At 35.8% G+C, this 72089-nt stretch overlaps 2 protein-coding genes and 1 pseudogene across 2 annotated transcripts; 2 read left to right on the top strand and 1 right to left on the bottom strand.

The window, feature by feature from the left end:
• Positions 1-12875: 12875 nt before the first annotated feature.
• On the top strand, positions 12876-12974 carry LOC132305887 (small nucleolar RNA R71; annotated as a pseudogene).
• An 11490-nt stretch (positions 12975-24464) lies between these two features.
• On the top strand, positions 24465-47408 carry LOC132303253 (biotin carboxylase 1, chloroplastic). Its single transcript, XM_059800441.1, has 17 exons — positions 24465-24653; positions 24767-24835; positions 28922-29247; positions 30954-31095; positions 32032-32130; positions 32241-32297; positions 33392-33463; positions 38011-38100; positions 38536-38595; positions 40952-41137; positions 41249-41341; positions 41455-41536; positions 41940-42046; positions 45215-45290; positions 46161-46207; positions 46317-46379; positions 47107-47408. Exons 2-17 carry the CDS (start codon positions 24782-24784, stop codon positions 47161-47163), a joined length of 1611 nt encoding a protein of 536 aa, XP_059656424.1. The 5' UTR covers positions 24465-24653; positions 24767-24781; the 3' UTR covers positions 47164-47408.
• A 1151-nt stretch (positions 47409-48559) lies between these two features.
• On the bottom strand, positions 48560-59569 carry LOC132303254 (SUN domain-containing protein 1-like). The gene is made up of 2 exons (XM_059800442.1): positions 58132-59569; positions 48560-49162 (listed from the first exon to the last, which is right to left on the bottom strand). Exons 1-2 carry the CDS (start codon positions 59218-59220, stop codon positions 48863-48865), a joined length of 1389 nt encoding a protein of 462 aa, XP_059656425.1. The 5' UTR covers positions 59221-59569; the 3' UTR covers positions 48560-48862.
• Between the last annotated feature and the right edge of the window lie 12520 nt (positions 59570-72089).

The following is a 72089-nucleotide window of genomic DNA, read 5'->3' as shown; positions in this document are numbered from 1 at the left end:
AAAATATTTTTTTCAGGTCATTATTAGACATAGTTCATCTTACTTTAATCACATATGAATTATCTATTTCATTTTATTTTTATTGCATGCTATATCCCTTACTATTGTTGGATATATGATGTGGTCCTTTTCGAGGGTCGCTATGCCATATCAAGCTTGAAGAGTGTGCATTATAAGGCAAGGGCCAAGAGTTTTACATTTATAGAAGCCACTACTACCTTTCACTATAAATATAGCTAGGGCGAGTAGGGATCATCCCAAGGGATTATGAGGATCGAGCAATGTCGTGGAATTGTTATTAGGGCTAGTAGGTCGAGTGATCAAATAATTGGTTGGTTGGTTGATTAGAAAACAACTAAATTAAACTAAGTGATAACAAAGAATGCAATTAAGAATAAGTAATAGAGAGAGAGATCTTGGGGTTTAGAGATCACCACCAAGTAATGCATTTTTATACCATTGACAAGTGATTAATGAGGGCAAATGGTGTGTTGCAATATTGGTGTGTGTGTGTGTTTGGTTGTTTCAACAAGCAAGGATGACTAGTTAAGCATATATTGTCTAAACATCATGTGAAAGGCACAATATATCTAAGCAATGAAGCATATACTGTCTAAACAACATGTGAAAGGCACAATAGATCAAAACAAGTCATTAGTCCTTTCATTAAGCTCACAATTCAAATACAATACAAGGTTAGAGAAATATGCTACTTGCATTCAAAAGCTTGGATCATCAAACAACAAGCATAGATTGTCCTCCCATTTAACACTACACTACAACTACACTACATCTACACTACTAGCATGAAAATAAACTAGGGGAGAGGCACAATCCATCAAGGAATAAGTATGAACCATCAAGAGAATCACAAGAGCATTCCTTTAAGCACTATGTTTTGACAATCTCCAAATCTATAGCATCAATACACATAGACATGCATCAATAACACAAAATTTAGAGACAAGCACATAAACATCTATTTTAGCATACATAGACATATGGATAGAATGAAATGATCAATTGGAAGCATTAAACCACATAAATCATTGAATAAACAAAATCTATATATATCAAAGTGTCAAAACATCAATTACAACACTAATCCCTCAATAATACACAGGATTAAGATATAGAAAGCATGCTTGGGGCTAACTCTAGCCCCAAGAGGATGTCTAGCCACTCATGGTGATGTTGCTCCAACCCTCAAGGGCTAACTCCATGGTTGAAATCTGCTCCTTGTTGATAAAGAACTCCAATGGTGTTTCTACCCTCCTCCTCCTCTAAGCTTGCCCTCCAAGAGATTAAACCCTAGAATAGTCTATATGTCTCAAAAAGTGCATCATATTCCTTTTATAGGTAGGTCAAGTGGCACACAAAATGAGCTGGGGTCGTGCAAAGAATATTCTCTAATGATTGGATAGAGGACGGATTGCACGAGCTGGAAATTTAACTTTTTCACACTGGAGGAAGTTCGATCAATCGAACCTTGGACTTGGATCGATCGAACTAGCCGAGATCCATCGACCTTAGGCTGGATCGATCTAACTAGTTGAGCTTTTTGGGAAAAGTCAAATTTGAGATATTTTTAGAGATATTTTTGGGAAAAGGACAAAAGTGGTTAGTAGGTGGTACAGCTGTGGATATGATCAATCATTTGAATAAGGACAAAAGTGTTCGATCGATCGAAGGGTGGTGTTGGATCGATCGAACTTTTGGACTTTATACTTTTGGGCCAAGGCTTGGATCTATCTTGAAGTGCTGAGATCGATCATTGTTAGATCGATCGAACCTTGAAATTGGATCGATCGAACTTTGCTGGTTCCCACCTTTGGCTTCATTTGTTTCTTTCTTTCTCTACTTTGCTCATTTCTTTGTTTAATCCCAGAATTGCTTCAATTAAGCTCTTATTTGGTTTAGTTAGCTTATTTTCGGGATAAGTATCTGAAAATGGAAATAATACAAAATCAATCTAAAACGATAAAGTAAGATAGATAAAGGTACTAGAATGCCTAAGCTTAAGGGGTTTAAATACGCACTTTCAGCCCTCATCATACCCCCAAACTTAAATATTGCTAGTCCCTTGCAATGAACTAGAAAATAAAGGAATGAAATAAACAACTATACAAGTATGAGTCTAGAAAACAATAAATGGATAACGCTACTTTCGTAGCGAACACGATTGCACTAGCATATGCAACAAGCCTTTTAAACCCCTAGGTTACCCCTAGTGAACGAGTGAAGTCTCATGAGGGTTTCCAGAAATGGTACCCATAAACATTAAGCTCAATCTTTCAAAAGAGGCACCAATATTGCAAACAAGCATTGGGAGAAAACTACCTCAAGTATGCAATTTTTCAAACATTTCCGAACAATCTCCCAAAATTCTAACATCAAGCAAGCAAATATGGTCCTCCACACATCAAGAAAATGATCATACAAATCAAAACAACTCTAGAATCCTTTTTGAGTAGACCGGCATAAAGTGTGTTGCTATCTAAGCCAACTAAAGAATTAATCACATCCTTACCCTCAAACTAGCACACAAATCTAGTACCGATCATCAAAACAAAAAGTGGACCTTTTATTAAAGCTTTATTGTTCTAGGTGCGCTTATTCTTTTCACTCGATTTTTTATTTTTTTATTTTTTTTTATAGGATCAAAGATGGAAACATGATGCAATGTGTTGATCTATTAAGCTTTCTAGCGATTCATGAGGTCGAGCGTTAAGTCAATGACTCCCAAACCAAACGGCTTTAGGGCATTAGGCGTTCAAACACCCCTACGGACTTACAAGCTCAAATCAACTAGGTTACAAATCAAGACAACAACCATCTAATCATTTCCTACTTCTCACCATTTGGGAGAAGTCCTCACTTTTTTTTTTTTTTTTGAATAAATAAGTTCAATTATTAACCTAGAGTTTGGGCCCTCCACCTTTCGGCGCGAGACGTTTAGTGCTTGATGAGGCTAGAATCCCGGCTATTTAGTGAAAAGGGGTTGTTATCCACCTTTATTAAGAATGAAGCTTTCAATGCACTATTAGCTCAATTAGGATTTAACCAATTCAATAATCAACAAAGCATGTACCCCATAAATGAATGCTAGTGTGCGCCTGTGCTAGTGTAGAATTCTAGAGTGAATTTCAAAACAATCACAAAATCAAGATGATGTGGACCACAAGTGCAAGCAAGATATCAATCTTTCAAAAAATTTACTCCTAAAGGGCATCCACAAGGCATATGAGTATTGGACTCTCAAGTTAAGCAATTTTTAAATTTTAAGCAATATAGTCCTCAAAAGATCAAAATCATAGTTAGTTATGGACCAATCATAGAAATATCCCTCAAATACACAAGTCATGCTCAAAATTTTGAATTTAAAACTAATACTTTAAAGCACCATTCCCCCCAAACTTAAATAGCACAATGTCCTCAATGTGCAAAGAGAACAAAGAAAAGAGTATACCAGTGCAACTAAGGTATAGAATGATCAGGACTGAAGTATCCGAAGTGGGTGGTATGCCCCTCCAAACTTGGGATTAACTGTGGTCCTGAAAATTGGCACTTGGATAAACTTATCAGATAACAAAATGGGATAATCTGTGCACAATGGACATGCAAGTGTAAATGGGATAAACAGATAAAGAAATGAGAGAGGTATAAGGGTAGTCCTGAAAATTGGGTAGCACTCTCTCACTGAAGTCACTATGATGCACCTGATAAAGTCAAACATACAGATATGAGAACATAATATATGACATCCATAGCAAAAACAGATATATAAAATAGATAAAGTGCAGGTATAACAAAAATATCAAAGCCGATAGACCGGCCGTAAAAGTAATAATGTAAAGTGACAAAAGTAGAGTATCAATAGAAGAGAAGGATCATGAGATAGAAAGGGACTAGGAGCTCAGGAAGATGAGGTAGGACGGGCAGGTCGGGCTCCGCGGATATCTCTGGATAGATCTCGGAACATGGTCGCGACATCCGTGCGGAAGGCAGCAAAATCAGCTTTATGGGCTGTGAGATCAGCTCAGATGGCAGCAATAGCATCCTCTAGCATCTGCAGCCGTACTCCAAAGCCGGGGGTCATATCTGGAGCCTCAGGCATAGATGAATCAGAAGAAAACTCCTGAGTCTGCTCCTACTCATGAATGGGCGACCTGGCTGGAGAGTACTGCTCTGTGTCGTCTGCAGGGCACTCCAAGTCAATATCTATATGATCTACAGCTGGATGAACTAGTGCATCGTTCGATGCGGATCTGCTGCTGCTGCCTCTGTCTGGGCCTCTTCCTCCTCTAACTCCGCTGCAGCTACTACCGCGTGATCCTGCAGTCTGGTAATAATGGATCGGTAGCTCTTGTCCCAGTCCTTCTTTAGGAAGTGATAGGAACCTCTCTCGGGGTGCTCCCGAGGATGGTTGGGGTAGCGCTGATCTATGAGAATATGGGTGATGAGGTGGCTGAAAGGAAGAGACTTAGCCTGTCCGAGCATCTCCTCGCTGATGTACTCGTCATATAGCTTCATCATCACAATCCAGATGAGCGCGGGAATGGACACCCAGTGCCCGGTGTAGAAGGCGTAGAAGGCTGTCAGATAATCGCCCCTCCTCTGAATCTTGTGCCCCGCCATGTATATATTCCGATAGAGAACGGAATTGGTGAACCAAAGGTCATCTGGAAGGAATGTCCGGGTGGCGAAGGTCTCACCACCGGCATGGTGACTTGTAAGAAAAACTGCCATATCGGCGTATAAAGGCCTGAATAGCCTCGGATATGTGTCCTGAAGCTCTGAAGGAAATTTGTGTGGACAGCGACAAGAGCGGGCTAAAGAGTCCACTGTGATGGTGATCAGATGTCCATCGACAGAAGTGACCATCTAGGCTGTGGTGCACGGCGATGGTCAGAGGTTCTGGTAGAACAACCGTACCAGCCGCGGGTAGACCGGCTCTGTGATAGGGGCAAGAATAGCGGTCAGGCCCCTCTGTATAATGTCATGGTAGGCGGATCGGGTCAGCATCGATCTAGAGAAGAAGACCGTGTCGAATACTTACTCATGGTCGGTCGTTATATGTGCATATCGAGGCACGAACCTATCACGCTCTAGATGAGCTGGCTGAGTAGGCTGACCTGGTATAGGTGAATGCTCAGCTCCAGTCTGCAGTGGAGATGGTGATGGAGTGAATGCAGGATGAGCCGCAGAGGTGGTTGGCATATGGTCATCCTCAGGGTCATAAGATGGTGACTGAGTTGGGGTAGCCTGTGCTAGCTCTTCCTGTGCATAAGAGGGCGCTGCTAGCTCCTCTGTCCGTAGTTTAATGTGTCGGTGGGGCCCGTGTTGCCTGTTGGCAACAGTCTTCCTCTTAACCATGGCCTGCAAAAAGAAAAAGAAAAACTTGCAATGGGAGTTAGTGCCTGAGATACCCCTCGGATCTAAGACACGGGTTGATCAGGCCCAGGCCCAAACCCGAGGAATATCAAACAATTAATATGTAACCGAACACAGAATACAAGATGAAATAAAAAAAAAATAATAATAATAAGCTGAAAGAATGCTAATTGAAAATCCTTTAAATAATATAATTATTGAAAATTGCTAAATCCAAACTCAATAGGTTTACAACTTGGGAATCCATCCATTGGACCCCTTATTAAAGATTCTCAAACCGAAACTGAAATAATAGAAATAAAGTCTAAAGCTAACATAAAGAAGATTCCTACATAGTCAGAGAAATAAATATCTGTATCTGCTCTGCACGTCCAAGCCCTAACCCTGGAATTGACGAATACCTGAAAAATAAAAGAGTGGGTTAGGCCCACATGCAAGTCCTGATCTACTACAATCCAAACAGGAATTCGATACTCAGATGCATCTTAGATAGACTCAACAATATCTAGCGTAGTCCATATATGTATATATTACACACTATAGGACGCTCACTAGTCCAATAGGTCTGTCTCAGCTTGAGTAGAGATACCATGCAAATTGCACATTACGTGGTTATGTGTACCTAGACCTACCAGGGAACAGCACCTCCGTCCAGCTATCCATCCTAGGCGATATACGCACCCTAACCGTGGTCACGAGACTCAAGCTCATACCATGACACATATATAATATATATATATATATATAGTCCGTACTCCTCCTAATACAAAATACCATCCATCTGTGTAGTGGTCTGATATATGTATAACAAATCCATCTTGAAACCATAGTAGGTTATTCAATTCACAATTGATATGACTCAAATATGAGATGTACTTAACATTTATGGTTAGTCCATAACTCAATCCAAGTTAGGTAGAACACAGTGTTTGAACAAGTCCATACATAGTATGTCACCGTCCCATACCGGTACATACAATCCTCCGGATAGCATAGTTAAATAAACGACACTATTATATACATCCAACAACTATCCTTCAAAACATGCATCAATATAAATTAACACATGTATATCACTACTAGGCAGTCCTTAGAGAGCCTAAAAATCCAATTCCAATAATGTAAACAGCTAAACAAGTATAAGCGTTCACATCCTCCAAAATATCCATAAACTGATGTAGTTGAATAACAAAGTGAATATTAATTTGATCCAACACAAGCATGATTAAATTCAGGTAATCCATGTTACTTATAATCCTATCCAAATATGATTAATTAAAATTAATTCATATAAAAATAATCCTCCAAGTTCTAAAGTGTAAACTGATTAGCATTTGCAAAGCTCAACATGTAGGATCCTCCCCTAACTGTACACTGTCCATAACTTAATCCATTTATGAATCATTGTTTACCTATAATCTTAAAGGTCTAAAACAATAATATACATCATTTAGAACAATTTAACATAACTGTTAAACAATTAAACAACAAATTATCCCTTAAATAATTTATAAATCCATATTGCCCAATTCCTTTAATATAAGAAGTGTATTATGCTTCCTAGAACCCTTCAAAGTCCATTTAACCCATTTAGATTAATCAAAACAGGTTCCAACACAATTCTGGGCAATTAAAACTAAAATCCAAGTCACGGCCCACCTTAGTCGGCTCAATTGCCAACTGAGCAAGCTAAGTTCCTAACTTAGTCGACTCAGTTCCCAACTGAGTCGGTTAAGTTGATGCTGAAGCCGTCTTCTTCGTCCATTCAGCCCCTGTAAGCCCCAGAACTCCATTGTTAAGACCTCTAAGCTTCAACCTACGTCCCATACGTCCATACTAAATTATTATAAGTATTTTAACATGCAAAGATTTATCTTAAACAATAATTATGCATCAAAACTTCCACAACTATCCAAAATAAGAAACTGAAACTAAAAACATATACCCTCTGTTTTAATCCAGTTAAGCATGCATGATTAAATAAGTTTTAGCATGTATTTAAACCCCTGGAATCTAGCTAGGCATGCACAGAATACGAATTAAAGGGAAAGAGCAAGAACAGAAACTTGCCTTTAAGTTCAAAGTTGAAACACTGAATCCACATCTTTGAGTTTTAGTTTTCCTTGCTCTGCCTTCCTATGCCCTCTCTACAAATTACTCACTCTCTGTTTCTTTGCCCTTACAACTCTCTGTATCACTGTGTATGTGACTATGGTGAATAGGGTTTACAAAAACCCTTAGCAAATGCATACATATGTATTTATAGGCTTAAGTTGAAACCCTAACCTTAATCCTAAACCACCTACAGGTCGGCTCAAACTAAAACACGATGAAATTAAACAAAACCCTAATAATTTAAAACAGTTAAGTTGCCTTTTAAAAAAATTAAAACCAATTACAAATAAATCAATTAAAAATCAACAAAATTAAATAAAACAATTAAAGTAGTATTAACAATTAAACAGATAATAAATCCAGTCACAAAAATGCAGCACTTAATGTAAGTTAAATAAGTCTAAGAATTCAACAATTTATTAAATCAAAGAAAACAAGTAAACCAAATAATTAATTCAAATAATACAAATAAGTCAAATAATTAAAAAGTCAATTAAAACATAAATTAAATATCAGAACTATCATTTTGAAAATTAGGGGTATTATAGTGCCAGAATAAAAAAATTTAAGCACAATATAGAAACATGTATGTCAAGTAAAATAGACAAAACAAATATAACATGAATCTATGTAAGTGGCAGGATATGAAACATGCTAAACAATGTAAGTATGAAATGCATCCAATGTGGAATATCACAGGCATTGGGCATATATAAGATAGCATGAACATAAAATATGATGAATGAAGTGTGTGTGTGAGATCTGTGAAGTTCGATCGATCACAAAAAGAAGTGAGATCGATCACAAAAGTTGGATCGATCGAAAATAAATGAGATCGATCTCACAACTTCGATCGATCGGGGACATGAGTTTGATCAATCTCTCAAGATCGATCTAAGATACAAATTCGATCGATCGAACTGTGCGACGTTGAAAACTCAAAGGTCACAGATCTGTGACTTTGGAAGCACGGGGCCCACACGAACGTGCTCGTGGGCCCTTCAACACAACAAATCATCTAATCCCATCACCCAATCATAGCCCATACTCCCAAATCGAATAAAATCATCAAAAATATATATACATATATACACGTATATATATATATATATATATATATATAGACACAAATACTTCAAGCTTCAACAATGGCGGATTTTGTCATGTATATAGCATGTATTCAACATATAAAGCATGTATGCACAAGATTGAAGCTTAAATTATGAGGGACATTCGCGGATCTTACCTCAAACGAAGAGAGAAGTGGAGATGTGGAAGAGTGGAGATGAATCCGAGAAGGGAGAGAGAGATTGATACTTAGATGCTCACCGGAAAGTTCACCGGAGGTAGGAGAGGTGATGGGATGCGGCGGCGATGAGGGGGGGTTAGGGTTTGCAGAGAGGGTGAGATCGATCTAAGGTATCGATCTACAAAACCCTCGGTTCTATTTTTAAAAACAATCCCGACAGAGTTCGATCGATCGAACTTCACTGAGATCGATCGAACTTTGATGAACTCTCTTCAAAGTATTTTTGGATTTTTGAAATTTTTGAGAAATGAAAAATTAGAAATTGGAATTAAAATTAAAAATTGGAAAATAAAGTAAAATAAAATAGAATAAAACATTTTTGGTTTTTTTTTTTTTTTTTTTTTTTTTTTTTGAATTGAATAAATAAAAACTAATTAAAATATTTTTGAATTTTTGAGACCTTTTTGAAAAATAACATAAAATAAAATAAAAATGAAAATATTTTGATTTTTGAAAATTTGAAAACTCAAAACAAAGTCAAAATAATGAAATGAAGAACTGAGATCGATCGAAACAAGAGTTTGATCGATTAGACACAAAGCAAAAATATGCAGGTTTTTGGCTCAGAAAATTGGCTAAGTGTTGGAACTTGAAGATCAATCGAACTTGAAAGTTGGATCGATCGAAAAACTTCTTAATCGATCTTGGAATGTTTTGATCGATCAGACAGAGAGGTGAAATATGCAGGTTGATGCAGGCTCAAAATTTTTCTAAGTGTTGAATCATGAGATGAATCGAACTTGGAAGTTGGATCGATCGAAGGTCTCTTGATTGATCTAAGAGTTAGTTCGAACGATGAGACAGAGAGGTGATTTGGATGTAGGTTTCTGCAGGTCGAAAATTTTCTACGTGTTGGATGCAGAATGGAGTTCGATCGATCGAACTATGCAGAATGCTCAATAATGACATGAAAGCTCATGCAATCTTTATCACAGTTCCTTGAAATGCATATGAACCAAAACAAGTATCTACACTTCGCAAGAAATGAAATGAAAGATAGAAATGGGGGAGGAATAGGGTTTTGATACCCTACGAATGTCTTTTGCTAGTCTTTAACGTCTCTAGCAAGACATTGGGCTCTTTTAGCCCGGATCAAAGATCTTATAATGCATCCCCTCCTTGTTGGGGTGATAGATGCTTTAAACTCCACCCGACAAATGGTTCTTTAAAGAACTTGTTGGATTAAGGTCAAAAGAAAACTTTGGTCCCTTATCTATGCAATTACAACCTTTGGGCTTCCATGCCCTTTCAAAGCAAGAATTTGAAACAAGATTTTGAGAATGCAAGGTTGAAGATGATCCTTTGGAAGTTTTGGTCTTACACAAAAGCTCATTTCCTTGACATTGAAGATCATGACATTTATTTACAACATTAATCTCTCCTTCATATTTGTCAAATGAATTGGGAGTGGGATTAAAGATATTCAATTTCACCTTCATGTGGCCAAATGAGATCTTCACTATCCCCGTCCTACAATTGATGTTGGCATTAGCGGTTGCCAAGAAAGGACGGCCAAGGATAACGGGAATTTGGCTCTTAGGATTAGGGACCAGTTCCATGTCGATGACAACGAAATCAACCGGGAAGAGGAATTTGTCAATTTTAATCAAAACATCCTCAATTATACCCCTAGGCTTCTTAATGGATCGGTCGGTAAGTTACAAAACTACCGACGTCAGTTTCAATTCACCTAGGCCCAATTTGACATAAACCGAGTATGGAAGAAGGTTAACGCTTGCTCCTAAGTCAAGAAGTGCCCGATTAATGATATGATCACCAATAATGCATGATGTAGTGGGTGAACCGGGGTCCTTAAACTTTAGAAGAGTGTTATGTTGCAAAATTGAGCTTACTTGCTCGGTCAAAACCACTTTTCTTGGTGCTTGGCTCTTATTCTTCCGCTTTTGGGTGCACAAGTCTTTCAAGAATTTGGCATAAGCCGAAATTTGCTTGATTGCATCCAATAGTGGAAGATTAACTTTCATTTGCCTAAACATTTTCATAATTTCATTGGTTTTTGCCTTTTGCTTGTCTTTTGAAATGGATCCTTTTAAGGCATCCAGAAATGGAACCTTTGGTTCAAACACTTTTTCAGAATTTTCTTTTGAACTCTCTTCAACACAATAAGTTTTCAAATCATTGTGTTCCAAATCATTTTTCAACAAAACCTTTTCAACATCATTTTTTAAAATTTCTTTTTCAAACACATTTTTCAAAACTTTCTCATTTATAAGGTCATGTATATGCAATGAAGGAGGAATGGGATGTGAAACGGGACGGGTGACAACTTGAGGTTGCACCGGTTCACTCTCTTCATTGGACATTCCAACTTGATTGTCCACAATCCTACCACTCCACAAGGTAGTCACCACATTAACATGTTTAATGGTGTGGCCTTCCTGTGTTGACCCGCAACAGATACAAAATGCGGAAGCAAAAGATAGAACAATGGTCTCTAGAGATACAACACTCCTCTAAGACACCAATGTGACCCTCAACGAGGTCATGAAATACAAAGGAAGCAAATGCGGAAGCAACGTTTCAAAACGGGATAAGAATGAACCTAGGGGCAAAATGGTCATTCCACACTGAAATGGGTGTCACCGTGTACACCATTGGAAAGACAATGAAAAATTAATAAAGATATCTTCTTCGTTTTAACTCCGAATTGGTCCGTTCTTGAGTCTAAAGTGACCGCATTGAAATAACGTTTCCAATGGTGCCAATTAGAGCTTCAGATTCTTCTTGTAGCTCAAGTTATTCAAGTTTTAGTAAGGTAGTGTCTGTTTTTGGTTCGAACCAGGATAGGGTTTCCCTTCCTTCGACTTCAGAACTTGATATTTTTGTCGTCCGGACTCCAAATCAAGTGATTCTTGAGTCTATCTTTATTAATTTTTCGTTGTCTTTCCAATGGTGTGCACGGTGGCACCCATTTCAGTGTAGAATGACCATTTTGCCCCTAGGTTCATTCTTATCTGTTTTTGAAACGTTACTTCCGCATTTGCTTTCTTTGTATTTCGTGACCTCGTTGAGGGTCACGTTGGTGTCTTAGAGAAGTGTTGTATCTCTAGAGACCATTGTTCTATCTTTTGCTTTCGCATTTTGGATCCATTACGGGTCATCACAGAACACACTGGGTTAAAAAATCCAGGGTCGTCACACTTCTGATGAGGAATGGGTTTCCACAACACATTGTTGCTTAGTTGGAGCATTAATGGGCATCTTACCCTTCTCTCCTGCATTGAGAGTGCTTGCTATTTGCCCTATTTGGGTTTTTAGCTTCGCAATAGATTGAGAGTGAGAATGAAGCAATTAAGTGTTAGCCTCTAAAGTGCCCAAAGCATTCAAAACTTTTTCTTTAAAGGCGAGACTTCTAGTATTACCTTGGGAATAAGATTAGTTGGGAAAATGAGAATTAGCAAATTGATTCCCTTGTGATTGATAAGGTCTATAACCTTGGGATCCTTGGTTTTGAAGTGGAGGTGGAATGTACTTCCCTTGAAAACCGCCTTAGGAAGGGTTTAAACCCTCTCCTTGGTTTTTCCAAGAGAAATTCGGATGATTATTCCAACTTGGATTATAGTGAGTACGATAAGGATTGTTCCCTTGGTTCACAAAAGCTGCATTGACTTGTTCATTAGGTTCATTTTGCACTTGTCCGTGAGGACAATGAGAAGTAGAATGAAGAACGCTAGAACAAGTCATACATGTTTGATTTGATGCACGATGAGAATGGTTAGGGAAGGAAGATACTTGGTTTGCCGAGTTTTGGTTAATAAAAAATTGATCAAACCTTTGAGATAAAGACTTCATTTCGGCGGCTATTTCATTTGAATGGTCGACTTGATGTAAGCCAACACTCTTCCTACCTTGTGAATTTCTACCATTCTTGGATGATAGTGTTCTATGCAAAGAATTTTCACTCATGCTCTCATAAAGACGCCACATGTTATCCTCATGCCTATCAATGTATGAGCCACCCATGGAAGCATCAACCATACCCTTATAATTGTCCGATAAGCTTTTAAAGAAGTATTAAACTAATTGCCATTTGGGCATGTCATGATGTGGACACTTCCTAAGCAATTCATTGAAGCGTTCCCATGTCTCATGAAACGTTTCTCCATCCCCATGTGAAAATTCTCGAATTGAGGTTCTCATGGCATTGGGTTTAGAAACTGGATAGTACTTCTTCAAGAATTCTTGTTGCATTTCTACCTAAGAAGTGATTGAAAAAGGCCTAAGATTGTTAAACCAATACTTTGCCTTGTCTTTTAAGGTGAATGGAAAAAGTTTGAGTCTTAAAACCTCTTCCGGCATGTCCGTATATTTTACGGTGGCTTCAAGAAACTCATCCAAATGCTTGTAAGGTTCTTCACTTGGAAGTCCATGGTAGTTAGGAAGCATTTGAATGGTTTGTGGCTTAATTTCATAATGATGTGCTCTAAATGGAGGCAATTGGATGCATGTAGGTGCATTATACTCGTTAAGCAAATAATGGTCTCTTAAAGCAAGAGGTGGATTAGCTACTTGAGGTGCAACATGAACACCTTGGTTTTGAATTCCTTGATTGATGTTGGGAGGTTGTGGAGCATACATTAGCCTTGGCATTCTATATGGAACTTGGCCTTGTTGTTGCGGTAGTTGGTGAATGAATGGCCTAGGCATGCCTAATGGTACTTGTATGTTCTCATTGTGCACATTGGGATGAAGGATACCTTGTTGGTCTATATGACCAAGGTCCTCAACATGATTATCATTATGGTCATCCATTGATAGTTGGCTCTATTTGAACATCTTCTTCCCCTAGGATTTCTAACGATGGATTCAAGATGCAAATCAAGAGGGAAAAGAGTTGGTCTCAATGAATGACGTCCATGCATGCACAATGCAAAACACAACAAACACAAAGAATGACAAACAATATGCCTTCACAATAATGCAATTAGACTTCTTCCACAAACACTTAATTCATACTCCCATGCTTTAACAACAATGATGTAAAGAACAATTACAAATAAGCCTCCATGCGGGTCGACGATTTAACTAAGGGATTGAGTAAAGAAAGTCTCACAAAGGTCCTTTAGCACTTTAACTCCAAATTTAAAGCTTAGCTTAGCAAATTTTTAGAATTTTTAGCTTTTTTCTTCTTGCTTGCTTAGCTTGAATGCTCCTTTGCTTGCTTCCTCTCCAACAATGCACCTAGTTAAGTAAGAACAACACAATAAGTAACCAAAAAGAAAAAAATAAAAAAATAAAAAAAGTAAAAACACGATCAAAAGAGTACTGATCTTAATTGATTCCACAAATCCGACGTTGCCAAATCTAATCAATCAAATCCTGGCAACGGTGCCAAAAACTGATGTGATCATTTTCGAGGGTCGCTACACCATATCAAGCTTGAAGAGTGTGTGCATTATAAGGCGAGGGCCAAAAGTTTTACATTTATATAAGCCACTACTACCTTTCACTATAAATATAGCTAGGGCGAGTAGGGATCGTCCCAAGGGATTATGAAGATCGAGCAATGTCGTGGAATTGTTATTAGGGCTAGTAGGTCGAGTGATCAAATAATTGGTTGGTTGGTTGATTAGAGAACAACTAAATTAAACTAAGTGATAACAAAGAATGCAATTAAGAGTAAGTAATATAGAGAGAGATCTTGGGGTTTAGAGATCACCACCAAGCAATGCATTTCTATACCATTGACAAGTGATTAATGAGGGCGAATGGTGTGTTGCAATATTGGTGTGTGTGTGTTTGGTTGTTTCAATAAGCAAGGATGACTAGTTAAGCATGTATTGTCTAAACATCATGTGAAAGGTACAATATATCTAAGCAATGAAGCATATATTGTCTAAACAACATGTGAAAGGCACAATAGATCAAAACAAGTCATTAGTCCTTTCATTAAGCTCACAATCCAAATACAACACAAGGTTAGAGACATATGCTACTTGCATTCAAAAGCTTGGATCATCAAACAACAAGCATAGATTGTCCTCCCATTTAACACTACACTACAACTACACTACATCTACACTACTAGCATGAAAATAAACTAGGGGAGAGGCACAATCCATCAAGGAATAAGTATGAACCATCAAGAGAATCACAAGAGCATTCCTTTAAGTACTATGTTTTGACAATCTCCAAATCTATAGCATCAATACACATAGACATGCATCAATAACACAAAATTTAGAGACAAGCACATGAACATCTATTTTAGCATACATAGACATATGGATAGAATGAAATGATCAATTGGAAGCATTAAACCAGATAAATCATTGAATAAACAAGATCTATATATATCAAAGTGTCAAAACATCAATTACAACACTAATCCCTCAATAATACACAAGATTAAGATATAGAAAGCATGCTTGGGGCTAACTCTAGCCCCAAGAGGATGTCTAGCCACTCATGGTGATGTTGCTCTAACCCTCAAGGGCTAACTTCATGGTTGAAATCTACTCCTTGTTGATGAAGAATTCCAATGGTGTTTCTACCCTCCTCATCCTCTAAGCTTGCCCTCAAAGAGATTAAACCCTAGAATAGTCTATATGTCTCAAAAAGTGCATCATATTCCTTTTATAGGTAGGTCAAGTGGCACACAAAATGAGCTGGGTCACCTTTTGACATAGACGTTAGGTGGCATGAGCCCCTTTAACATGTTTCACCTTAAGGTGATAAAATTATAAAAAGTTAGGTCGATGCATACTCATCTCCTACGAGTAGCTTTATGTTACTCACCCACATTGTGGGGACATTTTTCAGGTACGAAGACTTCGTTCATGATGCTCATCATTCCTTGGATGGCTTGTAGTCCTTAAGTTTCCATTTCATGCAAATGTTAGCATGAGATGCCTTTTGTAGCTTTATCTGACAAAATGTGTATATTTGATTCCATATATGTAATGTGTACATGAGTGCACTCCTTACAATGTATTTGACATGTATGAGATGAGGCCGGAGGCCAATGACATGTATTTGTATTCTATGTAGTTTTGACTTCAAGAAGTATTATAAAAATTGAAAAATGTTAAGTTATTGTCTCACTATGTTTGCATCTGGTGTGGGAATTCTATTTTGATTATTCCGTAGGATCTCATGAATCATGCATGAAGTACGGCCAATGACCAAACGGTAATTTTCAATCATTTGTTAATTTTGGTTTTCAAAATTTCCATTTCATATTCATTTTCGCCTTTTTGGCAGTTGGGGGGTCGGATTTTGCATCGGTCGTTTTCGGGAGCCGCGGACCATTCCCGCGCACTCAATATCACTTATTACGTTTGCGTGCATATTCGTTTCAGCCTAGAAATGCATTTAGGGTCGAATGTAGGTTTGGTGCAAACTTACATTTTTGCTGTTTTGAGCCTAATCTGATCTAAGGGCATTTTAGGGTTTTCACATAAAAAATAAAGTTTTCTTTTACATGGTTGGCTAGAAAACATGATTTTGAGGGTAGTTTCTTCTTTGTATTTTTTTCAAAAAGGCCCAGAAAGTCCTCAAAATCACATTTCAAATTCAGATTTTTACTAAGCTTTTAGCAAAACGAGCGCTCGAAGATGTCGCTCGAGTGCTCGAAGTTGGGGCAGAGAGTTTTGGCCCTTGGGCATGTGCCTTTCGAGCGCTCGAAGCCCTTGCTTGAGCGCTTGAGGTACTGTTCATGTGTGTGTGTGTTTGTGTCTTGGTTCAGCACTGCACCTCCGACTTCAAACTATCATATCTTCTTCGTTTTAACTCCGAATTGGTCCGTTCTTGAGTCTAAATTGACCGCGTTGAAATAATATTTCCAATGGTTCCAATTAGAGCTTCAGATTCTTCTTGTAACTCAAGATATTTAAGTTCTAGTAAGGTAGTGTCTGTTTTTGGTTCGAACCGGGATAGGGTTTCCCTTCCTTCGACTTTAGAACTTGATATCTTTGTTGTCCGGATTCCGAATCAAGTGATTCTTGAGTCTATATTTATTCATTTTTCGTTGTCTTTCCAATGGTGTGCACGGTGGCACCCATTTCAGTGTGGAATGACCATTTTGGCCCTATGTTCATTCTTATCCGTTTTTGAAACGTTGCTTTCGCATTTACTTCCTTTGGGTTTCGTGACCTTGTTGAGGATCACATTGGTGTCTTAGAGGAGTGTTATATCTCTAGAGACCATTGTTCTATCTTTTGCTTCCGCATTTTGGATCCGTTTTGGGTCATCATAGGACACACTAGGTTGAAAAATTTAGGGTCGTCACAGTGCTCAAATCAACTTTCTCCAACATATCTTTTTCAATAGACAAGATGGCCAATCCATTCAATCTCAATAATATTTGCCTCCAATGTTCTCTATCTTTGTTGATTTTTTCTTCCACACTTTTATCGATTGTTGTATTTTTTTGTAATTTGATTTCTAATTCAATCCAATTCCCTATGTTAACAATGTGTTCACGACTAGTCTTGTGACTTTTAAGTTTATCCTAAAGATTTTTCTAGTCATTCACTATTTCATTTGCCAAATGATTTTTTTGTTCGTTACACTTAAACAACTTACAACAAAAGCAATAGACTCTGTCCAAAGAACTCGAATAGATTAGCCATCTCCTATCATGTTTTTCACCGTTTGACAAGTGTCGAATGTAATATATAAAAGAGAAATGTCTATTTTTTGAATTTTTAGAAAAAAATTCAAGTTTTGCATCTCTTGGAGGACCTCTCTCAACTAATAAATCTTTCATTTTTTTTTTTTTTTTATCAATATCTTTCCAATTTCCTGGATCATCAATGTTCAAAGGAAGATTATCATTCTCATTCATATATTCTTTATTTGCCAAATCTTAAAGTTCATTCACATATTCATCATTTTGATTCTCTTTCCTATCTTCATTCATTAAATCTCCATGTTTATTAAGATTTTCTTCATTCCTATGTTCTTCCTTCGCCAAATCTTCAAGACTTCAACTAAACTCTCAGTTTGTGCATTGTTCCTAAAAAAAACTTATAAATAACGCCATTTTGAGATTCAATCAATTCTTCTTCTTCTTCTTCTTATTTTTTTTTTTTTTTCATTCATACCCAGATTCAAATTTTCTTGTAGACATAATTGTCAAAAATCTTGCAATCTTAGAAATCTAAATAACAGGAAACACAATCAATATAAAACTGAACTTTAAAAAATAATACTTTCCTGAAAGAAAATATAGATTAGCTCAATATGCAATCATATGATTTACAGAAAAATAAAAATACCTGATGAGAAGTCTAAATGATAAGTCCTCAACTCCCTGTATTACAACAAATTCATTTGTCAAACAATAATTCCATTATTTCCATAAGAACAATAGATATAGATTTAAGTTCATCAAAATAATTTTTTGGTTTAGGATTTAATTTAAGTTCATCAAAATAACTACTTGAAGACTTGAATTAGAGTTAGAATTTAGATGTAGGAAAGAAAACTTACAGTGTTGTTGCCATTAATTGAATGTGTTGATAGGGATCGATGATGCAGATGCAGAGTTGCGAACCCGAAAAAATAGGAACAGAGAGAGCTCAGACTTTAAGAGAGACTGAAAAAGCTTCTGTCTTCTGACTCTTCTGATTGTTGCCGTTAGTTGCAGAGTAGAGAGAAAGAGAGAGTAACCCATCATTCTTGTTGCATTTGGAGGCTGGCCATCATTCTTGCTCCATTTTGATGGCCTAAATTTGGAGGCGAGTTTCAATTGCTACGGTTTGGTTATAAATTTTTTTTTTTTTTTTTAGTGGCCTATCATTCTTGAGGTCCCTTATTTGTTGCATTTTGGTTATAATTTTTTTAATTTGGTAGCCCAATATTCATGGGCCTATAAAATTTGAGGCCCCTTAAATGATTTGATGCATTTAGTTACAATTTTTTTTTTTTTTTTTTCTTTTGTAGCCCATCATATATGGGCCTATAAAATTTAAGGCCCCCAAAATTCTGAGGCCCTAGGCGACCGCCTTGGGCCAGGGCCGGCCCTGGCCATATCATCTAGCCAATAAGTGATATGTTTATCTAAAATAGAGAGATTCAAATTTCATTAGAAGCAAAAATAGATGCATGAGTTTAAACGTAAATTTATATTCTCCAAATTTTACTATAAATAAGGTAGCAAGGAAAATCATGTAAGCTTCACCTTTGATAACTTGAATTAGGAGGGACCTAAAGAAGTACTCCGAACTGTAACTCGCACCAATTGAACTAGTTTATGCATGCTTTCGTCTTTCCTTGTCATAAAAACAATAAAAAAAAAAAATTTTAAAAAGAATAGTGTAATCTCAAAGACTCCCCACCTCAAATCTTGGAGCAGAAATTATTTTTAGTAATTACTCGGTACATGTGGAATGAGAAACCGCATATAACTGATAATGTGGGTGTTTAAGAGCCCATCACCACCATAGTTAGGAAAAAATAAAAATAAAAATAAAAATAAAAGAATTGTCTAACAGCAAGCAAAGACTCTCTGTTGAGATTTTATCCGGAATTATACCGATTGTACAGCTATAGGATTGAATTATTTACTCCTTGATTTAGAGCTAATTAGTAGGTAATTAGTTTCCCAATTATTGCATAATTAGTTACCTATTTTAGCTAGGTCTTAGTCTATAAATTGAATGTGACACCACGAGTGAATATATCAAATATAATTTTATTTCTCATATTCGTTCTCTGACTTGCAAGATGGTATCAGAGCCATCCTTCAACCGTACCTTTGAATCCCTTTGAACTGTATCTTTGAAATTCACTGAACTATACATTCAATATCATAGAAAAACATTGATATTGGACTTTTGTTTATTTTACATTCACCATCATCAGTACTACCAATTGGTATTGGACTTTTCTTTTGCCATTGACTTCGAGTGTATGCATATTCCAGAATTGCTTGTCTTTTACTTGTAATATCATAATAGAAAAACATTGATTTGAAATCACGAAATAAAAGATCACCACCACCAGACCCACAGACTGTCACCTTGCCCCTGCACTATATCCACAACAGTTGGCTACTCTCCAAACGACGACAATGTCATCACGAACGAAGCCGCTGCCAAATCTGCCATCCGTCATCCGCCGCGGTCTGATTCAGCCGAAGCACTGCTGAGGCGCTGTCATCATAGCAGAAGCACTGCCTAACCACCAGCAGAATTAAGTTCTTCTCTGCACCGGTTCTTCTTCGTCGTCGCCGGATCCTCTTTGCTGTCAGTCATCACAAAGTCACACTGATGGTGACGTTTCACCATTGATGCCGCCGACCTTTAATAGCATATTCATGTTTTTTCCTTTTTAGTTTGAAGCCAATTTTTTTTTTTTTTTTTTTTTTTTAGTTTGGTATTTGTCTATTTAAAAAAAAAAAAAAAACCTGGTATCATAGTAATATTGGTATCAACAGAAAAAAAAAAAAAAAGAAGAAGAAAAGAAAAAATGAGTGAAAAAAATATTGAATCTTCTGAGACAAAATTAGTTCCTATTTTTGTTCAATCTCAAAGTTTTTTTTAATGCAGGGATTAGTCTTACTGACTCAAATTCTGCCTCTGAAGCTTCAGTTATGATGGCTCGAAACCGGTTTAAGCAAAACTGGCAGGACCATACTAAGCCCAATCAACCTAAAGCCACCAATGGTACAGACAAGTTTACCTACAAATGCACCCATTGTAACCAGACTGGTCATACCAAAAGTTGTTGTTTCAAACTTGTGGGATATCCGGAATGGTGGGATCATAGCCGTTGGAAGAAGACTTTGATGAAGACCTCCACTGCAGCAGTTGTTAAGACAGATGATGATGGTGCTGCAAAGGCCTTGGGGTTGGTAGTAACTGCAGATAATGGTGGTAAGGTTTTAAATATTTCTACACCTGTTGCTAATAGTGCATGGATAATTGATTCTGGTGCCACAGATCATATGACATTTGATTCTAGATAGGTCTCACATCTTCGTTCATCCTCACAAAAAGTTGTTTCTACCGCCAATAGTACTTCGGCCCCAGTTATTGGGGAAGGATCTTTGACACTCACTGATAATTTGTCTTTAGATTCTGTGTTAGTTGTTCCATCTTTAGATTATAATCTTTTGTCAGTTCCCAACTAACCACAGCCTTATCTTGTGTTGTAATTATTTGGCCTGATTTTTGTGTGTTTAAGGACATTTAAACAAAGTAGACAATTGATTGTGGTATTAGGCGAGGGAAGTTATATTACTTGGACTTGATGTCCAAAAGTTCTGATAAGTTATGACAAGCATTGACAGTGGATGGTTCTGAGTGGGAGAAAAGAAATCTGAAATCTGGTTATGGCATCGACGTCTGGGGCATGCTTCCTATGGCTATCTGAAAAAATTATTTCCTAGTTTGTTTGCAAAATTTGATATTTCTAGCTTCCGCTGTAATGTTTGTGAACTAGCAAAAAGCCATCGGGCTTCGTTTCCATTATGTTTGACTAAAAGTCTACTTCCTTTTATGGTTATACATTCTGATGTTTGGGGTCCATCCAAAGTCCCTACTTTAGGTGGATCACGTTGGTTTGTTACTTTTATTGATGACTGTACCAGGATGACATGGTTGTGCTTGATGAAGTCCAAAGGTGAGGTGAACTTATTGATTCAAAAGTTTCATAAGATGGTTGAAACTTAATACAATGCACATGTTCAGATTCTCCGTAGTGATAATGGTGGAGAATATCAGAGTTTTGACCTTCAGTAGTATTTGGAAGCACATGGAACTATTCATCAAACCACTTGTTCCCATACACCCCAGCAGAACAGGGTTGCAGAGCGAAAAAATTGACATTTGTTGGAGGTTGTTCGTGCTTCATTGATAGAAGCTCATATGCCATTATCATATTGGGGAGAAGCACTTACCTCTGCAGCATATCTAATTAATCGCGTACCTTCCAGCTCTATTGACTTCCAGACACCATTACAGGCTCTCACTGACGCAGTTGTTGCCCCAACCGTTTCAAATCTACCTCCTCATGTCTTTGGTTGTGTAGCATTTGTGCACCTCCATAAGCATCAACGCAACAAGCTAACTCCTCGAGCATTGCGATGTGTTTTTCTCGGATATGCGACTCATCAAAAGGGGTATCGCTGTTATCACCCTCCAACTCGACGCATGTTTATCACACTGGATGTTGTTTTCCATGAAGACTCGATATATTTTTCCTTTGCGTCTGAACTTCAGGGGGAGTACTAGAAAGAAATTCAGACTTTAGATTATGATTATCAGACTATAGATTATGATTACCACACTTTTGAGTCCGGTGATTCTAGTAGTGATGGCTCACAAGTTGGACCAGCCAATCAGGAATTAGGCGAATTGGATTCGAGTGGTATAAGTTTGGATCACAATGGTAATGAACGCCCAAAAATGGAAAGTATGGCGCCAACCCCACCGTCGTCCAAGTTTGAGTCCCTCGCAACTAATATATCAAACCAATCGCCTGCTGATGATGTTCCTGATTTTGTGCCTGAGCCACTCAGAAAACAATTACCATAGCGTCACACTAGAGGTATTCCTAAACCCACATATGAACCCAAACTTTCTAGTAAAGTTAAGTATCCCACGAGTCATTATGTCTCGAACCATCGTTTGTCAAAATCAATTTGTCATTTGTAAATCAATTATCTACTGTATCTATTCCTAACAGTGTGCAGGAAGCCTTAGTTGCCCCTAGGTGAAAACCAGCTATGAACGAGGAGATGAAAACCTTGCAGAAAAATGAAACTTGGGAACTCATTGATCCTCTACCAGGAAAGAAACCAGTTGGATGTCGATGGATTTACACTGTGAAGTATAAAGTCGATGACACAGTTAAAGGCTTTAAAACAAGATTGGTGGCAAAAGGTTACACCCAAACCTATGGAATCGATTACACAGAGACGTTCGCACCTGTAGCCAAAATCAACACAGTTCGAGTTTTGTTGTCTTTAGCTGCGAACTTGGATTGGCCATTGCAACAATTCGATGTGAAGAATGACTTTCTGCATGGTAAATTATCTGAAAAAGTCTACATAGATTTCCCACCAGGATGCATGATACCTGGAAAAGTATAGTAGAAAGGTGTGCAGGTTAAAGAAATCATTATATAGGTTGAAACAATCTCCGAGAGCATGGTTTGGAAGATTCACAAAGTCTATGATAGCCTTTGGCTACCGTCAGAGCAATTCTGACCACACGTTATTCCTGAAGAAACAACAGGGTAAGATTACTGTACTCATTGTATATGTAGATGACATGGTGGTTACAGGGAATAATCCTGAAGAAATAAAGGCTCTCAAGAAGTACTTATCCAGAGAATTTGAAATGAAAGATCTAGGTCCTTTGAGATATTTTCTTGGGATCGAATTATCTCAATCTAATAAAGGAATCTTTCTGTCACAAAGAAATATGCCTTAGATCTGTTACAAGAAACTGGCATGACAGCATGTCAACCAGATGAGACACCAGTGGAAGAAGGACTGAAGTTATGTGTTGAGTACAATCAAGTACCTGCTAATAAAGGAAGATACCAAAGACTTGTAGGGAGATTGATGTACTTAGCACACACGATACCGGATCTGGCTTATGCATTGAGCATTGTTAGCCAGTTTATACATGATCCTAGAGAACAACATATGAATGTAGTTATGCGCATTCTGAGGTATCTGAAATCTGCTCCTGGAAAAGGAATTTTGTTAACTAAAAATACTGGTTATCAAAACATAGATGCATATACTGATGTTGACTGGGCTGGAGCTATAGATAATCGGCGATCTACTTCTGATTACCTTACTTTTGTACGAGGTAATCTTGTTACATGGAGAAGTAAGAAACAGAATGTTGTTACTCATTCGAGTGCAGAAGCTGAATTCAGAGGTATGGTGCTTGGACTTTGTGAAGCATTGTGGTTAAGACTTCTCTTGCGGGATTTGGGTTATCTACCTGGGCAACCTATTCAACTATATTGTGACAACAAAGCAACATGTGATATTGCCCATAATCCAGTTCAACATGATCGTACGAAGCATGTCGAAATAGACAGATTCTTCATTAAGGAGAAGTTGGATGAAAAAATTGTGGAGTTGCCTAAAATTCGATCTGAGGATCAACTAACTGACATTCTCACCAAAGCAGTTTCAAATCGAGTGTTTTCAAAATTTTTAGATAAGTTGGGCATGTGTGACATCTATGCACCAACTTAGGGGGAGTGTTGAGATTTTATCCGGAATTATACGGATTGTACAGTTATAGGATTAAATTATTTACTCCTTAATTTAGAGTTAATTAGTTTCCCAATTATTGTATAATTAGTTACCCATTTTAGTTAAGTCTTGATCTATAAATTGAATGTAACACCACGAATGAATATATCAAATATAATTTTATTTCTCATATTCATTCTCTGACTAGCAAGACACTCACATCACAACTTGAAATAGGAAGTTTTTAAAAAAATTATCTTATACTTGTGAGACGGAAAGACCCCCATGTACCCGTGGCAAATTTCCTAATATTTTAAAAGGTTCGATGTCACCGTTATTGGAAAAAGAAAACAAAAGAAAAGCAAAGCAAAGAAAAAAAAAAACTCAAAATAAGTAGTAATTGTTCTAGTAGTTAAATAGTTGGCCTGACCCGACTTAGTGTTGTATTTGCAGCTCACCGACCCGCATTTACAGCTCAGGTTAGCTTCCTCCAACAACCCTTTTTGGCGGAGCTTTCAATCTCTCAACACCCTCGTTTTCATCGACACCTCCCTTATTTCCTTCTTCAAATCCCCACTTTTTCCAATTTCCCCCTACTCTCCCTCTCTCTGTTCCACTTCTTTCTCTCTCTTCTGCATTTCGAAGGTATGATGCTTCCTTTACATTTTCTGTATATTCTATCGGATCTAATGGCACTACCCTCTCTACTTACTCTGTAAAAGCTCACTTTACTTCTGAATTTCGACTTGGTTTTTCAGGCATTTGATCCCAAAATGGACTCCGCATTGACCTTTTGCAGCAAATCTGTTTACTCACCTTCACCTCCCGTAAGTATCTCCGTTTTCTGGAATCATTTCTGCTCCTGATTGTTATTTATGTTTCTAGTTGCTTTTTTTTTTTTTTTTTCATTCAAAGTTCCTTTTACTTCGTTAATTGATTGTTCTTTAGCAGCAAGCAAGTTCTTACCCAGTTCTTTCTTTCTTCTCTATAGGATCGTGTGTGTGTTTATACATATTTGCATGTATGTTTATTAATTGATTTTCTGAGTTTACATGGGTTATGTTACTTCACTGATTTCTTGATCGATTTTGGTTGGATAGGGTTGCTAGGTTTGGCAGAAAGAGGGTTTATTTTAGGATTATCCCAAATTTTATACAAGTTCCTGATTTTCATTTTCTTTTCATGGGTGGTTTTGTTTTTCCTGGAAGATTAGAAAACTCTTGTGAAACAGTGATATGTATGTGAACTCTGTTAAATTGTAAGCTACAAACACTTAATCCTGCTAAGTATGGTAGCTCCCTATTAGGATAGAAGGTGCAGGTTTCAAGTCCTGGTTTGTGCATGGGTGATCCGGAGCCTTTTCTTTGGGCTTATAGGGAAAAAATTACCAAAAGGGAAAAATAATCTAGCTGTAATAAATATTTGAAGACCGTTCTATTTGTTCTATAGTTTCAATTATAATGGAGGGCTATAGCATATTGGTGTAGCCATCATAAAGTGAATCAGATGTTCGTTAATTCAACCAAAATTGATATTCAGAACTGGACTTGAAAATCTGGAAAAGTTAAAATTTTATGGCCATCATTATGATTTTATTTTTTTGGAAGTTGGAACCACATGATTCTAAATCATATGGATGCAATTATCATAATAGACTTTTTTATTTTTTATTTTTGACACAGCCATTGCCTAGTTTTAGAAGATTTTGTCATTTCTTTGATGATTTGTTGGCTGCTTGTTCCTCTCTCTCTTGAGTAGGTCAAATTCAGTTGTTTTACTTATGTTTCCGTTAATTATTCTTGCTCTTAATTAGTTTTACAAGTTCAAATTGTGGGTTAAATGAGTCTACTCCTTTATCCCAACTATTTGAGGTCGGTGATATGAATCTTATTTAGTCATTTTGATCTTCGAAGGCAATAAATTCAGTTAAATTACATGCTACTACATCTTTCCATACTATCTCAACCAAGTTCAAATATTATCCTCAATGCGGACCATGTCACTTCTCCTCACTGGTGAAATTGTTGCTCATTGTGCCAATCCTATCTTAGTTGGTTTTCCCTCATTTTATTTCCAATAGGTATTACTTCCATTGTTTAATGGATGGTTTCATTTATGATTTTATTCATCCTTTTTTTATAACAAATTTATTTCAACATCTACATTTTGAACACGGTTATTTTATGATAAGTTGTTTTCAGCTGCCCAATATTTTGTTCCATAAATTATGGTTGGTCTAATAGATATTTTATAGAATTTACGTCTTTCGCTTTAGTTGGTATTCGTCAATCACATAATATGCCAGAAGCACTCATCCACTAAGGCCATCATGCTTTGAGTCTATGAGTAACATCACCTCCAGTTTCTCCCTCCATGTTATTTAATCAAGCTCAAGTAGTCAAGTAGCAAAAATTTTATTTTGGTACATGTTGACCCTTGATATTGACTATTTCCCCATTTGTATCTTTAGTTTTGTTAGAATTACGTGTTTGTCTTATTTATCTTAAACCCTTCTTCTTAATTGTAGAGCTTTGTTCCAAATTTTTTAATTCAGATTTTTTTACTATTTGGTTTGTTTAGTTTCATCAGTCACAACTATCGTCACTAGTTACCATGGAATCATTTTCTGGATGTGTCGGGTTAGTTCATATGTAGCTAAGGCAAAAAGATAGGTGCTTAGTGCTGATATTTGATTGAATCCTACCATGATTGAAAATTGACTTGTTTCTCCTGCGGTTTCTTTTTTTTTTTTTTTTTAGAGCTTTGCTTTCATCATTCAATTCCTTTATCATATCAATATATCTGTTAAATACCCATTTGTTTTTTACAACCAACCATATTATATCTTTAGGCACTTTTGTTGGTCTCGTCACCAAGTAGTTAGCTGCCAGCCTTCCACTATTGACCATTCTCTATGAATCCAAATTGATTTAGACATTGTTGTTTCAAGTTAGAGTCACCAATTTGTCTTCTTTGTTAGCATGACACATTAATTTAATATTTCAATAAATTGCAAAATTGATCATCCCCCTTATCTTTATGTCATATTTATGTGGGGTGCTAGGTGGTGAAGATTAGGTACAAACCTTTTTTTTTTTTTTTTTTTTTATAAGTAAAAAAAAAAAAAAGGGCTTCCTTTCTAATAAATGGCTGCTCTTTTAATTTGAACATGTGCCTTCGCACTTGTTAGCCCAAGATTTTATCTTATATATAAGTACCCAAATATATATATATTTTAAAACCTTATGAAACAATTTTGTAAGCCAAGGCAGGTTATCATCCTAAACACTTCTATGTCTCAATAGGAGTGCTATTCGGTACTAAGACCTTTTTGGTTTTCATCTTCCACACCTTAATCCTATGAAACATTTTATTTTTTCTGTACTTAAGGTAATCTATTCTTTTAAACCTTCTTTTTTTCTTCCCGATTTTCATTCAACTTCTCAAAGTAACTTTTCCACAAGCAATTAATTTATATTGTACAATTTCTTGAAGTCACTTTAGTTCTATAATTTCAATCTTTTGCCGAGACTTTTAAATAGTCGTTATATACTCTGTGTAATTAAAATCTCTATTTTTTTCTCTTCCTTTGCATCCATTAGACCTAATATAAACTATATTTCCTCCGAATACTACTTCTATTAATATTATCTTACCCTGCAATTACAACTACTTTTAAGTTCGTGTGTTGTAGGTAACTAATTTAAGCCTACCATTTTGGATCAGTTTCTTTACTTATGGTTGCCTAAAATAGCACCAGGAACCTTTAATCATTTTTCACCGCATTTGGTGCCCTTTTTACTCATTTATTGAAGAACCTGGGAGCTAATGGAATTCATAGCTTATCGAGAACACCTTTCTATTTACTCGAACATTTTCAGTATTTATATCCCTAAGGGGTTTAAAGAAGGTTCACGTTATGTGTAGCTATCTAATGTAAACCTACTTTATTCTGGGTGAACCGCCTGAGCAAGAATTAAACACCACACAGGCATAGTTCAGTGTTTTTATTCATTTCTGATAATAGGAGGCATTAATTCAATCAACCCATTTGCAGAATATAAAGTGGATGAATAAAAAATTAAGAATCTTGATAGCGTCTCTCTCCTTCGGACACCCAATCATATTGTTTTCCAAGAATATTGAGCCAATTGTCTGGTTCAATCATGAATGCATGCTAGTTGGGCCCTTGGTTGTGCTTAAGATGATGTCGCAATACATCTGGATACAGTGAAGACAACAACTACAGTGGTATTGTAATATTGACAAAAGTGAATAATGCTATTTTCTAAAAGGATTCAACACATCTTTGGAGAAGAACTTATAAGCTTGGAAAAGATGATGTCAAGAGTTCCCTGAGGATTTCTATTTGTTTCTTCTCTTTTTTGATGTGATTTTAGTTGTAGATCACAGGGAGACTAGTTATCTGGGATAACTTATTTATATTCTTGGATTTTAGCAAGTTTACACCATAGCCTACTGTTCAATGGGTCCACAACATTATGGTTGAGATAAGAAAGCTAATTGATTATGGTACAGATGCAAGTTGAACTAAATGCCTCTGTTCTCATATATTTTAGTTTATCCAAATGGTCTTTTTGCCCAAACACCCTAGTTTTAACACACACACTCACACACATATGTATATACACACATATGTAACATAACGTATCGTTAAAAGGTGCCAAAAAGGGTAGCTAGCCAGTAAGGTAAATCTGATTACTTTTTACGCATTGAATTCCATTATATGTGTGGCCGTTTTTATCCCATTTTAACTAGATGATCTTGCAGTTAGTTCTTTACAATCTTGTCATATGCATTTGCAATACAGTTTCCATGTTTGGCTTCCTATTTGATGCACAATAGCCTTGTGGTTTGAAGATCTTATGAGTTAACTATATCTGTAATGCAAGGGTTTATTTGTGGAAAGGGTTCGAGGGATTAGGAGCTCCAGTTGTAGTTTTATGTTGGGAAGTAGGGTAAACTTCCCTCGGCAGAGAGCTTGGGCTTCTCAAGTTAGTCACAAATATGGGAAACGTGGGGGAGCCCTCAATGTTACATGTCGTGCTGAGAAGATTCTGGTGGCAAACAGAGGAGAAATTGCTGTTCGTGTGATTCGAACTGCTCATGAGATGGGAATACCTTGTGTTGCAGTTTACTCAACCATAGATAAGGATGCACTTCATGTCAAACTGGCTGACGAGGCAGTTTGCATCGGTGAAGCACCGAGTAGTCAGTCGTAAGTTGACAAAATTCTTGTGTAATTACTTGTTATAATTCATGAATTATTGCTATCATTGTAATTTTTTGTTTTTGTTATTATTGTTATTATTATTATTATTTGGTTAAAATGACAATTATGGAAAGGTGATGAAAAGTACAAGTGGAAGAGAATTCCTTCCACATTATCCTCTTCAGTATCATCAACAATAACAAAGCCTTAACTCCTGGCTCTTTGGGGCCGCTACATAGATCTTGTTTCACCACTGAGCTCTATCTAAGGATTTCATGATTCGATGTTATGTCACGCTTATTTAATTACTAGACTCAAGAAACATTTTAGGCAATCTGATCCAAGTAGGTCTTTTGTTGAATTCTTCTCTGGTAAACCTCATGTGAGGTTGCCAAATCTCAAGAACAAGTAGTTTTGCTGCAAAGTATTTTGCTGTCAATTTTCTGGACGGTTCTTCAAGCACAGTAGAGATTTTAGAAAATAAAGATCTGTTTTCATTCTACATTATCTATACCAGATTGGCCTCTCACAGTAGATGAGCAACCACTTTTTTCACTAGGCTACATGGCAATTTCTTCTCCAGAACACATCAAACTAAACATCCTCCTCACCTTTCCATTCAATTGGTGTGAACCTCTGTAGGTGGTTGTTTCATACTCCATCCCTATCTCGCTCAGGTTCAGAAAAGCAAATATCATCTTTGCATTTATTTATTTATTTTTGTTATGAAAGATATCATCTCCATTTTTTGACCTTGAAGTATCCATATTCAATTTATGGTTGTTTGCTTTGCCCGACTGGGGATTTTGTTGTTGCTTCCAATGCTTGTTGAGAATGATTGAGTGCTTCTCACTTGTAAGAATTTTTACCATGCAAACTGTGGATATAGTTCCAACTTCAAGAACTTTATCTTTTGGTATAATTTGAAGGAGAGGCTTCCAAGATTACTTTAATTGAAAGGTGTGGTGCTGAAGTTGATGTCTTTTTATGTAGCTTATTTGGCTTCTGGGTTAAGGACTTCCTTAGGAGTTTACATTTACTTCTTAACATGTCTGATTCCTCTTACCAAGAAGTCAGAAGAAGGTATTTGTGTCTCTTCCTGATATATTTTTTGTCCTCAAATGTGATAGCCATATGTTCAGTAGCAGTCTTGTCACATGCTCCTTGGCTCGGTAGGTATACTTTCCATTCTGTTGCTCATAATTCTTTTTGAGCACTCATCCATTGTTCTAGAATCTAGATGTTGTGGTAATGTAGGTGGCGTTGAACTTCTACTCTTTCTTCAACCATCATCTTAAACAACTAGACGTTTCGACAATATATTATATCATTGTTGAAGGATTTAAATATTTAAGTTACACCCTCTCTAATAATTTAAGCTTTTGGAGTAGATGGTGGTTAACATGGTTTCAGAGCAGTCCTGATAATTAAAATTGAAACACGTGTTGGACCAAAAAGAAAGCCACACATGAGGGGGCATGTTGAAGGATTTAAATATTTAAGTTACACCCTCTTTAACAACTTAAGCTTTTGGAGTAGATGGTGGTTAACAATCATGATGTGATTTGTTCAAATAGAATTAGTGAATTAACCCTTTTGTAGAAATTCTCCTGTAATCTATATTTAATATAATAATAGAATTGACTTGATTACTCTCAGTTGCTAGAATGATTAATAATGATGTAAGCCTACTTTTTGTTGTCTTCTTGCAGGTATTTACTGATCCCAAATGTCCTGTCTGCTGCTATTAGCCGTAAATGTACAATGCTGCATCCTGGTTATGGTTTCCTTGCCGAGAATGCAGTTTTTGTTGAAATGTGCAGAGAACATGGAATCAACTTTATTGGACCGAATGTAAGTACTTAATTCTTTATATATGAAATTATTGTGTATCTGATACTCGGGTAATCTGAATTGCAAAGTGAGTGTCTTAGTGATATGGCCACATAATTAGTCATTCTGTACACATTTGTTTTAGGGGGGGGGGGGGGGGGGGGGGGAGAACCATCCAACAAAATGCAACTAGGTGGTTTTCATATTTATCTGACCTTTTGATCAAACTATAGGAGAAGTTCTTTTAGTAGGTATACTCGAGTATATTTGCCTATACAGTCCAATATCCTGCTCAAACTATTGTAAAACTTGATAGAATTCAGTTCCAATCCAAATTATTATAATTAGTACACCAAAGCATTTTAAGAGATTTTTAGATTATGTCCATTGATCTCAGCGAGGTTTCTTAAGCATCTCCTATATCTTAAACTGCTTAATAAGAGGTGATTATTTATAGAATGTGATTTTGTCACACAAAGTTCTCCACTAGGTAGGTGCTTTTGGTAGGATATCAAACTGTTTCTAGTGCCTGTGTCAGCATCTCCTCTAAGTTGATCTTGACAATATTTGATACCATGATGGGAGATTCTTTTTGGATGGTTGAAAGGGAGAAAGAGAAGGTGGAAAAGAAGAGCGAAAGAAAAAGACCAACAGAAGAAATTAGCCTGGATGTTTAATGTTATCTTCAATTTTATGCTCAATGGAAAAGATTGAGTTTGATGTGACCATAATTTGCTGTCAAAATGCTATGCTTTCCGCTGTTTGAACATGATAAGCGATGAATCCTTTAATTATCGAAATTCTTTTATATTTTAGCTAATAAGTGATGAATACGTTAATCATCAAATTTCTGGTACATTTTAGTTGACAGAAATTTTGGAAGTGCCCAGTTATTTTATCTTAAAGAATCCATATACCTGGCGGCATATTTGGATATCTGATTTTATGATTTTGCAGCCTGACAGTATTCGTGTAATGGGTGACAAAGCAACTGCAAGAGATACGATGAAGAAAGCTGGTGTTCCAACTGTACCAGGAAGTGATGGATTGCTGCAGGTATTAGGCTGAATCAATATTTTAGGCAACATGAGCCAAGCATCATTATGACCAAGGATCAAAATTTCTCACTTCAATTTTCCTTTTGATAACTACTGATGTCATTGTAGAGCACTGAAGAAGGAGTTAGGCTTGCTGGTGAGATCGGTTTTCCTGTGATGATCAAGGTAAATAGTCTCTTATTTATAATTCAAACCTTTCATTCCAAAACTATACGTTATTGCAATACAGACCCAGATATGCATTTCTATTTTCTTAGTCAAACTAGCTATATGCAATCAGGTAAAAAGATTCAGCAAATCCTTGCACCTACTTCTAACTTCAAAGATTGATGCAATATGGCACTATAGAAAATTTATTTAACCTGCCATTATTTATTTTGTGGCAGCCATGTTACTTTACTGTCTGGTGCTGCCTTTAGGAAATAGTGAGCTTCACTATAATAAATCACAATAAAAGTATGGCAGCAATAGCATCCTTCCAGCACATTCTTATTAGTAAGCTTGAAATTGCAATGGAATTTCTGTTGTCAAATTTCACCACATGTAAGAACTTTATGCTTTTAATACTCCTTTCAATTATAGTCACCTACTTGTGGAAAACGACCATGGGAAGCTAAACTTGTATAGGAAAGTTCAAGTTATTAGACCAGAAATCTTGGCATATAGATACATATTTTAGGTAAAGTAAATCTTGGCATATATTGCTAATGCATTTGAGCACCTTTCTATGCTTGTTAAACATCACTTGGTCTCTTAATCCCATGGATTGGATTCTAGAGATATATGAGGAAACTACACAGATTAAATTACTAAATAGTTTGTTCCTTCTCTTAATTATTTAGGTGGTGTTGGGGAAATCTTTGAAGGATTCAATGTTCAATCTGTCAACATACAGTAGGATAATAATTAAAAAAAAAATCTGATGTTAAATTGAGCTTTCAATGCAATGCAGTTGAATGTTATTTCATAGTTGTCAATTTGACCATACTGAATTGACTTATCCATTTGACTTGTGTAGCTTTTGAGGGACGCATTCCCCTTTTGATTGCTTTTTACACAATATTTACTTTAAGCTATAGGGAATTGATTGGAAAGTAAACGATATCTTGCAATCTTAAAACACTTGGAGGTGGACTTGCTGTTGAAAGCTTACATTTTCACCTCTCTTTTTATTAGGCTATCAAAATGATCATAAAAGAAAATTATATCTATAACTGGATAAGGGATAATTGAACTTAAGAAAATTTTATTCTTTGCAGGCAACAGCAGGTGGTGGAGGCCGTGGAATGCGTCTTGCTAAAGAACCTGACGAATTTGTGAAGTTGTTACAGGTATTTCTCTTTCTGGAAGTTATACTTTTTGCACAATTTCTCTAATTGCTCCTCCTGTTGGTCCTTAATAGTTACCTTGCATCATTATTCATATTGTTCACCTATTGATATATAGTTTTTTTTTTTTTCCCAGTACTTGAATTCCGAGGAGTTCTGAAATTTCTGGGTTTCTTGAAATATGAAATTGAAGAATTATTATATATATATTCAAATATCTCTTTCTTGATTGCAGACCAAATTTTTAGATTAAGGGAAAGAAGGGTCATTAAAACTACATTGGATACGCCGATGACACAATATTTTGGACGTACTCTTTTTCTTCTCTTTGTGAATACTTGAGCCTAAGTAGCAGAAATGTTTGCTTTATTGTAACTTTTGGCCTTCAATCTTTTCCGCACACCTATTTGTATTTCTAGATTTCCTAAAGCTACTCTACATAATCAGTTTTGTTCTTACATATCTTAAATTCTTTAGTTTAGAGCTTATTGTCAAAATTCCAATTTATCATTTACCCATTTTCTAGTATCATCAACTGAAATAATATCATCATGAAATAACATACACCATGGAAACTTATCTTGTATGTGTCTCGTCAGTTTGTTCTCATTAGTTAGTCCATAACCATGGCAAAAAGATATGAGCTTTATGCTGGCCCATGATATAAGACTATGATAATTGGAGATTCAGTTGTTTCTCCTACAGGTGTTCTAACCAAAGGTTCCATCATTCATGTCCTTTCTCATGTTAATATATATTTTTTGTGTCTCCTTCCTTTTCTAAAACTTTCTCATATATATATATATATATATATATATATATATATATATATATTTATCTGACTCTAGGTACCATATAATCTAAGTCTCCAAAAATCATATGAAGGTCTTTCTTCTTCTCTCTATTCTTTCTATTATTCTATCAGACATGTAAATAGCCTCCATGTTTGACCTCCCCAGCATAAATCCAAATTTATATTGTGACACTTAAGTTTCCCGTTCCTTTTTGTTCAATCGCTCTAAAGTTTCGTAGCATGACTCATTAATTTAATATCACAGTATTTGGTACAATTTTGTATATTTTCACTGTTTTAATATATATGTACTAATTACTCTTGCGCCACTTACCAGACATTACCTTAATTATTATTTATCTTATTAAACAATTTTGTTAGACAAGACAAGCCACCATCTCGTAAACACTTCCAACCTCAATAGAAATGCTATTTAGTCTTAAAGGCTTCTTTATTTCATCTTTATTTATGCATTATTTTTTATCTTGCACTCCCAAATCCTGCCAAAAAAAAAAAAAATTATTTCCTGTCCTACCTAAAGTTACCATATTCTCTTGAGCCTAAACTTTCTAGATGATTCTCATTTAACAATTTCTCAAAGTAAATTTTCTGTGTTTTTGTTTTATTTCAACATTTTTTGCCGAAACCCTTGAAATCTTCAATATTGATGCATTTAATATGATTAAAATTTCTATTTTTTTCTCTCCGTTAGTTTAGGAAGTTTATATCTATTTTTCTTCTCTTCTTTGACACCTAATTTAGAATGGAAATTGTTGTATGTCTTATGTTTAACTTCTCTCACTACTTTTTTAAGCTCCTTTTTGTTGTATTTATATCTTTCAAAAGTTTCTCTTCTAGTTTTTTTTGCCAAAGCTTATAATATTCCCTTTTTGTTCTTATGATGATTTGAATTTGTTCATTCCACCACTAAGTTTTCTTAGATGATAAACTTTTTTGATTCTCCAAGGACATCTTTGAATTTTTTTTAGTGCGTGCAATAATCTTATTCCACAAAAAATTAATTTCATCATTATTGCATGTGGCTTCTTTTAGCTTTCTATTGTTAAATAATTCTACTTTCTTCCCTCTAAATTCCACTAACCTGATCCTAGGTAAATACTCTCCTTTCTCCTTTCTCCTTTCTCCTTTATGATTTATATATATATTATAGGGTAAAATGCAAAAAAAACCCCTGAACTATGGGGAAACCTTCAACTAACCCCCTGAACTACCAAAAATGCAAGAAACCCCCTGAACTATGCAAAAAAGTTGCAAATCACCCCATCCGGCCAAGGTCCAGTGAGATTTAGCCGTTAAAATTTGTTAAATTATTTTAAAAGACCAAACTACCCTTAGAAGCATGAAAGGACAAGAGTGCCCTTAATTTCCAACTGTTAGACCCCAATATCCCAGTCCTGCAACAAAGCCAAACATGGCTTTAACCAAATTTCCCCAAATCACAAACTCTGCAACTGGCAGTGTTTTCTGTTGGTGTTCTTGGTGCTCAATCGACTGTTAATCTTGGTGAATGAACATCTTGCTTTGGGAGTTGAAAAATAACCCATCACTCATTGCTTGTGATTCTATACGTACATCTAAAACTCAAATCCTTGATTTAATTTCTTAATAAAAGTTGAATACACAGTTGATTTAATTGCCAAGAACTAATTAATTGTTGCGTTCAGATTCAGAAGCTGTATGGAGAATTTGCTACACTTTTCATGCTTGTTTGTGTACTGACATCAAGAGCTCAATGAAGCCAGGGTTAATATGTTTTGGAGACGAGAAACTGAGAACAAGAAAAAAGAAAAAGAATTAATTGGCTGAGGATCACTACAATCATATCATTCTTGAAAACAAGAGACAATGTGTGCCACTCATATCTTCAAACCCAAGTTTGATATCTTTTTGAAATGTCCCTGTATCAAAATTGTCAAAGCAAAGATAAAAGAAAAACAAGAAGAAGATTTTGAGAGCAGATAGGAATTATTGTCGAAATGAAGAAGAAGAAAAACACTGCATATGGGTTGGTCTAATTCGCTGGAGGCGAAGAAGATGAGTGATTCAGCTTCTGTTGGGGGAAGCTGCCGTTACGAAGAGGAGAGGAACGGAGCCGGACCAGTGCTGGGTTCTTGAGTGGCCGGATCCGGCTGGGGCGACAGTGACCGACTTTCTGTCTCTGCACTGTCACATATCTGCAATTGTCTTTCACCCATCTCATCTTCCTCCTCATAACTCTCATCTCTCTCTTCAACACCGTCACTTCCGAGTCGGACTCGGACAGAGTCGCCAACCTCCTCAACCTCCAATCCCGATCCGAATCCGGGATCATCTATCTCAACGTCCAACTCCTCAACCGCTTCATCACCTCTTCCAACCGCTCCTGCAACCTCAAGGATGATTTGCTTCAGATGGACGCTGGAGGCTTCTCTCGCTTGGTTGAGTCCATGGCCGAATTCATCGACTCCTAAACCAAGCTCACCATCAGTGTCTGTAATTTGGGGAAAGAGAGGGAAAAGAGAGATGACGTGGAGGGGGTTCAAGGTTTGATTTAATGACGAAGGTTGCTGTTGGTGAGGTGATGAATTTGGGTGGTAACACGGCTGGGCATAGATGAGTAGAGAGAGAGTGTTTTTGGGTCTGCAAATAGGAAGAGGGTCTGCAGTTGGTTTGATATTGTTTGCCAAACTGCGTCATTTTATTGGAAGGGCAGCTTTGTCTTTTTTCTTTTCCGGTGGCCTGAGTGGGCAAATTGCAACAAATTCAAGGGGGGTTTCTTGTAGTTCTGGGAGGTTAGTTGCAAAACCCCCATAGTTCAGGTTTTATTTTTTTGCATTTTACCCTATGTTATATATGTACTTTTAAATTGCTAGCTTATATTGTGATGTTAAACTTTCTTCTAACATAACCTAACATGTGATTGATTTACCTTTCTAGTTAGAAAAAGTCAATTTGACTCATGTTTGACCCACTTTTGAAGTTAATCAAATGTTCATCTCTTTCTCTAAAATAGGTAATTTCTCTCTTTCATGTATCCCTGAACTGATTAATCCTTATGTTTCGTAAATTATGCCTTAATGTGTTCGTCTAGTCCTGCTTTGGGTATAGTAGCATTAACTCTATTAATTTTATAGCCTCCTAATATAGGTTTTACTCTTATTATCCTGTCCTTTTATCTAATACTAGTTACAGCATATTTTAAATTCTTATAAATAATTATCTCTACTCGATTTTTTGTCTGTTTCAGTATAATGAAGTTTATATCCCCTGTTTTCGATTTCTCTAGCTTTTCCTCTTATTCACTCATTTTCTTGTATACATACTATACTAAGCTTCCTTCTAGTTCTAGTCATAGTGATGGAGATCCTACTGAGCCGTGTGGTCTACGTACTTATTATACGCATAGGCAGAGGATGATTTTTTTTTTTTTTTTTTTTTTTTTTTTGTGTATTTCTTATTTCTTTAGGGTTTTATTTTTGGTAGTAGAGTTTGATTAGGGTTTTATTTGATGCTTATATATATATATATATGTTTATATCTGCTTGTGACGTTCAGTAGATACTTTTGATGATGGAATTCATGCATAGTTTGTAGGGCAGGAAAAATCCACTATAATACCTTTTTCATCTCTTTTAGCTGATCATATTATAATAATTTCTTCCAAACAATTACAGAAGTATATACTATGAAGAGTTTGTATAAACTATTTAAGATTTTTTTTCTTCACTAAGTTTGGTACAATTGTTTGCTTTGACAGCAAGCTAAGAGTGAGGCTGCAGCTGCATTTGGAAATGATGGTGTCTATTTGGAGAAGTACATACAGAATCCGAGGCACATTGAGTTCCAGGTAATTGTCTCTATATAGAGTTTTGCACATTCGACTTTCATCTCTTTCTCTTTGCTTAGCGCATTGTTAAACTATGTTTTTAGATGTTACCGTGGGTCTCTTAAAGATTGCATTAAGATATGCTAGGAATTTAATCTTTCTTTTTTGGTTTCGTCGCATGTTTTCATATATTATAAGTTATTATTTTGATTTGCAAAATTGATGCTATGGTTCAATCCTGTCAATTTTCCATTTCAATGAATGGTTTGGGTCTAAATACATTTGGTTAGATTTAACTCATGAACGGATTTATGTTGTTACTTGTTTAGTTGTATTAACATAGTATTACATGCCAAAAACTTTAGTAATGTAATAAATCAGTTTTTTTAAATTCTCTACCACTTGACCCATTTTCCAATCTCCTGTTTCACCTTTAGTATACCAATGGCTTTACAGGTTCTTGCTGACAAGTTTGGTAATGTTGTTCACTTTGGAGAGCGTGATTGCAGTATTCAGGTATGCATAACCACTGACTTTTTACCTTTTCGTTTTACATAAGAATATAGCTTGCTTAATATTCAAGACTCCAAAATCTTTTGCTTTATTTTATTTTTATTTTTCTACTTGAAAAAGAGGAAGGTTTGAAGGCAGTGAGTTATCATTGGTTTTGAGTCTTAAAGCTAGGAACCGGAAGATTTGTATTCTAGCTCAATCCACATTTTGGAACTTGGTTAAAGACATGTAATTCATTGATGTAATTAGGAAGTTCAGGCTTTAAACCGAGTGTGCCACATAGAATCACTTCAGCATCATTTCTAATGCTCCTCATGAAGCTTAAGGTTCCAAACATTTTAGGAAGTTTTGATGAAATGATAACGCTCTCAAAATCTTTTATTCGAAAATTTTGGATGAGAATGTCCTCATGCAACATTAGAGATGACAACTGCTCCAAAGTCACTCTTTAACAGTGATTTGATGTGTCAACTTTTTTAGCAAATACATCGATATCTGTGTTTTGTGGGAACTTAAGCTAGAAATCAAAGTTAGATGATATTATTTCCTCCTTAAAGAATCCTAAATGCAGATCATTGTTAATGTCCATTAGACCCAAATCTTTGGCCAAAGCTCAAGGCTGGGCAATTTTCCATGAAAACTAATTCATGCCTCCTCTTTCAGAAGCCATGAAAAGAAGCCAGCACAGATCTTCCTTGTCCCTTTAGTGCCTCGCCAAGAATCTTTGGGCTGTGTCTGTGTGCGCATGCTGGACAGATATTCTTTGTGTTTCCTTGGTGGGATGGAGGTTTGTGCCAATAGGATAAAATAGGGGCATGGATGCAACTTTCAGTCATTGATCTAAGTAGTCATTTTTCAAATCTGCTGTGATGGATATTTGGTCTTCACTCTTCACTTAAATAAAAACATGTAGTTAACATCAGTTAACATAAAATAGTTCATATCTCGGGGATAACCTAATTGAGTTATTAATCCCCATCCACCCATGGGAGGAAAAAAGAAAATACAAGATGACCTAATTGGCCTGTACCGATCACTATGAAAATATAGGATGGGACAATTTCATTCTCATTTGTAATACTCTCAAATCCATCGAATGATCCTGCTTTCAGAAACCAATCATTAGGTGGTGTCTAGCAGTGTATGTGTCAGGCATTTTTCCAAATTGGTTTGAGCAAGCTTTCTCTATTGCTTTTTTCCAAATGGATTTGAGCAAGCTTTCTCTACTGCTGGCTAGGCTCTGTTTAGTCTAAGTTATCTAGTTTTGGATTCAGGACGAGCTTGGTAATCTTTCTGAAACTCTGGTGGCTGTGATTCAGCCCATCTTGGCTTGGCTCAAGTTTGTTTTCATATCTAAATCCTGGAAGATGAGTTAAATAACATGCCTAGTAGAGATTAAAAACTTCCAATATATATATATATATATATATATATATATATATATATATATATATATGCATATATAAAATTCCAGAAGATTGAGAAGAACAAAATGCCAAGTCGAGATCAAGCAACTCTGCAGCGTAGAAATATATATCAACATATATACTCACATATGTCATATTTGTGTAAGATTGCAGAAGAAACCTGATTACCATAGACATGTCCTCAAACGACAAGAGGAAATAGAAGGCTCTACTAATACTATAGAAAATATTTGCACAGGATTAACTATCTTTAGGAACATTCTGCACATCAGAAAGGGTCAATGATGAACTAGAAAGGGAAAAAGCACCAAAGAAAAGAAGATACTAGAAGTTGAAGCACTGCCGAAGGGATCAATTATAACCCTAACTAGACCAAAAACTATTGCATATTATTATATTACATCAACTAAAGTTAGAGAGAGAATGATTAGACAATTATATATCCCGACCCCGGAAATGATAAAATATACTAAAAAGAAAAAGAAAAGGAAACCCCTAACCAACAGGCCTGTGGCTTAGCGGTATCAGGCTCCTACTTCCTAAAGGGAGGTCAGGAGTTCGAACTTCAGTGGAGGCAGTGTGTGTGAGTTTCCCAACTAGGAAAAAAGATAAGGAAACCCCTATATCTGGTTAATTGAGCAGAGCTCAGCCTTGTTTCAATAACTAACGGAATTCAGAAGTGGAGCTTGAACTCAACTCATACACTAAAATAAACACGAACAAGCTCCAAATGAGCAGAGCCGCAAACTATTCATGGATAGCTTTGCTCATTTTTCAGTCTAATTTATGCTGTGCTAATCATAAAAAGAAAGAAAAAAAGGTTCATGATCAGTGCACTTTTTAAAAAGCTAGTTTATAGCAGCAACAGGATTATTGAACATGAAAAAAAGAAAAGAAAAAAGAGTCTTATCAAAAATGACTTGGCTGTTCAGAGAAGGAATCAGAAGCTGCTGGAAGAAGCTCCCTCCCCTGCTTTAACCCCCGAGTTGCGGAAAGCGATGGGTGATGCCGCAGTTGCAGCAGCAGCATCTATAGGTTACATTGGTGTGGGTACTGTTGAGTTCCTTTTGGATGAAAGAGGTTCCTTTTACTTCATGGAGATGAACACCCGGATCCAGGTGAAAAGAAAATGCTGGAGTTGTAATATTATTAGGTTTCTAGAAATATTTGATTTGGAGTTTAATGGTAAGTTATGTGCTTGCTGTTTTTTTGTTTTGGCAAAAATTTAGGTTGAGCATCCTGTGACAGAAATGATTTCCTCCGTTGACCTGATTGAAGAACAGATCAGTGTAGCTATGGGAGAGAAACTCCGCTACAAACAGGTTCTAAAATGGGATTCTTATGATACTTTAGGGATAAAATTCAATCTGTTACTTACCCAAAAAAACATAAAAATTTCAATCTGTTCTAATAATTTGCTACCTCATATCTACAGGAGGATATTGTGCTTAGAGGACATTCAATTGAATGCCGTATTAATGCTGAAGATGCTTTTAAAAATTTCAGACCCGGGCCAGGTATGTTTATGCATATCAAACAAATGGATGCTTTAATCTCCAATCTGGTATTATCTTGTTGGCCGGTTTGCATGGTGCCATATTTGGGTATGGATAGACGCAGCTGTTTTTTTCATTAGAAAACACAGACATGTGAAAACCTTAATTTCTTTTTTGACTGGACTGGGTCACCCATTCCAAAAAGATGTGTTAGAGCCCTAGGGTCTTGTTGCATGTGCTAGTTTTGCCCCTTCTGTTTGTATGCTTATTCCAATATCATTTTTAAATTTATTGCGGTACTCCTTGTGTCTGTTGAACGTGCGTAGTCTCTTTTATCTTCTTTGCTGTATTATCTGGTAATAGTAAGAATAATGGTCTCCAAGCTTTTCTGGAAACTAATATTCATGTTCATTTGGAATATTAGGAAGAATAACAGCGTATCTACCATCTGGAGGTCCATTTGTGAGAATGGATAGCCATGTTTATCCTGATTACGTTGTCCCACCAAGCTATGACTCCCTACTTGGAAAGGTTTGTCAAATTTTGTTTGTGTTTTGTTCACATGCAATATGTGATATTTTTGTCTTTTTTCTTTAATGCTTATGCATTTGTGATGTATGATGCATACATGGAATGCATAGATTTGGTTTAGTTAATTATCGAAAAAGGTGCTTGCAAGCTTTGTGTTTGTTTGTGTGGCCTTTATGTCATGCCATTATGTATGCAAAATGAATGCATTTAGAACTGTATGTGTAGTCTGTTTAGCTATCTATACTCTGTATATTTGTACCCATGCACAAATGGAAAGAACAGGAGCCATTGCTTTGCTTGCTGACTCCTAACATCTGTATAGTTGCACCTGTAGTTAGTAAAGGTGCCCTAAGCACCTAAATCTCCTGAACCTTGAGTGCAAGGTGTGGTAGGAATATATATTAAATATAACTACTATTGAAAAACATATAAACTATGCAACACAAACAAGTCAAAATAGAAGTGAGGGAACTTTTTGGTATATTAGCTAAATCAGTCTACTCGTATGCTTTCAAATCACATTTGCATTTAGTTAAATCAATATACAATTGAAACAATTCAAATTATTATCACAAAACTAGTCAAAGTTCAAAAGGATTTTTTTTTCTTTTAAATTTATTTATTGGCATATAAATCAAGAGGGTTAGCTATATTGATGTGTATATATCTTTCAATATAAAATATGCATCAACTAATGGCATTACCAGTGTGCATTAATAAAACGCTGCAGTTATATAATTTTTTATTTCACATTATATCATTATATATATTAAGAACCTAATACTAGACACATTTAACATAAGTAATGAACTGTAAGCATGTATTTAAATACCAAATATCACGATTAATAAATATGATCTATCAAATATAACCGTGATATGATTTATAAAAAAAAAATAAAAAAAAAATAGAAGTACAACCCTGATATGATATAGATCATGTTTATAGGAGAAAAAAACAGGTATTTCTTGAATGGTTAAAGTTAAAGGCAAATTTTCAGTTTGGAGCCTACTAGATAGTGTGTTTAAGGGCTTCATGTGCGCTTGATTGAAGGAGGTTCACCTGTAACAAGCTATGTTTACAGAATAAAGTTTGTAAACTTTTTGTTTTCCCCTTTTCGGGAAAGCATTAGAGTTCGTAAACTTGTTTGGTAATAAACAGATTTTATTTAGTTGCATTTGACTGGGCAATGAGTAAATATAGTAAACAGTAGAATAGAAATTAACATGGTGAATTTGTCTATTCTAAAATTGAAAGCATTGTAATTTACATCAATATAGATGTGACGGCAACTCCGTTAAATGGACTATTCTATTTCTCTCAATGTACTCTTGTCCGGCCAACACATGGGTATGAATATGGCATATGTATTTTGACACATATCCAAATTGGACATCTGAACCCTCTACATATGATGAAGTAAGGGAAAGAAAATTCAATTTTGATAGCAAAAATGGAATCCTTCATTTTCACCACATTCAATTTAATTTAAATTGTAATGATATATTTTAAAGAATAGTCGCATCATACATTACGCTATTATAGAGCATATGATGTATTTACATGTGCAAAACATGTCCATCTTCCCGTATCCAAGTTTTGGACACATTTCAATTAGGTCCATGTACAAAAGTCTAGGCATCGATGAATTGGATCTTGATCCAATAAGTCATATATGGATTGAAACATATAATTTGGCAAGTCATTTATGATCTGAATTGACAATATGTTGGATCAACAAATCAGATATGGGTCAGTCCAATCTAATAATCCGATTTCACATAGTGCAATATATAACATGTTATTCATATATTATTATCTAATGATATATTATATAATATTCTCATATTATCAAAGAAGATTCTTCATTCTTTTCTCTTCTTCCTTGTCGTTGTTTTTTCTCATTCTTTATTGTTTTTTCTTTCACAAAGAGTCAAATACCTAACTTCTTTTTCTTTTTGCCCATTTCTTTTGGCTTTAAATTTCTTGAAAAAAGAAATACATCTTTAACAAAGTGGGTTATTGGATAGGATATCTGAACATAACAATTAAGATATAGATTTGGTAATGAATAATTTGTTGGATTATTGGATTGGGTCTGATCGAGATATTTCTCACTGGATTCAGATATGGTCGAGCATGATTTGACCCATGATTGAACATGATCTGATCCGTTGACACGTTAACCGAACTCCATGTAATTTTCGACACAGTCACACCTGATACATGGACTTGGGTAATGTGTGTCAGTGTGGTGTGTCTTTATGTTGAATCATCAGATCCCGAAACCCAAGGATGCTGGGACAAGGCTAAATCTTCATATTAATTAATACTTTCTTTTACTTTTTAGAGTAATATAATGTTTTCACTTGTTTTGAAGCAAAATGGATATAATAAAAACGTTCTATGCATAATTTATATACTCCCTCCATCCCAGAGAAAGTGTCATTGTTTAGGACACCAGCACTTTTAGTAGACATGTATTTATGCATTGTCCGAATTACAAACTTAAAAAATTATATATTTAATTTATTGATTCAAAAAGATTTTCAAAATTCAAATAGACACTTGTTTTCGAACATCCCAAAAAAGGTATGTTGGACACTTGTTATAGGACGTAAGTAGTAATAAATTTGAATGATTGAATATGGTTGTTTGGTGCATTTCCATCCATGAGTGAAGACACATAATATCCCATCCCCATTTCTGAGTGTCACATGTCCAACAAGGATATTTCGTGCATTTTTTGAAGAGTACATTTAACATATGTAACATTGAATTGCAATCTCATGATTATTTTTTTGTTTTAAATTGATCCTTATAAAGTTTTAAAATGCGCATGAATATAGTACCAGTTTTTGTGGATTTATTTATAGAAAAATATAATCCTTGTCAGTTGGGCATTGGCCGTGTTCAAATTCAATGCATTTGATATGAGGACTTAATTTTCTGAGACTATTGTGTTGAAGTATGCATGAATATAGTTCTAGTCCTTGTTAGATTTATTTATTGGATGCCTATGATTTAAGAATTTGATTTTTTGAGGCTGTGTGTTGAAATTATGCATGGATATAGTTCCCTCTTTTCATTTTATTTTTATTTATTTTTGGGTCCAAATCAAATCCAAGTTTTAAATGATTCTCTTAATTTTTTTGGCATGTTATGTAGCTTATTGTATGGGCACCAACAAGGGAGAGGGCAATTGAACGTATGAAAAGGGCTCTCAACGACACTATTATTACAGGTATTGTGATAGTTTTTAGTTAAGATTGTGCCCTGAACTGTTGCTTGGTTTCCGTTTTTGTTCAACTCTGACCTCTCAGGGTAGGGTTGCAAGTGTTCCTCCTCTTTGGAGGGACGGGGGTTCCAAAGACTGAACTTTCTGTTTTGAGTTCTCCTCTTTTCATCTGTGCAATGTGCAAGAAGAAACAAAAACGTTAACCCTCAATTACAAAATGCACCTTAATTTTGAAGAATTAGCCTGGATAGGTGGATCCACCAAGTGTTACTTCTATACAGCTTAGCTCATCTTTGTTGTGATCCTGAAAGTTTCATTTGGTTGTTATATCTTATTTCTACTCAATATGTTTAAGTTCCAAGTACCAGGAGGTATGACTAACGTTCTTTTTGTCTACACCTCCTAGTAGCACCTTGAACCAAAAAGTACCTCATTGATGCTTCTAATGGTTTTCATTCACACTCAATTGGTGGCATCCACCTTTAGGTTCTCATCAATGCTTCCTTTCTCATCCCATTTTTATTTTGTTGTTGCCTGTATCAATGTTATCTTCTTGATTGTACAAACTTTTTTCTCAACAGCCTTGAACGTTCCCTACCACCTTCATCCTGCCGATCATTTTCTTTATATTAAACTAGTGTTTGTGCATATCCGCACATTTTTGTTCAATCTTTAGTAGTTTGAAATTCAACTTTATGTCATGATCTCGAGTGATTCCATGCAAGTCCTCTCTATCTCTATTTTTTTGTTTTTTTGGGTTTCTAGTTGTTTTATTAGTTGAGCCCTATAACAGAAAACCCGTCTTAAATAATTGGAAAAGGCTTTATTGAGTTGAATTATTTATCAGTCTGAAATAAATTATAATTTTTATGGCAGGGGTTCCAACAACAATCGAATACCATAAACTTATCCTCGAAGTTGAGGTAGGAAAATTTCCTAACATTGTTAACATATATTCTTATGTGGAAAATTATATTTGAGACAGAAGATGCTGATTTATCTAAACTTGTTCACATTTTCTCTACGTCACAGGACTTCAAAAATGGAAAAGTTGATACTGCTTTCATTCCAAAGCATGAACAAGAGTTAGCTGCGGTAAGGAAATGAATTTACACTACGGCTCCGTTAGTTTCGATGTAAAATATTTTTTAAAAAATATTTTTTTATTTTCTGGTGTTTGGTTGTCGTAAAATATTTACAGAGAAAAAATATATTAAAACTTAGCAAAAATAACTTACCCAACAATTTTTGGCAAGTTATTTTACGCACCCCGCCCGATGGACTCGATCTCAACCTCGACCTAGACTTTTACCAAACACCGAAATATAAAAATTTTAAAAAATATTTTACCTAAAAGAGGAAAATATTTTTCGAAGAGTATTTTATGTCGAAACAAACGGAGCCTACATGTTAATATTCTAGTTGAGCCTCCTCTTCTTTTTTTCTTTAAAAAAATTGTTACCATTTCAGTGTTTGGATATCATGAAATTAGGTTAGATGCAATTCAACTTGGTTTACATGTTTGGTCCTCCATTTAAATGTTAGAGTAGGGGCACTGTTTTCTGGTTCTTTATTACTCGAATCCATTTAAAAGTCCCCAAACCCTTAAGGTTTTCATGTTTTAGATTCTTATGGGTTGTGTCCTGCATTAGGATGTCCCATGAAAATTAGCATCTCTTGTGGCAGCCTTCTAAATCATGCCACATTGGTGATCAAAACCCTAGATTAGCTATAAGAAATCTGCTGGTTGTTTATCCTCCAACTTGAAATGCATAAACTGGAATGTGTTTTGAAGATGACTCATTTGTATTTCTTCCTGCAGCCCCAAAAGATGGTAGTAGCAACTCCTGCTAAAGAGCTGACCAACGCTGCTGCTTAGAGGGATTTGAACTGGTTTTTGATTGGGCAGCTGCTCTCGGCTCTGTCGGCAGATACAATTTTTCACTAATGAATATGTTAGCTTGGTCTCTGCATATTTTGTTCTTCCATGTTTTTGAATTACAAGGAACAATTAAAATCCTTCTTTCTAATGGCTGCAGTACGAGTTTCAATCTCTGTTGATGAATGTATTTTTTTTCGTTTCTTTTTTGTTTTAATGATATAGCAATTAATAGTTGATAAAAATTCTAGGAGTGTTAGATTGGTGAATGAATTTACGAGAAAATTGACTTTTAAATTCTAATAATTAAATTTAAATGCAATAATATAATCGGTTAAATATAAAAAATAAAATAAATGATTCATGCAATATTACTAGTTTTTTAGTTGAACCCTCTCGCTTTTTACCTTGAAAGGTGAAGAGGTATCACTAGGTATAGCCCTCGGTGATATCTAATTGCATGTTTATTCATCCCTAAGTATTTGTCTAATTTTTACACTCTACCAGTGAAGTTTTGGATAGCGTCCTTTGATTTTTCTAAATTTACAAGAACTTTTTCAACCCGAAAAAAAATTAAAAAAAATAAAAAAGAAGAAGAAGAACGACTTGATCGAGTTTGGTTTCCAAAAACTACACTTTTAAGAGTTTCTTTTTCAATTTTCAATTTTCAATTCATTGAGTTAGCTATTTCATTTGAATTCAATACCTTTAAAGTTTTTCCAGTTTATAACTTAAAAAGACACCACATTGGAGCAATCATGCCGTATGCTTCCGAGTATTTTAACTTCTACTTCTAGTTCATCCATCTTTTTCTCTACTAATTTAAAAAAAAAAAAATAAAAAATAAAAAATAAAAAATTTTCATTCTATCCTTGTGGAAGTTGAATTTTCCTTTTGAATAACAAAAAAAAAAAAATAATAATTCTAGTGTTAGGTTAGAAGTTAGAACATATAGGTTCATCAATAAAAGCAATGAGATTTAAAAGTTCTAAATCATATTATTTACTGTGTTACTTTTATAATTCATAAGTTCATTCATAAAAATTGGAGGAATATTACCCAGGCTATGATCAGTAGAGCATATCTTGAGTTAGATTGGTGAATAAAAACTAATAATTGATTTTTAAATTAATAATTATATTTAGAGGCAACAATATGTATCAAATAATTAGAGAGAGCATAATTTAATAGATCATGTAACTGCACAAGAACACGCTTTTTATTTGCAAAACTCTTAATGGAAAAAATCAAAGGACCTAGACTGGGCAAACTAAAAATCCACTATGAGACGGAACAAATATACACACACAAAACACAAATATATTTCGGTCCTAAGTAGACTTGACCCTCTAACGTCCATCATAGAAGATAGAGAAGATATCACTAAACTATAACCTTTGATCAACAGCAAAGACATGGCCTCAGCAATAATATAGTTTTAGAAGCATCGACAAGTGTTAGTAGTTCGACAGGGAACAAATGATAGGTAACTAAAACATACATTCATTTGACAAACCCTAAGGAAGGAAAAAAAAGGTAGAAACATCTAAGATGACACTAAAAATTTGTACCTGATCAACTACAAGTTCTTAGTTCCGACATTAGAAAATGAGAGAGCCCTAGCATATGAAAAAGAAAACACAGAAAACAATGATTACAGAACAATTGAAAAGTTGATGCAATAAAAAACAGGGCTTCATTAAGACTGCATTGGCAACATTGGGACAGAGTTGATTTCATGACCATGCACTCTCAAGCGATATATGCAAGTATGAGAAGGGCTTCCATGGTTAGATGTAAAATCGAGCCTGATCATATTAACACTGCCAGAGCCTGCCGAGTCCAACACGTCAAATGTCTGAGCATTACTCTTCTCAAGATCATATGTAAACTCAGTCAAAAGAAACATCCTGTTGGTATCAACTTCTGGATCATGCCCTTGCAGCCATCCAGAGATCCTACAGTCCTTGGGAGCGCTTGATCTATCGTAAGCGACGCTCTGTTCAAGTTGAAAGTCAAAATGCATATTTTAGTCAACAGAGATATTTGGATATGCAGAATCTACATAATTGAAACAAAAAAAGAACCAAAACATATGCATATAACTAGTAGAGCGACGCTCTGTTCAAGTTGCAAGCCGAATTCTTATTTTAGTCAACAGAGATATTTGGTGATGCAGATCTATACAATTGAAACCAAAAGGAACCAAAACTATGCACATAACTGGTAGAGTGGCAGTACAGTTGGCATTTCAATATAATGCAAAGTGGCAATTGCCAGTATTGGGGTCTTACACCAGTGCCACAGTGGCTAAAATAGGTTTTCACCCAAGGTCCGCAAAAGTGGCTATGATGTGATAGTATCGTATGTAGCAGTGAAAAATAAAAAATAAAAAAGAACTGGAAGGCATGGCATGTAGTTATCTCAGAAAATGGTAAATTCCACCAAAATTTTCACATAGAAAACACAAAGAAATCAATGCCTGTACTCCATAAATCTGTAATGAATGACCAAAAGAGTCTTCAGCAATTTCTCGACTCCATAAATCTGTAATGAATGACCAAAAGGACCAAGGCATTGACGTGAACCTGTGAGTAGCAACACCCTCCACAGGCAACTGGAACCTGAATACAGGCACTTAATATTGTCATTGTGCATCAATGCTCAGTTTGAAGACCAACCATGCAACTCGTAGGGTGCTCAAACCTCTTCACAAATTCACAATCAAAACCCTCTGTTAAGTGTATACAATCGATATGCTTCTGATACGTCATTGTGGCATGTTCAATTAGGCCCAGAGGGAGTGAATAGGTCTTATGGATATTAATTCACAAATAACTTTTCGAATTACCATTAATCTTTAGTTTGAAAATTAGTTAATTAGTGAATCACATGCGTTAATTGCAACCACACAAACACATAAAGCAATAACTAAAATAAATCAAAGACTATATTTTTTACGTGAATCTCTACAAGGAAAAAACCCACGGCAAATCAAAATCCACTGTATAGGAGACTCTAGCCCTAGAATCACTAGTCCCTCCCGATTGAGTCTTACACAAGATCTCCTCAAAAACTCGCTCTTCAAGCAATTTGCTTCTCCATGGACTTCTAATCTCCACAACTAGAGGCGTGTGATCAGCTTGTTCTTTGCAAACCACCCAGTTGATACTCCGTTCGACAATTTCAATTCTGCTCCTTCCCTTAATTCTTTCAATCAGAAATTGTATGGTAGTCTATGAAGAACCTTAGATTGATTATCAAAGCTTTCCCTCTCTAAAAATATAAATTCTCTCATATATAGAGAGTAGAAGCTGTAGTCTATGAAGAACCTTACATTGATTATCAAAGCTTTCCCTCTCTAAAAATATAAATTCTCATATATAGAGTAGAAGCTCCCGTAAGAGATGAGCTAAAATAACTACAACCCCATACTCATAACCAATATAGGAGACCCAAGTAGTATGATAAATAAAATCCTTTGAGGATTTTAATTTCAAATAGTTTCCATAAAAGTGTGACCGCATGATTCGATCAATCCATAAAAGTGTGTCTGCATGATAGCTTCGATAGGTTGATGCATCAAACAAAGCATTCTAGATTTCAAAACATTTTTCTGCTAAAATCTTGATTTTCAATCAATGCACTATTTTATAAAAATTTCTGTTCTAAATCATTTTATTAAAAATTCAAATTTTGATGAACACGATTAAAATATAAATTTGAGCCTTCTGAAAATGAAGATCATACCTTGGTTATAATTGGTCTTTATGGTCTTAATTTATCTTTAAATGAACGAAGCCAAACCAAAAAACAATCTTCGGGTTGTTAGCACTTGGTCCAGAGTCGAATGGTGTCTGGGCTCTACTTGGCTCGAGCTTGAGCAAAACTGACGTACTTATGCTTGGGGCAGTTCAACTTGAGCTCATTTAGATATATGTATATTCCTTCCCCCTCCTTGTTTGGTTGAGCGGAAAGGAGCAAAAAAAGGTGACACCTTCCATTGTCTGGTAAGAGTGAAGGGAATGGGAGGTTTTACATGTTTTCTACCATTATACCCTCATATAATTTGGTAAAAGTTTATGAAGAGTGAAAATGTCAGTTTACATAATATAAAATACTTATTCTCTTTCCCTCCTCTCTTCCGTCCAATTTTGGATGGATGGAAAATGGTAGGCCATGAGTGATGCCTCATCCATCCATCGCACCCTTCCCACCAACCCTCCTTTGTACTAGACAATGGATCTCTTCCCTCCCTCTCCCTTCCTTCCCTCCTATCAAATCAGATGCAAAAGTGAGCTCCAGCTCAACTCATCTTCTATTCGACGACTTTGCAACTAGGACAAGTACAAACTTTTGACCAGCTAAGTTTGTTTATCACCCTTAAGAAAACCGTTGAACCATGGTTTAGCATGTCTTACAAGTGTAAGATTATATTCATAAATAGAACTTGCAAGTAGACCTAAGGAACTTAAAGCTCTTGGTGGAGTAACATGATTACAAGGTTTGGTAACTGTTGCGATGCCAAATCATATGCCACTCACACCTATCAAAAATAATTATAAAAAAAAAAATGCCACTCACAAATTGAGTGCATGCGTGCATATTGTGGGGGAGAAAATATGTTATCAAACATAAATACTAACCGACCGGTATAGGTTAAAGGTTGCATTAGTTCAGATGCATCTGCAGGCGCTGTTTCTTTTTATTTATTAATGGCAGGCTTGGCAGCAATCAGCTCTATCCAGGCATCCTTTTGAGGAATGTCACAAGACCTTGCTCGCATTATATAGGAACAATGAGTAGGTTTAATCCAGAATATCCATCCGTATGTATTTAAGATAACATTACCTCAAAATTCTATCATCTTTCTTATCAAGGCTAATACTTTAGCAGTTTCATTTTGAGGTGAAGACTGATGTTCTTCTCACTATAAAACAGGAGATTCCCAAGGTTTCCTCAAGGAGAGTTGTGCTGCAGAGCCCAGAGAGGAATGACATATAAATTTATTATGGAATGCAGACCACAGGTACGTAAGAAGCTGAGATGATCAGAATAACAGCTTTAGTAGTTTCAAGCCTTTCCGCAAGAGAGAAGCCAAGTGTATCACTTTAGTAGTTTCAAGCCTTTCCATAAAAAAACCAAGATGATAAAAGAATCGCTTAAACTTCATGATACATAGGAGCTTAGACGCTTATAAGTTTCAATCTTTGGTAATTTGGGCAAACGTTATTTCAGGCAACTCATGCGGAAAGTTTGTACAAAAGGCACTCATATTACTGCCTCATCCTTGTCATTGTGGTGTGGGAGCGGATTTTATTGTTGAAGTTGGCATTGAAGATGACTTTAGGTATCCATTAGCAATTCTCTTCTATTTCCTGATAGCCCACTGATCTTTTGCAGGATGTTTGAGAATTTGGTTATAGAAACAACTAGTAGGGCTTCCATTGGGCTGCTTCTGAAAGATTTTTTTTTTTTTGATAAGTAGGCTGCTTTTGAAAGTTTTTATTTGGATAAAAATTGTTTAATTGTTCCTAGGTGACCCATTCTTTCAATACTTCTTCGAACTCGGCCATACGGCATAGAAAAGGTGGTGAGGCCTTCCAATTACACTGATGTTATTAGATTAAGTCTGCTAGACAATTCTTATCAGTCCTTCAAGGACAAAAAAGGCATAGATGAGAGCTTCAAACTACTGCAATCACTAAGATCGATAAATGAGTTGATATCTTCTGCGAGGTTACCTAAGAATCTCTTAAAGACAGATTTGACAAGGTCTCTTCAGCTTTATACGCATGATACTCTAAGATCATGTACATGCAAGTAATTAACATATTTTAATAGGTCTTCATTACTTTTCCAAGTCTATCTGATAAGATACAAAGTGGTGACCTGATCTACAACATAGAAGATTTTAACATGAACTTTAAAACTGCTCTGGTGAATGTTATATGTGGATTCTAGGTCAATACCGTGTATGTGCATCCTCGGGAAAAGACTAAACAATTAGTAAATGTGAAGGTTCTCATTAGTCACATGTGGTTCAATTCGTTTGATGAAGTGAGCCATGTACATGCAAAAATTCTCTATTTGTATGAATTTCAAAGTAACCCTCAAGACAGTTTAATACTCACCATCTTGATCAGGAAAAAGACTAAACAATTAATCAAATGTGAAGGTTCTCATTATTCACAGTGGTTCAATTGGTTCGACTTAGTGAGCCATGCACATGCAAAAATTCCCTATTGGTGATCAAAACTTGTGAATTTCAAAGTAACCCTCAAGATAGTATAATACTCTCCAAATAAGACAATATTTTAAACCTCTCTTGTTTAATGAGGACCTTAACTTCATTAAATGTAACAAAGTCTGCTGGAGTCTGGCTGACAAGATGGTACACCTATTAGAGTGTGTGATGCGGCTAGGTGACAGGAATAGCAGCATGCGTTTGTCAAAAAGGTAAAAACTGTTGTTGGCCTGCTCTACACTCTGAACCCTTCATTCAGTAGCACAACAGGTGACAGAACGCAGTTGTCCATGAGGTAGGAGAGTCCCTCTATTAATAGGAGGATGATAAAACACAAAAGAGCAGAGTTTCACTGATACTAGCTGGCAAAAACACTTCATTTCTGCATGTCAATCTAAGAAATGGAGAAAATCTATCCCCTGTTTTTTATAAAGAAAAAGCAAAGAATTTGATTTGAAGCCTAAAGAATATTTATTCAGAACTACTAAGGAATACAGATCAGTGAGTGTACTCTCACCTCCTGATATTCTCATCAGATCATCTTATATTTCCTTTCCAAAATTTGATTAGCACCATGCAAGTCCTCAAGGGCCAGAACACTTACATTGAGCCAATTCACTTTAAAATCAACAATCATCTGCTACCCCACTACTTTTTCACTAAGAAGATGTCTCTTCCACGGGAGGACAAAATTTCAATCACCCTCAACATCCATTAGTTAAGGGTCATTAAAAACATTTTTTTCTAAACTAATCAATTTTTTAATAGCTTAAAGATGCAGGGGGGTGATCTTTTTAGTTCTTTACCAGTTCAACACGGTGAGTTTAACCATTGCAGAGAAGTTACAAATGTAGACTATACACAATTACAAGTTCAATGTACACTGTGCTAATTCACTCAGCAAATGCATACTCCAAAAAGTTATTTAAGCTATTTTTTTTTTCCTTGCATAACATACACATGAAACACAAATGACATATCATCTATGAAGCACAGGTCCGACACGGACACGTGTCTAGCACTCCCAAACCACATCCTGCTTTTTTCTAATATATCGACACAGCCGGTCACAGATTAGACATGCCGGAAACTTATCAGACATGCCACCGGAAGGAAAGAAGATGAAGAGGAAGCAAGAGAGGAAGAAGATAAAGAGGGAGCCAAACCCATATGGAAAACATCGGTTGTGGGTATCATATATTATGCTATATAGTGTATACATATATTGATTTGATGTGTTTATATATATATTTGTTTTACTTATCAAAAAAAATATATATATTTGTTTTCTAATGGAATTTGGACGGTTCATGTGGGGGCACCTAATCTAAATGAGTCATATTTATAAATATATATAAGAAATTGAGTAAAAGTTTATTTTTTTTATATATATAATAAAAATTAGAAGACTAGTTTATTGCCGTGTCCGTGTCCTATTTTTTTAAAAAAATTGTCGTATCGCCGTGTCCTCGTATTGTCGTACCCGTGTCCATGTCCATGCTTCATTGCATATCATGATGAACAATAAATAAAAAACATTTTTTTTACCCTTCTTTTGGGCATCACTATAAAAGCTGACCATGTAATGATGATGCTAGAGCTTCATTACAGCAAAAAAATATACAAGTATATAAATAAATCGATAAATAAATAAATAAAACAAAAAAGCCTCCTAAATGCATTCTAGAAGGAACTGAAACATCATTCAAAAATTAACCATTATGATATATCATCTTTTGCAGACTGAAAAAACCCAAAATAATAGTAGTTTTGTACATTACACTTTCTTTAATAATTGCAGGTGCAACTGGGGTACTAAAAAACGCCATCCCATGTTACATAACTCGTACATTCATGCTTAATGCATACTTCTCTATTTCGGCTTTCCTTTTTTGGGTTAGGGCAGTGGGAACATATAAAGAACAGAATTATAAAGTAAACTGAGAAGCACAATTCAGAACAAGAGAATTCCTTCCAAATATAGATTGGGATTAAAAATAAATAAATAAAGAACACTTTTTTTCAACATTGAAGAAAGTTAAAACAAAATCAAGATGGGTAATAATCCCTTTCAAAGAAACAGAAAATTACAAGGATCCTATGCTACCAAAAAAAGTCAGCCTTTTTAGTTAGCTTCTCTTAAAAATTAACTAGAAATCTACATAAAACACAGTTTTAGATAGACTGGGATAAAAAAAAGAACCATTTTTTCCAACACTGAAGAAAATGAAAACAAAATCAAGGTGGGTAATAATCTTTTTTTTTTTTTTTGATAAATAAAAAATCAAGATGGGTAATAATCCCTTTCAAACCTATATATGCACATGGAAATTATAAGAGCGTCGAAAACATCTAGCATGTGCAAAAAAAAAAAAAAAAAAAAAAAAAATCCACATAATACTCACTCCACATACAGCCACTTTGCTTATTTAAACTATAGATAGTTTGAACACTATCATTACAAAAGTTAGCCACTAGTCACTTCAGAATTAAGCATCAAAATAAAACTAGGGTAAAGTACACTAACACTCCTTGAGGTTCGCCAAAAGGACACATAGATAAAATTTAGCCTATTTTGAGACAATGACACCCCCTCAAGTTTCATATAGTTACCAAAGACACCCCAATGGTAATGAATTAACATTTTTACCTTTGACATTTATATTGACCCATTTAAATATTGAAATTACCTTTCTAACCTTACTAACCCATTTCTTTCCTTCTCTCCTCTCTCTCTGTTTTCTCTTCCTTCATCCTTCCATTTTTTCTTTTTTTATGTAATACACACACACACACACACACACATATATATATACAGATACATACATATATATGTATCCACACACACTTGGCGGCGACGTAAATTGGGAGAGTTTGTTTATCTCTTATTTTTTCTGTTTGTTGTTTTTCTCTGGTTCGTTTTCTTCTTTGCCCATATATATATATATATAATAACCGTGTATATGCGTGAACGTTGAGAGGAAATATCCGAGAAATTTCTATATATTTATTATTAATTGTTCAAGCAGAAAAGTCATGTAGCCATTGACTTAGCCAAAGCCAAAATATTCCAGAAATTTCAATCTATTAATTCTGAGGCACCTCAAACAATTGAGATATATATGTATCTGTATATACAGATACATACATACATACATATATATATATATCCATCATCCTTATTTAATCATCCTTTTGCAGTAAGATTGAAATTGGATCATACTCATACTTAAAAAAAAGACCCTAAATTGGATGAAAAATGCAGAGTGGTATTACTCATGATACAGGGAATACTATGTCAAATTGACATCAAATTGAACCTTTCGAGAATGAAAATTGGGAGCATATGCTTCCTGCTCGTAAGATGCGGCGTGTATTGAACTTGATGATTTGACCTTTCAAGGGCGGTGAAGCTCTTTTTCCGACGTGCTCCTGCGTAGCCAGAAGCTATGTGCAGCCAGACCGACAGGAGGGCGGCGAGGAGATCAGGGGAGATGAGTCAATTTGTGGCTGTGAGGGCAATTTAGTCTTTTTACTATGTCTGATATTTTATAATAAATTGATTTTAATATTAAGGGGTAATTTCGTCTTTTCAGAAGATTTAAGGTCTTGTTTGGTTGGAATTTCAAAAAGGGGGTGTCATTGTCCCAAAATAGGCTAAGTTTCATCTGTGTGTCCTTTTGGCAAACCTCAGGGGGTGTTAGTGTACTTTACCCAAAAAACTATTATATTACTAAAACATGTAAGTTGAACACATATGCCCTTCAATTAAACTTTTGATTCCACTCGCATAACCAATTTACTGAAAGCATCCAGCAGAATTAGAAGATTTTTTTTTTTGATAAGTAGAATCAGAAGATTTCATATTTCTACAATCTCTCTTACTATGAAAAACAGCATTAAAAAACTTTCCTTTACTACTTTCTAGACAGAAAACTAGAAAAAATAAAAAATCTCCATTTCAACTATACAAATAGTTAACTCGCATAATCACATATACAATATTTGCTGTTACAATTTCCATCTCCTAGTCATGCAAAGTCAATATGTATTATGAACTCTTACATTTAAACGTTTCAGTTCTTTATTTCACTCTTTCTTATTTTCTACAAGGTTTTGTTCAAAATATGACACATTAAGTTGTCGATTAATCAATACTTCAAGACCCCAACAAACATCTTACTGGTAAGCAGCAAAACTTTCATGCAGTGAGATTAGTTCGTATTAGGCGAAGGCATCAAAAGTTTCAAAAAAAGGAAGAAAGGACATTATGTCCTCAGTAAGTTGGACGGTACAACCACGTTTGAAGCACTACAATGAAAAGATCTTAATTCTAAGTTTTTAAGTTTTACGTTCGTTTTCTTGATTTTAGTTGCAATCAGATGATATAGTAAGAATCATCCACAAATGAAGCAAAACTTCCAAATTACTCAACTTTAACCAATGGTAACATGGCTAAGATTTGGATGTGAATAAAATGACAGTGGTTGTGACAGCAAGGTAAGTAGCTAACTTCAATGATAATTTGAAGTAAGGTAGAAGCATATCAATTAGAGTTTAAATCAGAATGATTCCAGCAGAGTTGACTAAAATTAAACAGACTAGGACAATTGAGAGTTTAGGCCTAGCATCTAATATACAAAATCTATCCACAATATATAGGATGCAAGTATATACTTTGTGAAATGCATATTAGCAAATAGGAGAAACAGAAACATCACCTTGGCAACATGTTCCAAAGTAATGGCCTCTGGAATGATGGCCGTCCTAAGCTTGATCTGAACAAAACCAGTGCTTCCTTTTAAGGGAAAACACTGACCAGGTTCTCCAAAACTCGGTCTAAGCATCTTCCCTGCATCCTTATGAACCCTGTTTCGACTACTCGTGTAAAACCAACTACTTCCCTTCCCAACATTGTACGGCTCAGAATGCTCAGTAACAATAGCCCCACCAGAGGCCAATGCATAGTCTACCCTACCAAGCCCATCAGCAGCATGCTTTTCAATTTCTTTCTCAACTATCTCCCTCGCAAAAGCTCTTATCTCATCTAAGTTCACATCTCCATGGCTACTAGCTTTACCTTTCTTGAACTCGTTCAAGAATCTATCAAAATCTTCTTTCGACAACCATTCTGTTGCCCTCAACTCACCAATTTGCTTCTCCAAACTCTCAGTTCTACCATCCAATTTCTTCAAATCGATCGCCAATTCTGCACCTTTATCCTCAATTTTCTTACCCATTTCCCTTCTAAGAGATCCAACTTCGTTCTCGATCTTCCGATCCACAACCTCAACCTGAACCTGCATCATCTTCGTCGTAGTCTTCAAGAACGCCTCCACTTCCGCAATGCGGCCCTCGAATTCTGAAACCCCCGCGTAAGAAGGAACAGTAGGAGTAGTGGAATTAAGGGCCAATCTACGAATCATTTGAACCAACCCCAACAGTACGAGGAGGAGCAAGAAATTCTTGGTGAAGACGCTCATCACGGTCTGCCACCGGGTCTTCTCTGGCTTCGAGACGCCTTTGCGGGTGGTCCGACGAGGCAATGCGGTGGTGGAATTGGGCAAAGCTTTCTTGACCTGAACCATCTCTCGTGATCTCTGAAACACTGCATCTCCCCTGATTGACTGGCTGAGATCCTTGCTATTTCCACCACCACCGGAAAATTTATCGTCCTCGCCACCACCGGAGGCGGCGGCGGCGACTCCATCACCGGTCACCAATTCTATGCCCGACTTCTTCTCTCCGACCACCACGGGTCTCCGCCTCGCGGCCGGGTTGGCCGTGATTGAAACTGTTGAAGCTGACATCAATTCAATCCTTGGAGTGCTCCAACAAATTTGAATTTGAGAGTCACAGAATTCAAACAAACAAACAAAATTAGTTTCAAGAGACGTGTGGAAGAAATTATTATCCTTTCAATCGATTGGAGAAAAACCCTAGAAATATGTCACTTATTTACCCCAAAAAAACCCTAGAAATTTGTGCGTGTTGATATAAAGTTCCTCAAGATGAGAAAAGAAGTGAAGAGCCGTCGCTACGAGCGGTTTTGCATTTGAAACGATGCCTTTTTGCTTTTGAAAAAATGGAGATTTGGAGTGATTTTTATTTTTTATTTTCTCAAAACCGAAAGGAGAGAGAAGAGAAAAGGAGAGAACAGAGAAGACGGTGGACAAATAGGCCCAAACGTTGATTACAAAACAGCAGTGTTTGGCCCATTTTCTAGAGAATGGGCCACACTGTTGCAACTTCTGGGATCCATGATAAAGAGAAGTTGATAGAATTTTATGTAATTTAAGAATTTTGATTGGAGTGGATTATGAAAATGGGCCACACTATATACTTGCTAGAGAACGGGCACACTATAAATTAAATGGGCCACACTATTTTATTATTTGATAGAGAATGGACTACACTATATACTTCATTCATTGGAGTGGATTCTGAAATGATAGAATTTTATGGAATTTAAGATTTTTTTTTCTTAAATTTTTGTTACAATGATGGTGTCCGACCTCTTAAAGTATCAAATAATCATGTGGTCCTTCTATACTACATGCACGGGATAATTATCATAAACTATAAGAAGATTTGAACTCCATGCGTGAGAGTTTACCATTATTAGACCAATAAAATAAGAAATAATTATTATTCTTATTGTGTGTGTATACAGGGATAGATCTAAAAATTCATATTAGGGGGGAAAATTTATATAGAGGGGTTTTTTCATAATTTCAGTGGGGGCAATCAAAATTTTATGGCTATAAATGCAAAAATGTACAAATTTAGGGGTGTAAAATGCAATAATAAAAAAATTCAGTGGGGCGGATGCCCCCACTGAGCCCACAGTACATCCATGCGCTTGTATATATATATTGTCATAATCATTAAAATTTTGATTGCCATAATCATTAAATGATGTGGGAATTTTTTTTGATTCAAAGCAAGTGTAATAGAACTTTTGTAATGGGACGGGTGTTCTGTGATTTGACCCAAAAACTTAAGTTATTTGGTGGGGCTAACACACAACCTATATATACCCATTCACTTTTTCATTAGGATTCGATGCGGGACAACTCCCTACTTGTAACATTCTCTCTCATCCGAACTCGCAACGCCATGCCGAGGACTGTAACATTCTCCCACTTGTAACATTCTCCGCTTACCGAGATGGCACAACTGGACACATCCATGCCGAGGACTGTGTCTAGCTATAATACCAACTACAATGGGCCAATTGTTTATTAGGTAGGACTTACACCCAACCCATATATACCCATCCACTTTTTATCCGGATGCGATGTGGGACAAGTCCCCTACTTAGAACAACTTTCTTCAAAGAGTTAAACATCCTAAGAAGACTGTACTGTTTGTTCTTTTTTTTTTCTTTTTCTTTTTTCGTAGTTGATACTCACACGCCCCCCTTAAGGAATGGTTTGGACCGAAGTGAAAAATTACTAAATACGGCCATAAGAAGATTTGAACTCCATGAAGTAAGAGTTACCACCATTAGACTACCCCTTAGAGTTACAAAATTTTAGAATTAGGTTATGTTAGTTTTGTAAGTCAAATGAAATTGAGAAAGAAATAAATGAAGGAACCAATAAACTAAGAAATGATAATTATTCTTATTGTGTATGTATTTATATATATATATATATTGTTGGGAAACGTGCAAGTTTTTAAAACTTTTGAGGGATTTGCAATCACGGATCTTGATTCATCACACAGAGACAAGTTTTATGCAAAGATAAATAAAAGATGATGCATAATTCAATAAACAGATTGAATACTTACATCAAAGGTTTGAGTAAACCTTTTGAACTTTCCTCTAAAGTGAATGTTCTCACTTATTGTAGATCCCTTTAGCAAGATCTTTTCTCCTTCCGTTAGATTATTATCTTCCCTTTAGGAATCACCAATATGCCTTGATGAATGACCTTGGAATCTAGGCTGGTGGTAGCCTCATTTAGAAGAGAAAACAAAACCCTAAAATCTAGAGAGAGAAAGTGTATTCCTTTTTCTTGTCCTCCAAGTCACACTTAAAATATACATGAACTCATGTATATATAGGCAAAATAAAAATAAGAATAAGGAAACAATAAATCATTCTCCATCTCTAATTCAACTTTCTCAATCCTAACATGACTCCAATATCAACTTGGGCTATTGGTGAGAATCCTTTTGGGCTTACTATTTTCTTGGCTCCTATAAATTAATAATTGGTCCGGTCCATTAAACCATGGACCCAATTCAATTAATTCATAAATTAATTTCTACTCCACTAAAAGAAATTAATTGCACTCCAATTAAATAGTAAATAATCTCTAAGTCAATGTTGCATTTTGACCCCTCTATGCTTAATTATTTATCGGATAATTAAAGCCATCAATCCGACAACATAATTAATATAACTATTTTGTTACCTTTGATTATTTCCGGCTCGATCACAATAAAATATTTATTTGACAAAAATAATAATAATTTATTAAATAAATATATATAGAAAACATTTGTCTAAAACATACGAAGGCCTTCGAATTTAATTTGTGATCAACCATAATCAAAACAAAATAAATACAAATAGCACTGATGCAAATATTGAGAATATAGACCTCTAATTATTAATTACATAACTACTCAAAATGTCGATCTAAGGATCCCGAGGTATCCGCCGAACAAATCAAAGTAATTATTAATTAATAAAAGAGTCTATACTTCTCTCATGCTTGAGAGTCAAAAGCCATGACTGTGATAGAGAGCAATTGCATACGACAGCTCTCGCAATATATCTCAATCTATCGTGGACTCGGTTTAAGTCTTAACTAATTAAATGTCCATCCATAATTACCGACTTTAAACCATTTATGATTACTAATTTATATCATAATATTAATTGCCATTACATACATATATAAATATATTTTGTAATCAAGCAGACACCATCAATTCCATAAAGAATCGAAAAATAATACATTTCATTCACCAATTGTATAATGCTTTAATAATAATATCCAAATAAGAAACCATGACTTTTACCATCCAAAATTAGAATTTGCTATGCTAGGGCACACATATCCTAACAGCTCCCACTTGCACTTATAGCCAATTCAAATCACATCTAACTCCCATGTTCTCCATATGACGATCAAACATCTTGATCGGTAAAGCCTTTGTGAATGGATCAGCAATGTTATGTTCCGATGCAATCTTAGCCACAAGTATATCTCCTCGCTTTACTATATCACGAACCACATGATGTTTCCTCTGAATGTGTCTTGTTCTTTTATGAAATTTTGGGTCCTTGGTTTGGGCTATAGCTGCACTATTGTCGCAATGAAGCGGTATAGGACGATCTATATGCTCCACAACCTCCAGTTCAATTAGAAAGTTTCTCAACCAAACAGCTTCTTTTGCTGCCTCAGAGGCTGCAATGTATTTTGCTTCCATGGTTGAGTCAGCAGTACAACCCTGCTTGACACTCTTCCAACTAACTGCCCCTCCATTGAACTTAAACACATATCCAGATGTAGATCTCCTGGCATCTGGATCTGATTGAAAATCAAAATCCGTATATCCGACTGGAACCAGATCATCACCTCCATAAATGAGCATTAGATTCTTAGTTCTTCTAAGGTATTTTAAGATATTCTTCACAGCTGACCAATGATCAAGTCCAGGATTGGACTGATATCTACTGACAATCCCTACAGAGTAGCAGATGTCCGGTCTGGTACAGACCATGGCATACATGAGACTACCAACTGCCGAAGCGTATGGTACCCGCCTCATTTGCTCAATTTCCTTATCAGTCTTGGGAGACTGGTCATTAGAAAGAGCCAACCCATGTCTAAATGGCAAAAACCCTTTCTTAGAGTTTTCCATTCCAAACCTGATCAGAACTTTGTCAATGTAAGACTCTTGAGACAAGCCTATTTTCTTTTTAACCCGATCTCGCATAAGCTTGATCCCAAGAATATAGCTTGCTTCTCCAAGATCTTTCATCTCAAATTTATTGAACAACCACCTTTTAACTGATGACAATGCTTCTACATCATTACCAATGAGCAAGATGACATCAACATATAAAACGAGAATCATGATGACATTACCCTGTTTTTTCTTGTAAACGCAAGGTTCAAACACATTTTGTTTAAAGCTAAATAATTTGACTGCCTGATCAAAACAAATGTTCCATGTGCGTGAAGCTTGCTTAAGTCCATAAATAGACCTATTCAACTTACATACACAATCCTCACGACCTTTAACTACGAAACCGTCTGGTTGCCTCATGTAGATGTCTTGTTCAAGATGGCCATTTAAAAATGCCGTCTTAACATCCATCTGCCATATCTCATAGTCATAATAAGCACTAATGGCCAAAAGAATGCGAATAGATTTAAGCATTGCAACTGGTGAGAATGTATCCTCATAATCAATACCTTCACGTTGAGTGAAGCCTTTGGCAACCAGTCTAGCTTTGAATGTCTCAACATTCCCATCCATTCCTCTCTTTCGTTTGTAGATCCACTTACAACCAATGGGTTGAACCCCACTAGGAAGTTCTATAACATCCCAGACTTTGTTAGAATACATCGATTCCAACTCTGATTTCATGGCATCTTTCCAACGATTCGCATCTATATCGGTCAATGCTTCCGCATAGCTTACTGGGTCCGACTCATGCTTATCGGGGACAGCCTCATAGACCTCACCCAAAAGTGTGAGTTTTTCGGGTTGGATGATAGTCCTCCCACTACGCCGAAGGACCGGTGCATGAATCGATGTACTAGATGATGGTAATTCAACAGGGACTTCTTGTGTCTCATCATTCTCAGTATTTATATTAGGTGTGTCCACTGGGGGTATATCTGACGTGCCAACCATCTCCTCTAACACTATCTGGCTACTAGGTTTGTAGTTCATAATATAATCCTCCTCCAGGTAAACAACATGAGTGCTGACAATAACTTTATTGTCCCTGGGATCATAAAATAATCCACCTCTAGTGCCCTTAGGATAGCCAACAAATAAGCATGCATCTGATCTTACTTCCAACTTGTCTGCCTGTTTCTTTCGCACGTGTGCTGGACACCCCCATATATGCATGTGATTTAAACTAGGTTTACGTCCAAACCACAGCTCATATGGCGTTCCTGAAACAGACTTGGATGGAACACAGTTCAAAATATACATCGCTGATTCTAAGGCTAATCCCCAAAATGATAGAGGTAATGTAGCAAAACTCATCATAGATCTAACCATGTTAAGTAAAGTTCTGTTTCTCCTTTCTGCCACTCCATTCTGTTGAGGGCAGTCAGGTGCGGATAACTGGCGCACAATACCCTCATTGACCATATGATCCTTGAACTCCCCCAAGAGATATTCACCTCCTCGATCAGATCGAAGTGTTTTGATAAGTTTACCTAATTTACGCTCCACTTCCGCCTGAAACTCACGGAATTTTCCATAAGCTTCTGACTTGTGTCGCATTAGGTAAATATATCCAAAACGTGAATAATCATCAATGAAAGTGATGAAGTACTCAAACCCTCCTCTCGCTTGGGTGTTCATGGGACCACACACGTCTGTGTGCACCAACTCTAATTGTTCTTTGGCTCTATCTCCTTTGGCTGAGTAAGCCCTTCGAGTCATCTTTCCTTCAATACAGGATTCACAAGTTGGCATAGGCTCCTCTGCCTCACAAGGTAATAAACCTTCTTTAACCAACCTTTGAATCCTATTTTGATTGATGTGACCCAATCGTAGATGCCAATGATACAATGAGTTTGGAGAAACTGCTTTTCTTTTAACATTCAATCTAGATGAAGTTGCATTTAATTCATAATTTTGCATTTGATATGAGCTAGGAGTTAAAACATATAGATTATCTTTCAATGCACCAGAAGTTATAACACAACCATTTAATTTAATTAAAACATTTTTTCCGAAAGTAAAAATATAATTTTTTCAAACCAACGAAGAAACTGAAATTAAATTGTGCCTAACATTTGGCGCATAAAGACAATCTTCTAAAATAAGACTCCTCCCACTATCAAACTGCATATGAACCACTCCCACTGCTTTAGCTTCCACCTTGGCATTAGATCCCATATGCAAGTATATCTCTCCTTCATTGAGGCTTCTGGACTCCTGGAATCCCTGCAATGAATTGCAAACATGATTAGTGGCTCCAGAATCTATGCACCAGGAATCTATAGATTCAACCACATTACATGCCTCAACAATGAATATACCTTTTCCTTTGCCTTGTGTGCGAAGTATTGGGCAGTTAGGTTTCCAGTGACCCGGTTGACCGCAATGGAAACAGTTTCCTTCGCCTTCAACCCGCACTTTCTTCTTTCCCTTATCCTTTTGGATTACTTTGTTTGGCACAACCACAGTTTTGGCACCATCCTTCTTCTTTTTCTTGCCCCTCCTCTTGGGCCTAGAAGTGGATGGTCCAGCAGACTGAGTGTAGTTAATAGATGCACCCTTGCTTTTGTTTATCCCTTCAAAGGTTACCAACTCATTCAATAGTTCAGCGAGTGTGTACTCAAGCTTATTCATATAATAATTAACCCTAAAAGAGTTAAATGAGTCTGGCAATGAAGCGATAATCATGTCAACCTGAAGTTCACCATCCAAGTTGCATCCAAGGATCTCCAGTTCATTTAAAAAACCAATCATTTTTAAAGCATGTTCCCGAACTGAAGTACCTTGGACCATCTTAATGGTCATCAAATTTGTCATAACATTTTGGCGTGCGCTCTTACCAATTTGCCCAAACATTTCCTTAAGGTTAAGCATGATGTCTGTAGAAGTGAGATATTGAAGATGTTGACTTTGGAGTACATTCGAGAGTGAAGCAAGAATGTAGCACCTAGTCATCTCATCTGCTTTATTCCATTTCTTAAATACTTCATGCTCCTCAGGAGGATCCTCAGGCAAAGGTGGAGAAGGTCTAGGAATAGTAAGCACATAATTCAACCCCTCATATGTGAGTACAATATATAGTTGCCTTTTCTAATCGATATAATTAGGTCCAGTTAATCGATTTTCTTTTAGTATGTTTGCAAGTGGACTGAATGGACTAGTCATGATAAATCTGAAAATAAAAGCATTCATACAATAAATAAAGTGAATAATAATAATCATGCAAGTATAAAATAATTAATTAATTGTGGGTCCCTTAACCACATTGCATGAAAAATCGGACAATCAATATGCCAATAACTTATCCGGTTGGCGGAATTCATTATTGCTTATTGACGAGAACAACCCATTATTTCCATATCTCTTTAGACAATGCCTTATCCATATATGAAATAATTCCCGATTAGATCTAGCCTTTCTAAAATCACCTAGTATAGACCACTCCGTTGGGGAGCTAATACTATTGATTTTAGATTGAGTGTATAACATAATTAATGCTTCAACGGAAAAACAAATATTAAATATATTGCCATTAATAGCTTAGACTCTTTAAATCATGCGTACGGCCTTATTTTTAAAGATCTAACTATAATGGTTATTTAATAAATATATTTTCGTGAGACAACCATTCTTGTAATCTAGACTCTTTAAATCATGCGTGGAGCCTTATTTTTAAAGATCTAATCATAATGGTTATAATTACGAAGGCCATGGGGTAATGTATAAAAAAATCCCCGCTCCCACTCAATTTTTAATAATTTAAAACTAGGGTTTTCAATTCATGATTTAATGCATGCTAAACGCCTTGATTTTAATCCAATTAAATTTAGAAAATATATGGATTTTAAATGATTCACTAATCTTTAATTTGAGGCAAAAAATAATTTACAAAAATAATTTTTCTGTTTCCCAATAAATGCTCTCAAATTAATTAGCAATCTAATCCAATTTATCTTCATAATTTAATTAATATAAATCAAGCCATTTAATTAAAAATCATGGATCCAATGCATGAACAATTATAATAAGCATTAAATTATTCCATGCATCAAATAATAGACTGAAGTAATATAAATGGCCAATGGATTCAGCTTTTAACAGTTAAAAACTATTCTTGCTGTACGGGCGTCCTTCAACTGTCTGTAAACACCCACAGGAAGCTTGTACGCGTCAGGAGAAGCAAAACACCGCTTGGAACGAGCCCGGAGGACCCCACACGCGCTGGCACGCGCCTAGGGCAAGCTGCACGCGCTCCCACGCGCCCCCACGCGCCGGCACGCGCTTGGGGCGAGTGGAATGCACCCTCACGCGCTCCCACACGCCTAGGGCGCGTGGGACGCGCCTCCACGTGCCTTCCCGCGCGTGGAGTGAACCAACTCCTTGGCTGGCGCGTGAGATCCACGCGCCAGCTAGTCAATGCTTTTGCCACTTCCTGGCGCGTGAGAAACACGCGCCAGGCTCACCTTGTGTGTGCCACACTTGATCCGGGCCATCTCCGACGCCCCTTTTCGCCGCCGGCGAAGCTCCGGCCACTGGAAAAACGCCGAAAAAATTCCAATAAATCCGAAAAAATCCCAGAAAATTAAATTAAGCCTAAAAAAATTCCCGAAAAATTCAGAAAAATTCCAAAAAATTACTGAAGCATAATTTAACCCTTTCGGACCCTCTTGAAGCTTCATAGCATCCTTTGATGAATATTACATGGCTTTAATAAATACTTACAATTTAAAATACAATGAAAAAAATTAAATTACATCATTGAATTTTCAAACGGCTAAAACAAAGCCTTAATTACATTCATCTAAAAAATAAAATTACATTCTATATACCTATAAGCTTCATCCATGGCCCAAACACACATCATCATCCATTCACAATTATACATATATCATCATGTATTAATATATATCAACATAATAAATCATACATCAACATATATCAATAATTTTATATATATGTATATATAATTTGGATCCATGAATATGATTTTTATAAACACATGTTCTCTAGTAATAAATCAAACCATGTGCTCTGATACCACTGTTGGGAAACGTGTAAGTTTTTAAAACTTTTGCGGGATTTGCAATCACGGATCTTGATTCATCACACAGAGACAAGTTTTATGCAAAGATAAATAAAAGATGATGCATAATTCAATAAACAGATTGAATACTTACATCAAAGGTCTGAGTAAACCTTTTGAACTTTCCTCTAAAGTGAATGTTCTCACTTATTGTAGATCCCTTTAGCAAGAACCTTTCTCCTTCCGTTAGATTATTATCTTCCCTTTAGGAATCACCAATATGCCTTGATGAATGACCTTGGAATCTAGGCTGGTGGTAGCCTCCTTTAGAAGAGAAAACAAAACCCTAAAATCTAGAGAGAGAAAGTGTATTCCTTTTTCTTGTCCTCCAAGTCACACCTAAAATATACATGAACTCATGTATATATAGGCAAAATAAAAATAAGAATAAGGAAACAATAAATCATTCTCCATCTCTAATTCAACTTTCTCAATCCTAACATGACTCCAATATCAACTTGGGTTATTGGTGAGAATCCTTTTGGGCTTACTATTTTCTTGGCTCCTATAAATTAATAATTGGTCCGGTCCATTAAACCATGGATCCAATTCAATTAATTCATAAATTAATTTCTACTTCACTAAAAGAAATTAATTGCACTCCAATTAAATAGTAAATAATCTCTAAGTCAATGTTGCATTTTGACCCCTCTATGCTTAATTATTTATCGGATAATTAAAGCCATCAATCCGACAACATAATTAATATAACTATTTTGTTACCTTTGATTATTTCCGGCTCGATCACAATAAAATATTTATTTGACAAAAATAATAATAATTTATTAAATAAATATATATAGAAAACATTTGTCTAAAATATACGAAGGCCTTTGAATTTAATTTGTGATCAATCATAATCAAAACAAAATAAATACAAATAGCACTGATGTAAATATTGAGAATATAGACCTCTAATTATTAATTACATAACTACCCAAAGTGTCGATCTAAGGATCCCGAGGTATTCGCCGAACAAATCAAAGTAATTATTAATTAATAAAAGAGTCTATACTTCTCTCATACTTGAGAGTCAAAAGCCATGACTGTGATAGAGAGCAATTGCATACGACAACTCTCGCAATATATCTCAATCTATCGTGGACTCGGTTTAAGTCTTAACTAATTAAATGTCCATCCATAATTACCGACTTTAAACCATTTATGATTACTAATTTATATCATAGTATTAATTGCCAGTACATATATATATATAAATATATTTTGTAATCAAGCAGACACCATCAATTCCATAAAGAATCGAAAAATAATACATTCCATTCACCAATTGTATAATGCTTTAATAATAATATCCAAATAAGAAACCATGACTTTTACCATCCAAAATTAGAATTTGCTATGCTAGGGCACACATATCCTAACATATATATATTGTCATAATCATTAAATGATGATGTGGGGAAAAAATGATTCAAAGCAAGTGTAAGAAGACTTTCATTAAAGAGTTAAACATCCTATGAAGACTAGACAGAAATTATTATTTTTTCCCTAGTTAATACTCATACTCAATGAATTGCATGCACCCAAGAGGTTTCGAACTTAGACCTGATACTTCCTGAGGCATCAGAGCTAAGTTCTTACCCACTTGACCTTATTCCTTGGGGTTGGACTAAAATTTCATTAATAGGGGTACCATTGTCTATGGATTTTAAGTTGTTTAGTTAAATTGTAAATCTATTAAATCTATCTTAATTTCCTGTTTAATATTTACATTAAGCTCTAGCTGGGATATTTTTGACATTTTACTTCTATATATTTAATTCATGTGCCAATTAAGTGAGTCATCTGACCATCTAAGATCTGTTTTGTTATTTTTAGCATCTTTAATTCTATTGGAAAGAATAGTAACTCATAGATTATATTTATAGGAAATGTTAGGATTGAATTTTTTTAAGGCATACCTTATGGCTTATAAAAGGGTTTATTCCAAGTTATATTCAACAACTTTTTGCTATTATCAAGCTATTTAGCATGTTATAGCTACTTTCTACCTCTCCCATTCTTTTGGGATTGAGTTGTGGGTTAAGCTATATATTCTCTAACTTAATCTAGCTTTTTATTTTTTATTTTTCCTTTATTACACATCTTTTTTCTTTCAAAATCTATTTGCATTAGTTGGTATCAGAGCAAGTTCTAATCGCATTAGTTGGTATCAGAGCAAGTTCTAATCTAATATTGTTTTTGTGTTGGGTTATCAGATCTCTCTCTTAGGCTTTGCAACATGCCACCAAATAGAAGAAACGCACCTCATATGTGACGGCCCTGGTTTTACAAACTCGGTGTATCCTGTGATGACCCAAAAGTTAACCTGATAATGGGTTCGAAATACGAAAGCGAAAACATAAACAAGTCTTTAGAGATGTACGTTATCTCTAAGGCACAAGAGTGGCTTCCCGATGAGTCCTAAGACTCAACAGAAACAAAACGGAGACAATGGTATCAAAACCCTACAAGAGAAGGACCAAGGGTAAAATGGCCTTTACCCTTGCTCCTTCTCTTGTAGGGTTTTGATACCCTTATCTCTGTTTTGCCATTTTACCATAAGTGGAGTGAATTTAACTTAAAACAAGTCAAATGAGATAAAAAAAAATATATCCAAAAACATCCTTTGGTAACCTCACACGAAGTCTCAGGGTCAAAAGAAGAGAAAACCCAAAAGAACCTTATCCCGGTTTGAATAAATTCTGACACCCTCTCAATAAAATAAGGATATCTAGAGTTAAGAGTAAAATCGGAAACTAAAATTAGTACCATTGTAAAGATTACTTCAACGCAGTCCATTTAGACTTAAGAACGGACTAAATCGGAGTTAAAACGAAAGAGTTATGACAATTTGAAGTTGGAAGGCCAAAGTTGAACTTGCAGAAAAAGGTTCTGGGGAACCTGAACCGGTTCAATATGGGTAGACCACCCATGTTGGACCCAAGAGTGTCCCTTGAACTGGTTCAGCCCCTCTGAACCAGTTCCACCCAATCAGGAGTAGAAAAACAATAGAAAACCAGAAAAATGGAATTGACACGGGGTTTTTGAGACCAAGACGACATTTTTCAGAAAAATGATGTGAAGTAACCCCCTCTAAAATCACATTTTTTGAGTAACCATGTCAAGTCCAGAATTTATATTTCAAACGAAAAACCCTAAAATTCCCCTAAACTAGTTTTTGCAAACAAAATGCAAAATGAGTCTAAAGAAGGCTCATTTCACCAAGGAAGATGTTTTGCGCAAAAGCGAACATGCACACAGACATAATATGGATATTTAAATGCACTAGAATGGTCTATGACCTCAAAATACCCTCGATACAAAATACGACCTATCAAACCTCAAAAGCGTGAAAAATGTCATTTAAAGGCAAAACTTGTAACCAATGGACATAGATGCATTCAAAAGACTGGTTGGCCCTTGGCCACACGTCATGCATATTAAAAAAGTCCTAAGGAGTGTGCTCATGCACACTTTGCACAATTCAAATTGAAAATGACACGCTAAAACTTCGAGTTTCATAATATTGCCTTTAAAAGCAAATTACGAATCCAAAGTGCACAAATGAAAACAAAGTAGTGTTTGGCCCTTGGACACACCTCATACATATAAAATAAACTTCAAAAAGTAAATTTGCATACACAATGCACACTCCGG

This window comes from Cornus florida, unplaced genomic scaffold (assembly GCF_030987335.1).
Source record: "Cornus florida cultivar Cherokee Brave unplaced genomic scaffold, ASM3098733v1 CherokeeBrave_3.0.0_Hap2_Chr04, whole genome shotgun sequence".
Classification (NCBI taxonomy): domain Eukaryota; kingdom Viridiplantae; phylum Streptophyta; class Magnoliopsida; order Cornales; family Cornaceae; genus Cornus; species Cornus florida.
This window is presented reverse-complemented; position numbering and strand designations above follow the sequence as displayed.

What these genes read in the sequence shown, in the direction of transcription:
- LOC132303253 (XM_059800441.1), top strand. Translation starts at nt 24,782, where the DNA reads ATGGACTCCGCATTGACCTTTTGCAGCAAATCTGTTTACTCACCTTCA. An exon ending in GAAGTGATGGATTGCTGCAG is followed by an intron (nt 32,131 to 32,240) that starts GTATTAGGCTGA and finishes ATGTCATTGTAG; the next exon opens with AGCACTGAAGAAGGAGTTAG. An exon ending in AGCGTGATTGCAGTATTCAG is followed by an intron (nt 38,596 to 40,951) that starts GTATGCATAACC and finishes TTGGCTGTTCAG; the next exon opens with AGAAGGAATCAGAAGCTGCT.
- LOC132303254 (XM_059800442.1), bottom strand. Translation starts at nt 59,220, where the DNA reads ATGTCAGCTTCAACAGTTTCAATCACGGCCAACCCGGCCGCGAGGCGG. An exon ending in CTTTGGAACATGTTGCCAAG is followed by an intron (nt 49,163 to 58,131) that starts GTGATGTTTCTG and finishes CAACTTGAACAG; the next exon opens with AGCGTCGCTTACGATAGATC.